This window comes from Lampetra fluviatilis, chromosome 8 (genome assembly GCF_964198595.1).
Source record: "Lampetra fluviatilis chromosome 8, kcLamFluv1.1, whole genome shotgun sequence".
NCBI lineage: Eukaryota > Metazoa > Chordata > Hyperoartia > Petromyzontiformes > Petromyzontidae > Lampetra > Lampetra fluviatilis.
In genome coordinates this window covers 14,680,746-14,752,834 of record NC_136282.1, presented here as the reverse complement: position 1 = coordinate 14,752,834, position 72,089 = coordinate 14,680,746, and the positions used below count along the sequence as shown (strand labels likewise).

The following is a 72,089-nucleotide window of genomic DNA, read 5'->3' as shown; positions in this document are numbered from 1 at the left end:
GCAGCAGCGTATAAGTCGGTAACGCCGCAGCTACTCGATCGGCAGGTCGGGTGTGATGATGGTGGTGGTGGGGTAAAGTGTGGGTACTCCCATATCTTCTCCCTGGACATCCCTCTAGTGAAGGCATTTCTGCCAGCAGTGGAGTGAACAAGACATGTCAGGACTGCGACTTTATCGCATTTTGACTTTTTTTAAAGTAACCAGCTGTGATATGCACAGGACGTGTGTGATGATGATGATAATGATAGGGAGCGATTCCTAATATGTATGGTTAACAGTTGTCCGGCACGATATGGTGGTGCTGTTTACATGTGAATACGTAATTGGTACGCACGTGTACACAGGTTTCCCTCGCTTTGTGCGGCGGGTTCGCTTTGTGCGGATGGTTCGCTTTGTGCGGCGGGTTCGCTTTGTGCGGATGGTTCGCTTTGTGCGGCGGGTTCGCTTTGTGCGGATGGTTCGCCTTGTGCGGGTTCGCGCTGCACGAGGCTGTCCGATCGCTGCTCCAAAATTCGCGACTCGCGGTTTGAATTCACTCGTATCCGTGACTATGGAACCACATTGTCTGTGTGTTTGTCTTGTGTGTGCACTGTGTGTGTAGTATGTGTACTGTGTGTGTGTATACTGTGTGTACTGTGTATATTGCGTATACTGTGTACTGTATATGTACTGTGTGTACGGTGTGTGTGCTTACTGTGTGTGCACTCTGTGTGCTCTGTGTGTACTTGCTGTGTGTACTGTGTGTGCCGTGTGTGCTTACTGTGTGTGTACTGTGTGTACTGTGTGTACTTACTGTGTGTGCACTGTGTGTGTAATTGCTGTGTGTGTTCTCTGTGTGTACTGCGCGCTACTCACTTTTTTGGAATGCATCGACTACGACTCCTACCACTACCACGTGGGACGAGGGAAACTTGTACTGTGACTCTGTGTGTGTAGGATATGTTCATTGCTGTGGATGGTAATGATTCTGCTGATGATGACAATTCTACTGATGACGATTCTGCTGATAACGATTCTCCTGCTGATGATGATTTTGCTACATTTGATTCTGCTGCTGATGATGATGATTCTGCTGATGACAATTCTGCTGATGACAATTCTGCTGCTGCTGATTCTGCTGCTGATGTTTCTGCTGATGATGATTCTGCTGATGGTTATTCTGATGATGATTCTGCTGCTGATGACGATTCTGCTGCTGCTGATATTGCCAAGGGAGCGGCGGTACGCGCCCGAGACGTACGTCCGAGCAAGGAGACGGAGCGAACAACAACATCAGCTCGCGTGCCCGAGCTGGGATGGTTATTCTGTGGTGTCGGTGGGATCGCAGGAGGTGGCGGCGGATTGCAGAGATCCTACATCCAGCAGTGGAGTGATCATGGCTGCTGCTGCTGATGATGATGATGATTATTGTAAACAGTTTGTGTGATGGTAATGATGTTGACAACTATTGCTGCTGCTGATTTTGATGGTGGTAACTATTAAGATAAATATTGATGATCGTGATGATGGCTTGTTGCTACAATTCTTTTTATTTTCGAAATCAAAATAATAGCGTAAAAAACACCCCCACACACATTACCTTCACCCAGACAGAGGCAGACACAGACAATTCCTCTGCCATGCACACCTCAACTCCTCCACGTGTACACAATCCCACCTCCACCACACACACCGCACCACCACCACGTGTACACAATCCTACCACTACCACGCACACCACACCACCACCACGTGTACACAATCCCACCTCCACCACACACACCACACCACCACCACGTGTACACAATCCCACCTCCACCACACACACCACACCACCACCACGTGTACACAATCCCACCTCCACCACACACACCGCACCACCACCACGCACACCGCACCACCACAACGCACACCGCACCATCCCCCCACCGCCGCTCCCCTTCCGCGTTCCCTCCCCACCATTTGCCCCACCACGACAGAGGTCGTGTCCCTATTGAGGCGCAGCGAGGCGTAACGCCGCAGAGAACACCTCCCCCCACCTCCTGCCGCGAGACATCGATCCCCGAAGCTGCATTAGCGCCCCCAGCCTCTCCCACCTGAAGCGCGCCTCTCACCTCCTCCTCCTCCCCCCTCCACTCTCTCCCCACCCCTCCCCCTCCCCACCACCTCTGGGTCCACAAACGCGTCAATTCGGACCTATCACCCCGTGATGCTTCCCACGTAGCCCACACATCCTCATCCACCCTTCAGATCTCCCACACGGTGCTCGCGATTCTCTCTCGACACCGTTGTGAACTCTGTGACGTCTCGCCTCCTCGCCTCTCCCCCCCACCTCCTCCTCCACCTCGTCCTCCCCTCTCATCGCTTCTTCCCTCCCCCCCCCTCCTCCACCTCTCCCTCCCCTCTCATCGCCCCCCCCCCCACCTCCTCCACCTCGTCCTCCCCTCTCATCGCCTCTTCTCTCTCCCAGTCGCTGGTGACTTGAGAGACCAAACAGCTCCCTGATCTTGAGATCCGGGCGGCTGGAACCCGGACTCGGACCCAGGTTCTCGGTGTCGCCACGGCAGGGAGCACGTGTCAATAGAAGTTCGTATCAGTGATGATGGTCATATTAAATTTTTTTAACAATTTTGTAACTTTTTTTTTACCAGGTAAGGCCCACTGAACTATATCGATATGGCTACCTTTTTCAGAAGCGACCTGGCCACAAGTGATAGCTAAACGAAGTGGCTGATCGTCGTGTGGCACTGCCCTTGTGCCAGGCTAGGTGCACACTTTGAGGCCACGTGAAGTGCCGAAGACTCGCTGGCAGGAGGTCGACGAACAAACCCAGCAGGTGCCATGGGTCGCACTGACTGATACGACTCGGCTGCATTTTAGCCGCCCGGCGCTCCGCTCGATGTTGTGAGCGTCGCTCACGTAAACACGCACACAAATACAGACACACGTGGACTGAAATACACGCACACCTAGACACGCGCGCACACACACCCACTCAAGTACGCACTTAAACAGTCATACACCGCGGCCAAACATACATTCGCACGCACATTAACACAAATACAGTAGTATGTGCATACGCACAAACGCAAAATCATAGCCGCACGCATACACAGACTCCCTCGTGTAGCCGTAACGGACTGTTGGGGCAAGTGCTGTTAGCGGAGCACCTATGAAGGCCGGAACGGCACACGAGGGGGTGGGTGGGTGGCCAGCACCACGCCCGACAACTTCGACGCCGATGTTTAAACACCACACCAGGTACTCATTTGAGGCTGAGCCGATGTCCGTCACTGTCGCTGGTCGCGTGCGAGAATCGATCTCGGGTCAATTGGGTTCGTAGCGCAGTGCGCTAACCACTGCGTCACCGCTCCGGCATCCACCAATAGATAGCACACATACGCACACACACGGACACACACATACACGGACACACACACACGGACACACACACACGGACACACACACACGGACACACACACACTCATCTCATCCAACAGCCCCCCCCCCCCCCCATTGGCTCACTCGCCCCCAAAATTAGCGCGCTCCAAATTACAGCAATTAGCGCACAGCTGGCGAGGGAGAGCTCCCGTCTCGGCCGGGACTAAAGCGTGCCCAGGTGAGCGCTCTGTGTGTGTGCCCAGAGACACGCGCGCGCGTGTGTGTGTGTGCGTAGAGACGTGTGTGTGTGTGCGTAGTGTGTGTGTGTGTGCGTAGTGTGTGTGTGTGCGCAGTGTATGTGTGTGCGCGTGTGTGTATGCCCAGAGACACGCGCGCGCGTGTGCGTACACGCGTGTGTGTGTGCGCGTGGAGACACATGTGTGTGTATGTGTGTGCGTGGAGACACATGCGTGTGTGTGTTGCCCTTCCCTCGCACCTCCGATTAGCACGGCGGGCTACGTGCGGTGCGAAAGAAGTTACACATGCATGCGTGTGCCCGTAGAGACACATGTATGTGTGTGCGCGCGCGTAGATACACATGCGTGTGTGCGTTTTGTGCACGTAGACACATGCGTGTGCGCGTGTATTTGTGTGCGTATGTGAGGTGTGAAAAAGGGGTATACGTGCGTGCGTGTGTGCAGATGAAAGGAGGGGGGGGGAGTGTGCGTGTGTGATCGTGCGAACGCGCGAGGCAGTGTACGCGTGTGGAGCGGTGGCGCAGTGGGTAGCGCACTGCGCTACGAAACCGGCGACGCGAGGCCGATTTCTCGCTCACGGCCACCAACACCGGTGACTCTCATCCGAACCGATCCTGGGCTTCCCCTAGATCGACTCGGCCTCAAATGAGTACCTGGTGCGGTGCATTGTAAACATCGCCACTGGGGAGACAAAGGCAGTCGGGCGTGGTGCTGGACACCCACCCCCTCGTGTGGCCGTGCCGGCACTTGCCCCAAACGTCTGCTAAGGCTATGCGGGGGGTCTTTATCTTTGTATAATGATGTAGGCGAGTGGGGGAGGCATGGTGTCATCGCTGCTTTGCTACGAACCCGGCGGCCTGATATCGCATATGGGCCACGGCTAACATCAGGTATCGCTCAACACGAATGATATCCGCGACATGTTGTGGAGATGCAGGTTATAGATCCACCTGTTGTCCATGGGAGCTGGGGTTCACTCACAGCCAGGGTTTCAGACACCCCTGGTCAGTGCGATGTCTTACAATGTGGCGAGATGTTAACGATCTCGCCTGGTATACAGGAGGTCGTGGCTTCAATCCTGGTCCTGACGCCTGCTGTATATTTGGAATTTGCGTGTCTCTCTCTCTCTCCCCATGGCCGCTTGGACTTTTTCTCCGGGTCCTTCGGCTTTCCCCTCCACATTTAGAAACATGCGTTTAAGAGTCTTTGGCTGCAATACATTTCCACATGATGGCCCACTTCGTTGAGCAATCATTTGTGGCCAGATCGCTTCTGAAAAAGAGCTACATAGTCGAGCTCTGTGGGCCTTACCTAGTTACATAAAATAGTTAATAGTTTTAAAGTACGCGTCTGTATGTGTGATACATCTCGTGTTTATGCGTACACACACACACACATATACACGTGTATGTGTGTGTGTATGGAGGGGAGCGGTGGCGCAGTGGTTAGCGCGCTGCGCTCCGAACTGGCGACCGCGTTAAATTTCCGCTCACGGCCAACACCTAAACCGGTCATGGGCCTCCTCGAGGTCGACTCAGCCTCAAATGAGTACCTGGTGCGGTGTGTAAATATCACCACTGGGGAAACAAGAAAAGCGGCCGGGCGTGGTGTTGGCCACCCACCCCCTCGTGTGCCGTGCCGGCCTTCGTAGGTGCTCGCTAACAGCACTTGCCCCACCGTGCTGTCACGGGCTATACGGGGGATCTCTTGTTTGTTTGAACAGCAGACTTTGTGTACGTGAACGCGCCCACCACGTGTCCCCCCAGCGACCCCCCCCCCCCACACGCATGCAGCAGCAACACCTGTGTCTGGGGCGAGGCGTCCGAGAGGGAACGAACCAAACCCCCAGCCACCCACGCCACCACTCACCCACCGCTCACCCACCCACCCAGCCACCAGCTCACCCACCCACACAGCCACCAGCTCACCCACCCACCCACCGCTCACCCACCCACCCACCCACCGCTCACCCACCCACCCAGCCACCAGCTCACCCACCCACACAGCCACCAGCTCACCCACCCACCCACCGCTCACCCACCCACCCAGCCACCAGCTCACCCACCCACACAGCCACCAGCTCACCCACCCACCCAGCCACCAGCTCACCCACCCACACAGCCACCAGCTCACCCACCCACCCAGCCACCGCTCACCCACCCACCCTACCCACGCGCCGTCTCTGGGGCCACAGGTAACGTCACAATTACCCGGCTAATGGAACGCGCTGACCCGGTTAATTGAAGCCGTGTTCACGTCACGAGTCCCAAACAGACTGCGCATTAATTTGCTGTAATTGAAGGCGGTTGTCATGGGGGGGGGGGGGCTGGGTGGTGGTGGTTGATGGCGGATGCCAGAGTCGTGGTGGGTAGGGGCGGTGTGGGTGGTGGGTGGTGGTGTGGGTGGTGGTGTGGGTGGTGGTGTGGGTGGTGGTGTGGGTGGTGGTGTGGGTGGTAGGCGGTGGTGTGGGTGGTGGGTGGCAGTGTGGGTGGTGGGTGTTGTTGTCGAGGGGCTGTGGGGGAGGAGGGGATGGATGGGGTTGGATGCATCCGAGTGTGACAGGTTTCCCCTCGGTTTTGTTACCGTATTAGTGATAACGCTACATTATGAGTGTCCAGCTACTTTGGGTTGTGTGGATAATGTATGAACTTCTTTCGCGCCGTACGTATCCAACTGTGCTCATCGGATGTGCGGGAGGGGGGGGCAAACTAATCACAAAATGAGTTTTCTATTTGGATGATTTATCATAGCTCGTGCCTTCCTAATATGGAAAGGAAGGCAGAGCATTCCAGACGGCCGCAGCAGCAGCAGCCAAATACTCTAAACGCATGATGTTGATTCTAAATGTGGAGGGAAAACCGGAGGACCCGGTTAAAAATCCATCCGGCCACGGCGAGAGAGACACTCAAAACTCCCAAATAAACAGCAGGCGTCAGGGTCGGGATCTAACCCACGACCTCCTGTATACCAGGCGAGGTAGTTCACATCTCGCCACCGCGAATACGAGAGTACCCAGGTAAGAGAAACCCCTCACGCGGACAAGGTTAAAGCGGAAACGTTTCCCCACAGACGGGTCTAACGATCCACGTCTGTTTAACACGTAGCAGGCTTTCGCGACCAATATTATTCATAATCAACGTTTTTGGGTTGAGATCGCGTTATTTATAAATGTGTCGTAACCCTCCATAACCATTCTGGCGAACTGCCCGATGATGCTGGATGCAATTACCAGCGAAACGTCGTACTCAAAAATTGTAAATGTTGTGGTTTCACGCTTCAACACACCGGTGGGCTAAAGCAGTGAACTATTTGTCTTTTATCAACGTGACACTTTGTTGCTGATTGGCCGTGTCGGTTGGTGGAGGGTTAAGACACCTTTATAAATAACGCGATCTAAAATCAAAAACGTTGATTATGATCGACGTCTGTACCTGCCAACATCTGGCCACCTCGTAGCCCGACGCCCCTGAAACGACAGCCGTGACATCCCAAGGGCAAATCCTATCCGAGCGCCACTCGCCAGGCTCAACGCCTGCCGAGCTTGCGAGCTCGAGGCGAGATCGGTGGCGCGCGCAGGACGATCGAGGGATGAGCGAGGGGGGGACGCTGTCTTCACCGGCCACGTTCAACAAGAGGCACAGCATCGATCCACATTTATTGTCACCTTTCTTTCCCACCTCCCTCCCTACCTTTTCCATAGAATCTCACAGGGCCGCACCACGTCGCAAACGCGTTCGACTCCCTGCCCAACTACTACTGTGCCTTTTATTATTCTGCACATGACCGATTGACCGCTATCTCTCTAAATATATACTGTATATAAAATAAATATGCTCACAATATCCTTAGTGTCTTGAGATGCCATGCTATTTAGATCGTATGTAAATCATAATCGCGTTCTTTCGTATTGATTAATAAGTTTTTTTTGGGTTAGATTGCTAAAATATTTACGCAATCTATCTTTAAGAAATCCTCTATTATGGATATTGGTCGCGAACGCCTACGTGTTAAAACTGATCAATAACAGATTACATGTTATTTTTATTTATCCACTCAATCCTAATTGTATTGTGATTGCATTGTATATGGGATTCGTCTAGTTTACTCGCGAATGAGGATCCTACGGAACCCTCAAGCCAAATACAGGGTGATTCAAAGCAATTGTTAACATTTTTTTAAGCACCCTGTAAACCAACAGACATCGTCTTCTCGCCACTCACCCAGTGCGTCTTCGGCCGTGAGGCAGGTTCGTAGTTTCACCGATTAAAAACCATCACGATCCATGGGCAGATAGCCCCAGGTGTCCCCACTGCACACTTCGTTTCCAATCTCCTCGTGTCAATATGCTCAAGTAGTGCCACATCTTTCTAGCACCGATCTCTTACATCGTCAAAAAATGTAATTTCTAAATCATGGCCAGGCACGCTATCATTGCACTGGAGCGACAACTGCTGCATCGACGGATTAAAATTTACGGACGTAACACGAAGAGCCGTTAAAAGTCTTTTGTCTCAATCTAGATTTGAAGTTTTCGTGACTGCAGGGATCCATACTCTTTGGTTCTTTCGTTAAAGTCTTATTGAAAGACGTTTAAAACGAGCATCGGACAGCGCAAGACACAGCATAGGTGTGTTGTGGAGTGAGTCTCGGGGTACAAACCACACAAGAACCCGTGCGAGTGTGTGGAGGGACCCAGGGAACAGACAGGAGCTCTCGCCCGCGATGTTTAGTTGCGTATCACGTGCTAATAACGAGCTGTTTCTGCGAGAGCGGCCTCCTCCTATAAGCGGGGTAGTCAAGAGTACCTTTCAACACACTTCCTGAACTATTTAGTTTACTAGGTTAGGTCCACGACTGAGCTGTAGAGCTCATTGTCATAAGCGACCTGGCTATCACAAATGATGATAGATCAACTTCGTGGCTTATCACGTGGAAATGTATGGCAGCAGCCCAATACTCTTAAACTCGTCACGTTGATTCTAAACGTGGAGGGGGAAAAAAGAACCGGGAGGGCCCGGAGAAAAACCCACCTGACCACGGGGAGAGAAACACGCAAACTCCAAATATACAGCGGGCGGCGTAAGGATCGAGATCGAAATGACGACCTTCTGTATACCGGGCGAGGTATTTTGCATCTCGCCACCGTGGCAATGTTGAATAGGCACCCCCAGTGGCAGCTGCCTTGTGGTGTACGAGGTGTCTCAGGGCCTGGCCTGCAAACGGGCATTTGTCTGACGGTAGGGGGAGTGGCGTTGCGATTGTCGCCGCTGTGTGTAATCCCAATAGAATAGGCTTGCAGGGACATTCTCGAAGCCGGCAAAAACTAAATTGAGGTACCATTGGAACCTCATTTGCCAGTAGAAAAATATGATAATTGTTTTTTTACCCTTTTATCTGGCAACAAAACTGACACCTTTTTACAAGGAGTCATGTTTGCATAGACCACAATACCTGCAGTCATAATGCAATCAACTTCAAGGACAGTGCATACATTATCAGAGTTATGTTTTTTTGTTTGCATTATGACTGCAGGTATTGTGGTCTATGCAAACATGACTCCTTGTAAAAACGTGTCAGTTTTGTTGCCAGATAAAAGGGTAAAATAACTATTATATTAAAGCCGTTCCGAACAACGCGCTGTACCGCACGATCAGAAAACCACGCGGGAGAGCGGTGCGGCAACAACTGTGAACAGACGAGTCTCACCCACGCACCGCGCACCGTCGCATAGTTAATTTATTGCAAAATATGAATCTCACATCGCGCGCGCGACAAGCCGGCTAATCGTCATCTTCGTGACGAAATTAATCGCCGGATCGAGACATTTTGATTCTTTCATTTAAAAAAAATCGGAAATAATGTCCGCTTGATATTTGAGACTGCAAGCTTCCCCCATACGATATGGCCCACGCGCCAACTCTGCAGTATATTATTCAGTATTTAACTGTGAACACTGTTATTTCATCAATGCTTTATCGTTTGACAACGTAGAGGTTTTTTTTGCATTTTGAACATTTTGTAACCACATTATACGTGACTCTTTCTTGTGTGAACCGCGACAGTAACGCAACGCGGGGAAAAAAAATTCACCTTTAAATATATACGAAGAACTGTTTACATATATAATATAAAATGATTAAATGCAGGCAGCTTCAATTTGGGAGCGACAAAGCGCCGATTGTGACCAGAGAAGGCAATGGGGGACTCCGTTTGCGGCCTTCCTACCGATAAAAAAAAATATGTACACACTCATCAGCTGTGCTTGCGTGCTTCCCTCGGGTAAAAAAAAAATGCTGGCAACTAATTTCAGTAGTGAGGCATTTTCACTGCGTCCAAGGGTCGTTCTAAATACTGCCAATGGGAGCGGCACGATTCACCGTTCACGATTTCGCTCGGCCCGCCGACACCGGGCAGCATGGGTACACACACACACGTCCGATCCATCTAATCAGTGGGCGCAGACCCAACTAGTTTGCCAAACGCATTTACGGTATCAATCGGGTTTATATATATGGCCAATTTGCATGGCACATCACTGCTCAAAGCCCCCCTAGGCATTTCATGAGCGGGGTTGCGATTTGATTCAAAGAAACAACTTTGTTTGCGTCGTATTGTCACCGTCCCCGCTGTATTGTAGTCGTCGTGTTCACTCCATTAGTCGAAATGTAACACGTCACGTGCAATTTGTACGAATTGGAATCAATCAATTATATTCAATGCGTGCATCCTTAACGTTATCATTTATTGGTGATCCACGAATGGAGATTTTGGCACACGCCTAACGGCCAAACATTATAAATTCCAAATGGGGGGTCATCACATTATTTGACTGGCAACGGACGTTTGTATATTGGTACCACGAAGTGTCTTGCCACCTCAGCTGAAAGCGAGGCCTGCTCTTGGCCCACGGACTTGACAGTCAACACCCACACTGCCGCCGCCGCCGATGATGAAAACGGAGACGACAAAAGATGTACCCCCAGCCAGGCGACCAGCCACACTCCAACAACGTGCCACTCAGCAGATGGGGAAACATCCCAGCAACTGGAGAGGAATTTCCTTTGAGGACGGAACAAGATGCATAACTACACACAACCGCGTACAGCAACAAGCACGGAAGATCTGTAGCCAACACCCCCACAACGATGCAGCCCGTGGATCCGACAACAGCTGAAGGTAGTGGAACTCTTGAATGCTCGTGACGGTCGGTGGCGGTCGACAGGGCAGCCGTACACGAGTTTTACCGATAGGAATCGTCGTTACGGCGTGCCCACGATGAATTGACGGCCGTCTCTTGCTTGGCGTGGGGGGGGGAGGCTCATTCAAACGGACCGACAACGAAAGGAAAGGAGAGGGTAGGGGGTGGCAGGGGAGGTGGTAGTGGAAAGCGGACCAGTCAAACACCACGAGCGAGAACAACGCGTTCCGCAACTCGGGGAATTCGCCACACTGGGCAGACGGGATGCATCGAGCGTCAACGCCAGGAAACAAGCGTAAGAACAACGCCGCCACCGGCATCGCCGCCGACGCCGCCACCGCAGAGTTGAAAGGGAATGCGGTTGCGGCGAATGTGCTCACTGGAGCGTGTGCAGGCTAAAAGAAAGCGGCACGGCGTGATTCGCAGTGGGATAGGCACAGCAGCCTGCACAGCGCTGTGCATTTATCGGGCACGTCGGAGGAAAGAGGTGAGGGGGGGGGAAGAAAAAAATATAAAACTCTACATGAGCTGCAGTAATTGGGCAGTAATGATCTAACAGTGTCTTGCATTCACTTCAAAACACTTCCCAACCCCCCCCTAACCCTCCCCCCAACCCCGCCCCCTCCAACACAAAATGCCGTGCTTTGTGGTACGCTATGCGAGCCTCTTGGTCGGACAAATTTCCTCCCTCTGCCGCGCATTTTTTGTTTGTTCTCAGCAGTCGGCCGCCATCATCCTGCGCACGGAAGGGCGAGTAAAACCGTGGTGGGTACAACCGTGGGCGAGTAAAACCGAGGCGAGGTCGGTTAAACGCGTGGAAGCAATGACGTAGTTAAAATACGAGCTACTCTAACAATTGCGTACATTATCATTTGTCACAAGTGGCTTACTTTGAACTTAATTTGAAGTTTAAACTCGGGAAATTATAGCATCACGATTTTTTTTTTTGTCGGCAGCAAACACTTATAGAGGCAAATTTGTCGAGATCCAGTGGTCATCCCTAATTGGCAACCACCAACCACGCCCCCCTCGCCCCCCACCCCCACAAAGGTACAACCAGCTCATGTGAAAATAGAGAAGGGGCAAGGGGGGGTCAGTGGGTGCCTCCGTGTTAGCTACGCGCATCGCGTTTTAACAAACGCGGATTACGTGCGCGACCGAACGACGCACACAGATAAGGGGCGATCGTTCCCCCCCCCACCCACCCACCCCTCCTCCCCTCGCACTTCTCCCCAGGGGAGACGCGTTGCCCGCAATGCAGAGGGAGGACGGAGAAGCGTTCTCTGTCGCGCGCTCGACTTTGTTCCTGTCGCGTGTCGGCCCTCGGCGGTGTTTCCCGGCCCCTTCCCCCCCTGGAAGGCCTCGGGTGTCGCGGCCGTCAGGGCAGAGAAGAAAGCCCCGATGGTGGTGGCGGTGGGGGGCTGACAGGGAGAGGGAGAGAGAGGGGGGGGACTAGAACTCATCGTGCCGCGTCAGGGCCTCGCCAAAGTTGGTCGCTTGGCTTCCCACGAAGAGGTCGTGCTTGTCCAGGATCTCCTCCTTGCTCAGCTTGCCGTCCTGAGCATAGCGCAGCAACAAAGACAAAGATTCCACCCCGATTAGCACGGTTGGCTGTGTAAAGCGCAAAAGAAGTTAAACATAATACATACAATACAGGACAAGTGCTGTTAACGAGCACCTACAAAGGCCGGCACGGCACACAAACGGCGGGTGACCAGCACCGTGCCTGGCAGCCTTCGTCTCCTGATTGCCGATGTTTACACATTGCACCAGGTACTCGTTTAAGGCTGAGACGGCCTAGGGGAGGCCCATGACTGCTTCAGATATTCCTAACCAATGGTGGGCTGCGAGCAGGAATGGAACCTCAGGGTCGCCGGGTTTATAACCACTGTGCCGCCGCCCATAACAACACCACAGACACACTCGCCCCCAACATGGAATACACACTCGGTTCATACACTACACTTGTAGCACCTAACATGCCACAACATAGTAAAACACATCTCCCACGGCACACGCACAAATCCCACCACCGCTCCCACACACCACACCGCAGATTGGTACGAGGGGACAAGAGAACGCTTCAACGACCGCTCGTTTGCACCGATCGGGTTTTCGCGAACCCGGCGGGTTGTCATGGTGACGTGGAGGTGTCACCTTGTCGCTGTCCGACTCGTAGACGAGGTGGCGGGCCTCTGCCTCCGCGTGGTCGTAGTCCGAGGGCAGGATCCAGGCCATCGTCTCCTCCTTGTCCATCTTGCCATCCTTGTTGGTGTCGCGGAAGTCCGTGAACTGCTGTCGCTCCGTCTTCACCCACTCGGGTTCCTCGCTCTCCCCGGCCTGGTTGTACATGTCCCCTGTGGGAGGGGGCAGAGGTGCGCAGAGGTGGTAAGGTGGAGGTGGTCAACGCTAACATGGTGGATGCAACATTGGGTCAAGTGCTTCCAACAAGACGCTTGCGGTGATGCGGGATTTTGTGTGAGGGTTAGGGTAAAGCTTACAAAAAGTACTTGACAATCTTGTATACGTATATATACATAACAAGACAAAGATCCCCTCTACAACCGTGAACAGACTGTTGTGGCGAGTGCTGTTAAGAGAGCACCTATGGAGGGCAGCACGGCCCACGAGGGGATGGGTGGCCAGCACCACAGACACAGGATTTATATAACATCTGAATTCAATCGAACCTCAAGACGCTGTAGAGAATCAGTGGACATTCAAAGAGAGGGGTAGTCAGTCATGTCTTAAGTCTGCACCTGGACAGGGCCGAGGAGTCGACAGTAAATGTGTTTAAGTGTCATGGGAAGAGATTGAAAGACAAATAAAAGTTGAAAACAGATCCCAATCAGTGCTGCTTTAGGTTAATGTGGCTATTGCTGGCAGCATCTTCATTGCCATTTTTGTGTTTAGTTTGTTGTCCTTCCCCCGCACATCCGATTAGCACGGCTGGCCTACATACAGTTCGAAATAAGTTCAACATACATACAAATATACATGCGTCACATCATCTTCAATGCACTTGATTTCATCAGAGTTTAGAAGAGAGTTGAGCATGGTTAACCTCAGAATGACACTCCCTCAGAACACCTTTGGCTGTGAGGTGGCTAAGAGAGATGGCTTACAGCTTCGTATTGAATCCATAGCTGTGTGAAGCATTCAGTGCAATTTCCCAAAGTGTGCGTGGGGTTATTTTTGTTCCCCCCACGCAACACTTGATGCGCAGCGATGTATTTCTATAACAAAGTTTTAGTTTTTTTTGGGTTAGATGGCTTAAACATGCGTTGCTAAACCCGTCACCACCCGACACGGCCAATTACTAAGGAGTGTCAAGTAAACAAAACGTGACGATTAGTTACTAGTTCGGACGCACGGGTGTGTTGGAGACTGAACCCACAGCATTTACAATTCGATAAGTGTGCTGCTCCGCTGGCGATTACGCGATATAATCCAAAACAAAAACAAAACTTTATTGTGGTAGCCTATGTGTTAAACCGATCAATGTCTTTATGAGCCACCTGCACACAAAGTCATGTTTACAACAGGATTCTGAGGCCTTCCCGGTATTGCCAACAGCCCTCCCCCCAAGGTGCCTTTCAAAGGCCGGTGCTTTTCCGAGCAAGTCCCAGGGGGCTTACCGATGTACTCGTTCAGATCAATGAAGCCATCTCCGTTCTTGTCAATGTCTTCCATGGTTTCCTGAAAGAGATGGAAAGGTGCCTGCTTGAGAACAAAAGACGATCAACAACAAAATACACACGAAGCAGAGCCCGCAGCCCGTCAGGAATTTCCACCGCAGGCATTTCCTGCAAAGGGTTGCCACGAGGCACTTTGCCAAACATAGCATGGCTTAATTTCACTCCTCCTCCCCACCTGATAGTTGCTGCTGCTAGTCAGCAGGGCTTAATAAACCGAGTTTAACACATAGGCTTTCGTCACCAATATCATCCATAATACAGGTTTTGGCTCTCCAACACATCGGCATGCTGTACTAGTAACGAACTGGCATGTTCTGTTAACGTGACAAACCTTACTAATTGGCTGTGTCGGGTGGTGGCGGGTTTAACGACATATATTTACGCGATCTAACTCAAAAAACAACCTGTATTATGTTTAATAAACTGCTCCGCATCGTAGTTGGCAACGTTCTAAATCAGATGAAGAATGGATGCCTTTAACGTTTTTGGCAGGCAAACACATGTACACCGTTATCAACACGACTGTCATTTGCCCATAAAAGGCAGTGTTTTTGTCAGTACGTTATTCGTGCCAGGACGGATTCACTTTGAGACCACGTGAAGTGTGGAGGCACGGGACCGACCCAGGTGTCATGGGTTAAATGACTGAGACGATTAGCAGACACCACCTGTGAGGCCGCTCACTGTGCTACATTGCAGAGCGGGAATCGAACTCGGGCCGCCGGATTCGTAGGCGCAGCGCGCTAACCGCACACACGTACACGCACGCACACACGTGTGGGCACGAGCCCAGACGTACGGTGACGATGATGTCCTTCATGTGCTCAAACTCCTCGGGATGCAGGAAGGCGGTGAACTCCTCCTTGGAGGCTTGCCCGTCGCCGTCCACGTCGGCCGCCTTGAACCTGCGCTCGTCGCGCCCCAGCATCTGCTTGTAGTTGAAGCCGTCCTCCTCGCCGCCCTGCGCCTCCTCTGGTGTCACGCACGCGACGGCGGAGAGAATCACCGGTGCCGACTAAAAGCACTCAATTCAGGATTACGTGCAGCAATGTGCGTACGACCCGGCCTCAGACGAGTACCTGGCGGCGAGGTGTGTAAACATCGCCACTAGGGGAGACAAAGGTGGACGGGCATGGCGCTGGGCACTCACCCCCTCCCCCCCCCCCCGTGCCGGCCTGTATAGGTCCTGCTCGCTAACAGCACTTGCCCCAACAGGCTGTTAAGGCTAAACGGGGGTTCTTTGTATGTATGTTGAACTTCTTTCACGTTATACGTAGCCAAACCGCGCTCATGGGAAGTGCAGGGGGGGGGGGGGGAAGGACAAAAAACTAAACACAAAATGCAATTCTAAAGAAACTAGTTTTCAATCTGGATTTAAAAGTGCATAGCTCCAGTGGCTTCCCAATAAAATCAGCGGCTTCCACATAAAAGCGATCACCGGCCCCTAACTTGCAGGCCAGTTTCGAGTCACCTTGTTCTGCACAGGGACAGCTTCCCCTGGGGGTGGCCCTTCGAACGTTTGAGATGAGATGTGACGGCGAGGTGCTTTGAGTTGCCAAGGCATTTAAGCGCCACAAGCGGAAAATATTTGGATCATAATATAAAGGGGGGGGGGTGAAGAATGGAAACTGCCGTGGTACGCGTGGGCACGTCAAAAGAATGCCATCTAACCAGACTTGAGTAAAAGCAATGACAATCACAGTTGCTGGCAACAAAGTCAGAAGGAAGTCCACGGAAAAGGTGAACCTGAAGGCATTGTTCTTAAGACACTGGGAAGAAAAGGTTCTGACGTGGACGCAAAACTTCTTCTGTCGTATGGCTGCTGATGTAGACGCAAGCAACAGCTACAATTTCACATTCAAGTGTTCAAGCCGGAAAACTGCGTCAGCAGGTGCACTGTCGCATAGGGGATTCAAACCGATATTTTAAATTTTCAGAGCTGGAATTTTGCCATAATTAAATCGCAGAATCAATAATAACGCGATTTTTTTTTTTCGTTACCAATCTTTGGTTACGTTACAGAGCCGAGAGAGTTCCGGACCAACATTTTCTTTCTCTAAAACGCACGACAGTGGAATATAATTGCAGCTCAAAAAATAAATAAAACCCCACAGCTCTCCACATTCCTCAGCGCAACGCTAACGCTGTGCGCCAGAAGCTAAAACATCCCGCGCGATGGGTGGAAACGCCAAGCCTTCTCCATCCAACCACCACCCCTACCTCTCCAGCGACTACATTTACATTTATAAAGGCACGGGACCAACACACATGACTCACGGTAGGATATCTTCCAGCACAGACCCCCCCCCCCGACCATCTCTCTGACAAAAGCACGATGGCAATTGCTCAGTCTCCCTCAACATCCTGAAATAAATCATCTTTAGAAAACTACGGAACAGACTCATTGCAGACAACTCGACTAAACCAGATGTAGGCTTCCGGACAAATAACACGGAATGGTTTTGTTTTGTTGACACGAAATCTTCTCAATGAAAAAAAAATCGCTTGTGCAACGCAGCGACTGCCCCGCTCCCATACGCGATGTCCCTTTAATTAACAACAGCTTCTGCAGGGCCTTCTGTGGGCGTGTGAAGTAAACATCCTTCTTAATTCATCCAGATGGGCAAGTGATGAGTCGATAGGGGAGGGAGGGGGGGCGCTGAAATGTTGAATAAAGAATGAGATGCTCAAGCCAAACCAATAACAAAAAAAATCTCTGTAGAACACGCCTCTATCGGGAGTCCGGTTAAAACAGAGGAAATGAACAAACGCGATAAGCGAGATTACGCCGACGTGTCAGGAGGGACTAACTTAAAGGCTTAGAGAGGGGCGAGGCAACGATTCGGGGGTCGAAACCTAGTTCTAAACGCCTTTCGTAAAAATAAACATTTCCTCAACTTTCAGCGAGTGTAGATTATCTCGGCCCCAATCGCCAATAACTGCACGAAAAAAATTCCACGGTTGGGAATTAACGACAATCTATTCCACAAGCGAGCAGGTAGTGCAGCGGTGACAAGGCAGGTAACAATGGATGGATTCAAATAAATTCTTCCTCCGCTGACGACGATGCATGCATCTCAATATGCGTGTAAGGCGGAATTAATTTTCAATTAATATTACGTGGCGGTTTATTTCACGTCAAAAACCCAGCAGCCGCCGAAGATTCTACACGCACCACAGACGGCAACAACAGAATCCATTCTTTAATCCAATCACTGCCCACAATCTTGACAATTCACGATATTGTGGTAGTGGTGGTGGATAAATCAATGACATGCCTAGTGACGGCTAAGGTTTTGGTTTACCATTGCACAATAGCGCGCGCATGCATGCCGCCCCTGCCCCAATGCCACAAGGACAGACCGTCCGAATGTAACGACCCAACGTGTGTCAAAGCACTTAACTGTTTCGCCAAATGCAGCGAGGAATTTTGGCCACGTACTAATCACAGTGCAGCCGCTGGAGGACAATTATCTTTTACACAAAAGCGGGAGATACTTAAATTAGATAGCTTGGAATAACCGACGCCACAAAACGATTTTTAATTAATGCTGTTCAGAGATTCGCAATTTCAGCCTAACACGCATACTAACGAGCAAGTTCATGAATCGCTTTGTGCGTAGCAAGGACAGCGGAGCACACACGTGACCACCTAGGTACAAACCAAACAAACAAACTGCGTTTGGCAGTGGGTGCACAAAGCACACGCAACAAAAATAACTATTTTTCCTTTTAAGGCCGTGGTCTTGACAAATGTGTTGATTTATTTGTTAGCTGAGCAAGTACAAACCATAGGACTAACGGCAATTAAAACAAAACATCTCAAGAAAACAAGAGAACTGCTTTGGAATTTGTTTCAGGAGAGGCTGAAGAGTGCAGCAATCGTGGTGGTGATGGCAGTGGCTGTAGCGGCAGGAACACGTGTCGTCTGCTTTCTGCCATTAATGCATTCCTTCTGAGACCGGACCGACAGCTTGACGTGCAAGCGCGATTGGCGCTATAACCGGCACTGACCGGGGCCCCGTAAGCGGGCGGCACTGCGAGCGGCAAGCAAGCCAGCAAGCTGGGACTTGTGTGTTCAACACGTACGCTTTCACGACCGAAACCGGGCAGACTTCTTCACAATTCTGGAAAATCGCCTGAAGCTGGTTGCAATCACCAGAGAAACGTCCTACTCAAGTCGTAAATGTTGTGGGTTTACTCTCCAACACACCCGTGTGCTGGAATCGTAACTAATTGGCGCATTTTGTTTTCCGTGACAAACCTGTGTTGGGTGGTGGCGGGTTTAACAACATATATATTTGCACGACCTCACCCAAAAAACCTTCATCGTGGAGATAACAGTCAGCGGCAAGGGTGCTCAGCAATTCAACAAAATGCAAAATAGGTCATCGGTGGAGGCCCGAGAGGTATTTTTAAACACGAGCCAAACATAGCGCACGACACGCAAGAACGAGGCAAGCGATGTTTCCGACCCCTCTCCCCACCACCTACTGGATGAATTGTCGCCACTCAAGAGTAACGGTTTCCCATCAATTCTTCTGTTGTTGGACATTCCAGCGCACGTGGATTCTAAATTAGTTGGCGTGCTACGGTTTCTTGGAAAGAAACAATCATTGTATCGATTTACCGATCAAAATTGAGTCTTACGTTCGCGATTTATCGGAGGCTGAGGGGGTGAGCTGAAAGAATGTGGTGAAACGAAATACGAGGTCGGTGGATGTGGCTTGGGAATAGGCACAGAACAGAAATACACGAACAAAGCAGATCCGAGCAGCTGACCCCCATGCAACGAGACATTTTGGCTTGGAAGCAAACGATGCCAAGCACTGGTTGCAAGTTAGTGAGCGATGGAGCATGTCAGTGTTAACTCCCTCGCCTGGTATACATGAGGTCGTGGGTTAAATCCAGACCCTGACACATGTAAATTTGGAGTTTTCACGTTCTCCCCTTGGTCGTGTGGATTTTTCTCTGGGTCCTCCGATTTTTCCCTCCACGTTTAGAATCAGCGTGCGTTTAGAGTATTTGGCTGTAATAAATTTCCACATAAGCCACTTCGTTGAGCTATCATTTGTGGCAAGGTCGCTTCTGAAAAACAGCTATATAGTGGGTCTTACCTGGTCAAATAAAATGAGTTTTAGGTTTAGTTTAGATTGAGCCAGTGCATGCGTGAGCAACTGAGTGAACGACCGAGCCAGCAAATGCTGAATGCTTGCGTAAGCAACCGTGCGATTGGAGATGTGCATAAGTGAGCGACCGAGCCAGCAATTGCTGAATGCGTGCATGCGTGAGCAACCGAGTGACTGAATGTGTGCGTGAGTGAGCGATCGAGTGAGCGAGCGAGCGACTGCTGAATGCGTGCGTGAGCGACCCAGCGACTGAATTAGTGCATGAGTGAGCGAGTGAATGAATGCGACCACGAGTGAGCGCTCGAGTGAGCGGTGCGAGCGCCGCACCGGCGAGGAAACCGTAGGTGGCGTTGCGGTACTCCTCCCACGACACGGAGCCGTCGCCGTCGATGTCGTGGCCCGTCCACTGGCGGTCGACATCCTCATACACCCAGCGCCGCTGTGTGTGCTTGATCCACATCGTCATCTCGTCCTGCGTCACCAGCCCATCGCCGTCGCTGTCGATCTTCTCCACTATTTTCCTACGGGAGGGCGGGGCAAAAGGAACAACCCGGGTGTTAAAAATGTACAAAAATCGTGCATACGCATGGGATTTTATAGAATGCTTTCAAACGTGTTTGCTCTCCGGGGTTGTTTCACCCAGCGAAAACAGCGATTGGTTCTCAAAGCAGCACAACGAGATGATGTCACACGCAGCGTGCGGTCGCATCGTCATCGTGCGGTCGCGCGATGACGTCTCATGTAAATGTCTGCCTTGTTAATCGTAGTCAAGTTTTGGGCAACCCTTTGGTCAATTGGCCAATTTTCTCTGGGGTAAATCCCAAATTGCAACAACTTTGCAACGCAATTTCCTTCATAATGGATCAACTTTGAGTTATCGTGCCCTCACTACAGAAACACGGGCGGAACCTAAGAAGGTGTTCACCCCTGCCACGTATACGTACAGAATGAGGGCCTTCCCCACGCCAATGTGGGTCGTGGAGGTTATTTGACCATACTTCACCACACTGGTCAGAGCAGATTGTCGAATGCAGGGAACATGGACCCAGGAACATAGAACAGTACAGGTTTGCTGCAGTGCCCTTCTGCTGCTCCACTGCCTTATGAAAACCTGAATATGCATGTTGGTCACCCGTTTAAACACTATCCAGACTCTATCCTGCTTAGCTTGAGACCGGAAGCTATTGGGGCACATTTCTGGTGATTTGGTCATAGGCGCATTATTCATAACAAGAGGAAAATATGGTCGCGTCAGCTGCCACACAACGGGCAAAAAGAACTCTGCTCATGTGAGCCATGACAAGCGAAATGCCCGGCGCTGAACATTGAAGGAGGTCCTGAGATGACAGCTCCAAAGAGTGAAGCTGACTGCACTCGGGGGCTTTTTTGCACACACGTCAGTTTATACAATACGCAAATTTATATAATGTTTAAACACGGCTACATCTCAAGTCGTAGGTGGAGGAACGGAGGTCTTGAGCCCAGGTTCTTGAACATGGGAAGTGAACAGCACGAACGATCGAGAATAAGCAATCTCCCCCCTGATCAACAGCTGACCGCGAGCTTTGGTTGAAAGGCTTGGTTGCTGGAGCACAGCGAGATGAGAGGCGGCGAGTATTGGGAGTGCGTAGAGGAGAAGTAGGGCGAGCCGAGAGTGAAGGAGCAGAGGGCAGGGGCAAAGTCCGCACAGTACGACTCGTTTGACCATCACACACTGGCAAAAATAAACTATCTACTACTTGTTCAAGTGCGCTGCAAGTTGAAATGTTTTAAGAAATACTTTGCTTCAACCGAGTGTTACAATAACGGCTTAGCTACGTTGAGGGTTTCTTTTCAGCTTAGTCAAAAAAGTGGCTTGTTGCAGGTAGGACGAGTTTAAACGAACAAACTTCTCGACGACAGCTGTTCTCTGTCAAGTTCACATGTTTAGAGTGAACCAAAAAAAGTAGCGCCGCGATACCTAGCATTTTCCCCACAGGGCAAATCTTCGGTCCTCATGGAATATCGTTTCTCTTTTCCAAAAAACTAATTCTCCCAATTATATTCCCACCCGTGCCATCGGCGTCGCGTTCGTACGAGATGAACCCGCCAGAAACGGGTCCCGGAAAATGCCTTGATAGAATACTTCAGGTTTGTGTTTTTTTAACGTTAGGTAACAGGCACGTAACCGAGCATCGATTAATCAATTAAAATCGATTCTAACATTCACGATAAGTGCCTCCAATTGTGCACGTAAGAATAAAATATTGGATCTGTATTTAGGGGATGAAAGTAGTTTATGTAGCTACCAGAATCGCTATATTTACCAATGTCAATCAATTGAGGATTGAAGACCTCCTGTGCCATGTTGGTCGTAGGGGTTGTTTCACCACATTGTGTAAAAAAACTACGATGACATTACACATAATGGTATCATCACGTTTAATGCGAAGGCTAACCTTTTTAGTGCTGTTTTTTTATCACCATGTTGCGGGAAGTTTTCTAGGCTCAGTGCCGAATATCAACATAACCTTATCCCAGAATTTCATAAATTTATGGGCCATCTTTACGAGAGCTATGGCCAACATACATACAGAGCTAATGTATGCTAAGCATAGTCTGAAACATGAATAATATCCCCGAATCTAATTGCAACCCTCTCTAATTGTGACCATCAATAAAATATCATGCAGGGATGGCTAATAAATCGTTCCAGGTCACGCATTACCTCCCGGTGTCACCTCAAGAGAGGCACGCGGTTTCTTAATGCCGAAGTTAGCAGCTGCTACTTCTAGCTCAAGTAGCGTCTCTTCTCTCTCTGGCTCCCTCGCGAGCCTCGACTGACTCACCCGAGGCGCTCCTTGCTCTCCTCGGGCGAGAGCTGATCGAAGGTTTTGGCCGTCTCGGCGCCCAGGAAGGCCTCGTGGTCGTAGTCGAAGCTCTGCTCGTCGTCGTGCTTCTTCTCGCTGAGCGGCTCGTCAGGGTGCACGCGGTTCTTCTTCTCCGCCGTGGGCTTGGCCAGCGCCAGACACGCGCACAGCGCCACAAATGCCACCTTCTGCCAACCGCACGCCATGGCTCGTCGATTTGCCTACCCTGCTATTGGAAATTTCTGGAACAAAAAAAAACACAACAAAAAATGATCATTGTGCATCTATTTTAGAGATAAGGAGATGACACAGAAATTACTTCAAAAGCATAGTTTGCGAAGTCACCATCTAGGGTTGTTGTCGGATACAAAGTAGTGCGATTGTTGTTGCAACAGTTCCGAATGGATGTCTTTGTCTCTTATGCCAATAACATCATTGGAAATAATTTCGGTTGAAAAAAATGCAGACCTCTTTTAAAATAAACTTTAAAAAACAAAACACAGATATGTTTTTCCACCCAATCGTTATTCCAGTTGTCCTTTCAGGATCTTGTCATGAGACCATTAACTCACTAAACTTGTGAACCTAGGTTAATCAGGCAGCTGCCCAGGTTTGCGGCCAAGATATCAAAAGTGCCAGCTCAGCACTCTGACTTTTGACCCACTTGGCCACATCTCATAGCTGTAACTTTTATTACTTGGCGTTTTAAAGACTTCTGCTTGCCCCGTTGTAATTATGTTTTACTTTCTTCAGTTGTACTTGTCATTTTTTAAAACTTAGTTTTTATGAGTGTAACTAATGCTTTGGGGATGAAATGTACCAAGTTTTATTTCATTATTCAATGATCAAGTTTTTTTTATTGGCCGAGGTCACCGAGTAAAAGCTTTCAGGCTACATTTGATCTTAGCTCTTAAAACTTGATGCTGAACTCGTATATGTCAGTCCCATCAGCAGTGGGAGCCACCCACACTTGATTCATTTCAGTAATTGCTGTGGGATACAGGTAACTTTAAAGTTTGAATAAATCACAATACGGTTATAAACTCTCTACAACCACCGTGTACAGGTTTGGTATTACATGAACTATAAAGGTTGCCAGGAGATGACTGTAAAACAATACAATATTAAATCCATCTGTGTGAAGATTTCAACATTGCTCACATTCGTGGCCTGCACCCCCTTAAACCTGGCACAAGTTGCCAACGGTGGCTCAAGTCACGAGCGGTCAGGCGTAGCTAATCGGCCATTAGTGGCAGGAAATTTCTCAACGGTGGAAAGATTGCCGTGCTGACGGGAACTCAAATCTTACGAAAAACGGCCCAAGTTCCCTTCTAATCCGGGGGGCACATCAAAGTTCAAACACACTATCGGTTGGAATACGAAACTTATACAGTACCCACTTAACCCAAAATCCGTTAACCCGGGATATCAAACGTGCAACAGCTAATGAGAGTTTTAGCGAGATGCTGGGGAGATGTTAAGTGTCAAATACCTCGCCTGGTGAACGCGAGGTCGTAGGTTCGATCCCGACCCTGACGCCCGCTCTATATTTGGAGTTGTCGTGTTCTCGCTGTGATCACGCCCTCCGTCCCCCTCCACATTTTGAATCGACATACGTTTTAGAATATTTGGCTGCGATACATTTCCCATGATAAGCCACTTCGTTGAGCTATCAATTGTGGCCAGGTCGCTTCTGAAAAAGAGCTACATAGCTCAGTGGGCCTTACCTGGTAAAATAAAAAAAAGTTTTAGTTATAGAGAGTTTGGAGATAGGTGGCGATAATGTGATGGGTCTTGGAATCAATGGCATTGGCCATTATGTTTTGACTGTTTGACTTAGATTTAAACTCTGTTAACCCGAAACGCAGTCAATCCCAAAAACATGCGATTTACAACTTTGAGTACCAAACGATCAAACCACAAACCAACGAAGCCTTTGCAATGGAATGTACTCCTACCTCTCAAATCAATTACCCCCCATCCCTGACCTATTAAACCACAACCCATGCCCTTATAACGCCTAAAATAACCCGTATCGCTGATCAAACCCTTTATAACCCAACCCCCCATGACCTGACATTTGTTTCAAAACACTCGACAAATAACCCCAATTATCTCTAACCTCTGACCCAATAGAGCCACAACTGCTGACCCCCAGACCCCGTCGTTAACATCCAACAACAACAAAATCCTGAAACGCCGCTCCTTCTTATCGCCTATACCAGGCCAGGGCCCGGCAAGCGCCCGCGGCATCTCCCGATGTGTGCGTGTCGCGACTCCCGCAAAAAAACACACAATCAAGTCGGCCAGCCAGACTAACAACAAAGAGACTAACACGGCGTTGGCCAGATTTGTTTGTAAAAAATAAAAAACATCGACCAAACCAGACAAGACTCGTTTACATTTAAGACAAGATACCGGTGTCGGAGGTCAGAGGTCACCCGAACACAGACAGACACACACACAAGATGCAGTCATTACATCCAAACTACTCATCAGCCAGGTCCGCAGCAGCAGCAACAACAACGACGACGCTGGAAAGTTGAAGCGCGAATTGAATCTTACGCGAATATAGTGAAGACGAAGCTGCCGCTGCTGATGGAGGTGCTACTGATGGTGCTGCTGGTGGTGATGGGAGCCGCTACAGCGTCCGCCCGTTACCTCAACCCCACCCCGCCCCGCCCCTCACCCTCCCCTCACCCGCCAATCACACGACGCGAAGCTCGCGGTGCCGTCGCCCCGAGTGACAGAGCCGCGCCTCCTGATTGGACGCTGCGGGCTCCGCGAAGGAGGTTCGGGGGCGGGGCGCGCGCCGCTTCCGATTGGAGAGAGCCCCCCCCCGCCACGTGGCGGTTTCCGACCCAGACGGCGCGACTTGATTGGTCGGCATCGGTCACGCGGGCGCCCCCCGCGGGAGAAGAGGGGGGGGGGTCCAGCTGACCAATGAGCGGGCGGCAGCGCGTGCCTTGCGCCGGTTGGTGGAGACGCGTTTTCCCGCCAACGTGGCAGATGAGGGAGGGAGGGGGGGGCGGTAACGGGGGGGGGGGTCAATAATTGAGTTCAATTGCAATTCCCTTGAGATGTTTGTCAAATATTAAACATTGGCTCTAACACGATTATAAACGGTGGACTTTTACCAAAAATTATCGAATATGATGACATTCACTGGAGATTAATTGTTTACCTCATGATGATGGTTATGATGATGTTTAATTGACATTTCTCTCATGATCACAGGCAAGAATGTTCTTTACTTGATACTTTTCAGAATGGATTTTAAGTTGAGATGCCCTCATCAGCAATGTTTTCAAGCTGACACTTGGCTCATAAATCTAAATAAACACCCCTAATCAATGTTTTCCCATTCACCTTGCTTACTTTACATTATATCGTCTTTAATCTTTAATGATGTGCCTTATTTTTATTCAAGTTTGCCTCGGGCAAGAGACGTGGTAACTGCCTTTATTTGTAATGTCCAAAAGAGTTCCCCCTTTAGCATAAATACTGCAGTGCACTTTAAGCATGTACTCTCCCCTTATTCTGAATTTAGCAATACATAAACTATTTTATACGTTACAGATTATAACATTAAATAACATTATCATACATCATGGGACCTCCTACATCATTTTTTTTGTTTGCATTTGACTGCAAGTATTGTGGTTAATGTAAGCATGATTCCTTGCAAAGGTGTCAGTTTTGTTGCCAGAAAAAAGGGGAAAACCCCTATTAGAACATTATCATAATAATGTGGTCTGGGTGGTGGGGGGGGGCTCTGGGTTCGCGTTTCCCGCCAACTTTCGCGGTGACGCGCGGGCATTTAAAGCGATGGAGGGCGTCAAGCGGACAAACGTAACTCAGTCGTTGATTTAATTACATTTTCTTTAAAATATGTCATCTTTTCCTGACATTTACAACCTACGTTAACTGCATCACTTCAGCACAGCTGTGTACAATATCTTAAGGGAAATTATATACATGTAACACATTGCGGTACTGTCAATGCAGTAGAACTAGCTGATGCTATTTTCCTGAACGTTGCAAAATAGTTTGAAATTAGATGAATTTGAGGTTTTTTGTTGTTGCGTTTTAAGTTATTATTAGCTCCGGTCTTTATGAGATAAAAAAAAGTTTCACCGTTCAGGGTGACGAATGAATAATGAAGCAGTGATTTAATTGCATTCTTAGCCACAGTAAACAGTAGAACTTTATCGCAATTTTAGTAAATTATCTCAAAGATTGTTTTTCCATCCCGTTATCCTAAATAACACAAAAAGCGGCTGCATTTTATGACAATAATTCTGAAGTATAAGTTATAGATTTTGTCAGTGCTCCCTTTCCCTCACCTTCCCTCATCTGAGGGCATTATTGTATTAATTATTGTACTCTATTAAATACCACTTGGCAGGAACAATTATACCGTATGTTGAACTTCTTTCGCACCGTACGTAACAGTTGCTGGATCTGGCATGAGGGAAGATTTTGTGCCTCAATTTCATTGACCGTGATGACCTTTTGACCTTTGTTTCCCGCTATTTCAATATGTTGCATAATTGAGGTAAATTTTGCAAACTAAGCCGTTCCTATTGTGAGCAAAGATTATTTGCAATTCAACAATTGTTTGTCTTGGTCGTTTGTATCGAGTGAGCATGACTGAACAGAAAGTTGAAACTAATACAGAGCATTTTAAAGGCGCTTAAAAGCGTGTAAAGAGATATGCAGAGATACTTTGAACTACAATGAGAGTCAGAAATGAGAACACATTGATCAGAGATATTTACTATTCAAGGAGAATCAGTGGAATTGGGCAGGTCACGTTGCCAAGAAGGGAAGTCAACCGATGGATGAGACTGGCAACAGAATGGCAGTCAAATGAGAAAATGTGACAAACCAATTTCACTCCTTTCGTACACATACAGGCCTTGCCATGAGGCATCTGAGCTGACTATGGGGGTGACCATCACGGAGATGGAGTTATGATTTCATTTCATGTACAGGAGCAACATAGGTTGTCTAAACGCGGGCTCGCGAGTGATGATAGTGGCACGCGGCAGCGGATTGACGAGAATTTGGTGCCGATGATGTCAATAACTTACAAGACATGATATGCAAACATGACTCCTTGTAAAAAAGGTGTCAGTTTTATTGCCAGATAAAAGGCTAAAAAAACAATTATCATATTTTTCTACTGGCAAATAAGGTTCCAATGGTGTAAATGCTTACCCCGAGCTCTCATACTCTGATGGTGCATTGTCTTTGAGTTGTGCGCCTTTTGGCGTCATCTGGTCCAACACCATGTGAGACTAGGCTCTAAGGAAAGCTGTCTCGGGTGTGGACCAATCAACTTCAAGGACAGTGCATACATTATCAGAGTTATGTTTTTTGTTTGCATTACGACTGCCGATATTGTGGTCTATGCAAACATGACTCCTTGTAAAAAAAAGGTGTCAGTTTTGTTGCCAGATAAAAGGGTAAAAAAACAATTATCATATTTTTCTACTGGCAAATGAGGTTCCAATGGTATAAAAACTTACAAGACGCTGATGTGTTTCTGTTTTCGTGTGCTACGCCTTTCAACAGGCGGTGAACAAGGTGAGCTGTGCGCTGAACGGAGACTGCAGAAAGAGCCGGAGCAGTAGCCGGTTGCAGGAAAAGAGAAATGCCCTGGCTGAAGCTAATTTTGGCCCACAATTCGGCCCCATTGGTACCCTGTGCATTCTACCCACAGAAATGCTGCACAAAGTCTTCAGCTACCTAGAAGGTAAACTGTGATATCCTCTTCATTTGTCACCGCACGATCATCTTTGGAGTGCATTATTTGGAGGCAAATTTCTTCCTATTATCTGCAGGTAAGGGTCACCTTGAACTGATCTTCCAGAAGCATAAAAAAATGTCCAAGCCTTGCCTATGATCAAACCACGTGGAATGCACCCGCAAGCTAAGCAGGTTTTTAAGCCTGGATAGTTCTTGGATGGGTGGCCTATCTTTAAAACCAGGCGTCGTAGACTGCTGCGAGGCTACGTGCGAAGCAGTGCAGTACAATACTTTGTTGTACTGTGATTCTATGTTCCCGTGTCTGTGACCTCTGTCGTCATTGACCCACACTGACCAGTGTCGTAAAGTAAGGTCAAATAACCCTCATGGCCAACACGGCATGGGGAGGCCCTCATCCAGCAATGGATTCACTAAGGGCTGTAAATGTGTCGTGTCGTGACAGCTTCATCTCATTGGTAAAGTTGCTTTGAATTGATGGCTACATTCATCTCCATAATACAGTTATTATATTGATGATATTGGTCGCGAATGCCTACTTGTTAAACTACATTCATATTATCCAAGCATGTATATGGATAACAGAGGTGACTCAGAAGAATTCATTATTTTATTTGTGTTTAACCAAATATTCCCATGTGGATATAAGGATATGCACTCTAGCAAATGGCAAAAGGTTCAGGAGCTAAACACGAATGAGAGAGTTCGTGTAGTTTTGCCATCCTTTTGCTGAAGGAGTGCAGACCAACAGTGGTTCACCTCATAGTCCACAGATAAAAGGAGTCATTTGTGTTTATAAACGTGGATTACCGGGTACCTCCTTTGCAGTCCCCACATGAAATCGAATAACAAGAGCTTTACTGTGCATGTAAAATGTTGCAAATGTAAGCCCCCGTAATTAATTTCCCTATATTTGCCTCTATGCAGCGACACAACTGAGCTTGCTGTGTTTGGTGTCTCGCGAGATGTGCGAAGAGATCCTGGAATACATGATCATACCGTCCACGTGCAACAGGCTACTCTTCGACATGTTCCACTTGGGGACCGAGCCAAGTAGCTCAGTAATAGTATTTGATCACGACAGGACGTTGGGTGAGCTTTGCCAAGGATGATGTATGTCTATTTTGTTATTACATTATTGCAAGTGTTTTTTTCTGGGTTATGCCACGTTGCTGAGCGTTTATTCTGCCCTCAAACTTATGCCACGCACAACTCTTGGGGATGCCCTCAGTTGAATGAATTCTCAACACACGGCTTAACCCAGAAGACCACACCTTGATTACGAATGGCTGGGAAAATATGCGTGTGATGTTTCATGATTATTTATTTCTCCTGTTGTCACTTTCAGCCATTTTCCGTTACCAGTTTATTTCACTTGCTATCAGTTTATCTTAATTTAATGTAGGTGATTAAAACATATAAACTAAGTGTTACTCACTTGAATTATTAACTACCTAGGAACCCATTCACACTCCATCCTGTGAGTGGCAGCACTCAGTCACTGATCATTGGGCTGCAACCGAAAGTGGGTTTATGGAAGGTGTCGTTGTATATGACATGTGCTATTCTGAAAATTACCACAGAGAGTAGATCTTCTAATTTCAGAACAAATCTTTGGTAAGCCCTGAACGTCTTATCTCCCACAATGCTTAGATAAAATACACATTTTTATTTATAAACCAACTGATGCAAATGTGTATAACAAAAATATAATTATGTACATACATGCATAAAAGTAAAAATGAGTCTCAAGACTCTTTTTCAGGAGGGTCCTGCATTGGTATGTTTGGGCAATTCCATTCATGAGTGTTTTGGCTTCTTGTGGGAGGAAACGGGAGTAACAGGAGAAAAACCATCAAGCATATGAGACGATAACACAGAATGCTTCGCACAATATAGATTCAGCAGTATATTCATGTACCAACCATCTTCTGGCCACTTTGCAACCCAAGCCTGCATCACATTGGCATTCCCAGGTGGACTCCCATCCAACTACTTTGCTAACGAGATCTGAGGAGACTGGTACCATTCAGGGTAATTAGGTCAAAACGAGAAACGATACAAACGAGAAGCTAAAAACAAGATAAAATATATATTCTTTCATCCTTGTGTGGCCCTGTATCATGACGTTTTATGAAATCACTTTGGAGGGGGCGAATCGCCAAGTGTCTCGTGTGATTCTACCATCTGTGGTGCAGGAATGCTGCTGAAGCGTGCAACGCTCTTAAAGCCGACAAAGGAGAGGCTGAAGATCCTGCACAATTTCACTTGCATGGTACAAAATTCACCCAAGCAGGTATAAATAATCGTGGAAGACTGTAAGGGAGAATTGTGGCGACATGAATTTTAATCGCGACCTATGTTAAGGAAATGTTAACACTAAACATAGGACTCTGTCATGTATTAATGTAAGTGTACCCCATAGTGTTACAGATCTGGCCAGGTGGCTGAGCAGTAGAGCGATCGGCTCAAAATCAGAAGATTGTGAGTAAAAATCCTGGTTGGAGCTTGACTTAGCCAATCATCTCTCCAGAGCTGATAAAATAAGTGTCACTTTGTCAACAGTGGTTGACCTATGGATAGCCTCACCCCTACCATAGAAATGTGGAATTTCTACCACTGCCTTAGAGCTGTCAACGGGAGACAAGCAGTGCATTGGTACTCAATTTTGCAGGAAATCCTATCAACTTGTTTTATGGTGTTAGAAGATACAGAGTAACTGTTACAATATTTACACAGTTATCATTCTTTTTCATTATTGCTATAAAGAAGGACCATTTCTCTAAACGTTGCTGATTATATATATCTCTTCCCTCATTCGGACAGTGTTATTGACGGACGCGTTGAGTTTTTGTTATGTTCACCACTGCCAACGAAGTACCACGAAACCATTAGTATTTTATTTAATCATTGACCATTTGTCGATTGAACTATCACCAGTGACCAAAGTCAGCTGAACGTGGACCACTTTTTGGTATGCACTATTCGTTTATATCAATGTGATGTAACGGTGTTTGCTTGTGTCTTCAGATTCGTTGCTTTAAATTTGGTGAATGTGCAAATTCCTTGACATGCTCGGGATTTGTTCGTTTCGGGAAACTCCTGCAGGTAATGCAACACATGTCAAACACAAATTTATTTTTTACATTACGCTTATTTTCAATCGCGTCCTTTGACATTGCCATTTTTACACGGACAAAAATATTTTAGACATGTACAACCCTTTCTCAGCCCGCTATTACAAGTGGCCAGGATATGGCAGTACAGCAAGAGGAATTGTTAATCTGCACGCGTAGTACACTTTTGAGTGCCATTCTTGTGAATGTGTGGTGCGTTTGTTACCCTCCAAAATGAAGAAAAATACACGGGGGATCTTTGCCTTGTATCTGTTTGTGTATTGCCAGTGCTTAATTCCGACCAGAAATAGTCCAGAATTGTTCTGGCATGTCACATGCATCTATTTATGGCACATCACATGCATCTCTGGATGAGGGCTTCCCCACGCCGTTCGGGTCGTGGGGGTTAATTTACCAAATTTCACCCTGCCGGTCACAGCGGATTGGTGGTGGGGAGAGCATAGACTTACAGCACAACAGATTTTGCTTTACTGTCCTGCATTACCCACCATGCAGTCCCACGGCCTATTACACCTGTTATGTATGGTGGTCACCCATCTACTAACACACTATGCAGGCACAAAACCTGCTTAGCTTCCGAGAGAGGATGGGATTTGGCACATCCCAGATGATTTGGTCAGAGGTTTAACAGCGCGTGACTGAACTGTAGATATTTGTAACAATGAATATTTCTCTCCGAGTGCCTCACAAGAATGAACAGTTATTTTTAATTCCCTACCTGACTACAAATAGTCGACCTGAAGCCGATAATAACGAGGCAGGTGGGATTCAGTGCCTGTGAACGCGTGCGTGTAATTTTGCAGACCTTGATAGCTGGCTGGGAGGAGTTGGAGTGTCACAGAGTATTCAAATACGTCAGCGACAGGATGCATCTAGACTACAAGATGAAAGCAATATTAAGCTTTCAACCAGGTAAGCGGAGATCATTTTCGATATAGAAAGCATTTTGTTTTTATATCGTGAGATATCTCAGAAAGTTGTATTGGTGAAAAGATGTTCAGCTAAGGTATTCTATACATATAAAATAAGATACCGGATAATAGGCCACACTGCCGGGGTGTAACAGTTAGCACACTGGATTTGTAATCCAGAGGTCACCGGTTCGATTGGTTTTACCCACCCAGCGGAGAGTATAAATGGGTGCACCACAGTTAGTTGATCGACATATCGCGTGTGGTGGGGTAAAGTGTGGGTCCTCTCGCCTCTTCCAAGACGTCTGGCGAACGTTAAAGAGTTGGCCAAATACCTTCCAGAGGGGCTCGAGACCTCCTTGTAGTGATCCTTCTGCCAGAAGTCGCATGAACAAGCAACTGCAAGGCTGCCCCTTTACTGATTACATTATAATATTTATGACACCTCAAGACGTTTTACTGATGAACAAATTTTCATTTTAAATGTAAGTATATATAATTGTAAATGAAGAACTTGACCGTATATGCTCTATGTTATGCATCTATTTATTTTAGTGACTTGCTTGCCTTTTATTATTTATCTTTTTTGTACTGGACATCTGTGAAAAGACATTCATAGCTTATCGGATTCCTCCAGTCTAAATAAAGATTCTGATTCTCATACTGATTCATGGTTCCGAGTGCATTTGCTCTGCCTGTACAATGTATAACTATGCCACTGGTCGAATGTTAAAACATGCAAAAGCTCACGTAGAGTTCCTAAATCACTCCACTATATCATAAATCAATAAAAGAAACTTGCAATGCATCGATAAGTGCTGAATCCGAGAAAGCATTTTGGACGTCTATAATTCATTAGCATGCGGTGTTTATCTAAAAGGAGACAAAATCGTGATTACAAATACTATATATGTATGCCCGACCCGTGCGCAGAGGCGCACAAAGAAAGGTTAATATGCCTGAAGATATTGAGCTTATTTCACAGCCTGTCGGCTCACAAATGTAACACATAATGCAAAGAGGAATTTTAATTAGTGCCAAAGCAATTACTATCTGTCTCGACACGCAGAGTGATTGCCTAATTTAATGACATTGCAGTTTTGACAACATCTGGTAGGAGTAGAGGTGTGAAGATGTAAAAGGCTTGTCTGTTAATCTGCAGGAAGTGTTGAAGTATATTAAGCATTTTAGAACCACATCAGATGTCAAGATGTTTACAGCTTTGCCATTAATACACATGTAAAAATAATACATTTTAAGCAGGGGGAAAAATTCCACGTATAATTTTATATTTATATGCTCTAGACATCATAAACAATTTAGCTTGCCATATGGAAATTTGCATATTACATTAAATACATACCCGCACAAGTACGTGTAAGCGTATGAAGTGAATTTTAAACAGCAGGTCTCGTGTGATAATCAATGCTGTGTCAGTCCAATGACCTCTTCATGGAGACGTGGGAAATGGGACAAAAGTTGTTGGCACTTTGACCAACGTGACATTGCTGTGACCGAAAGACACGAAGTCTCTTGCATTAAGCTGCCACTCCCTGTGCATCTTCTTTGTTTACTGGCGACATTTCCTTTATTCCCAATTATTATAATCAACACCCGGTGCTCCCAATGGGCTCGGTTAACTAAAGCTTGGCTGCTGACTAAAGAGAAAAACAATCAGCGTTGAGGGCCGGCCTATCTCTCAGCAGCAGCATTCTTGTGGCAGAGTGACTTGTCTGCCAAAATTTATAGTCCCCCGGGAAAACCGGGGCCAATTTTGAGACGCGGAAGAGCGAGCGTGTGAAGTGATCTGTGATGGGTTTTCCACGTTGGGACTGCCAGGTGGAGATGGCAGTTTACATCTGGCCTACATCTACATCATTTGGCCAAACCTGGCCTAGGAAATTGACGAGTGCTGTCCCGATGACGGTATACAAAAACCTAATTTTTTGTCGGCTGCTGTGGTGCACGATGTAGAACGCACAGACTGTCGGGTAAATCAAACCTTCTCGAACTTGAAGCTAGAAGGAACAACGGCCAAATGGTTAAGCATAATGATGGAGCGGCAGCCAATTAATAGAATGTGTTCGAGAGGACATCTACAAAGGAGATGTAGCAATTACATCAGCTCCTATGCATATTCTAGATAGACTATTGTATTGTGCGATATTATGAGGGATGGGGACGGCTTGGGAAGACCTTATCCAGCGCACTGAGATCCTTGGAGGAATTGCGCCTTATAAAGGTAAATTATTAGCTGACTATGATGGGGTGCACGCCTGTAAGCTCACGCTTCTGAGGCGAGGGTTTGGTGGATTACGTAGAGATGAGCAAAATTGACAAATCTATTGGGTTGTGAGCTGGCTGTACAGGAAATGCCAGTGCAGTAAATAGGTTCTTAAAACCTCTACGATCTTTGAGTTGTGTCTCGTCATTTCGTGGGTTTATTCTGGGTACTCCAGTTTCTTCTTGCTGGCAAATACACCTCTAGAAGGAATTGGCCAAACATCCCAATGCAAGAAGCTCCTGAAAAAATTACATGAATAAATTACAACATTATTAATATCATTGTCATCCCATAGAGATGGAATTATTTGGGCCATCACTGTACTGAGTACGAAAATTATCCATTAATGCCTTTTCTCACAAAGTGCAGCGTTTGCACCAGAAAGAGTGGGTGAGATGGGAGGGGAGAGATTGGCGTATTTGAAAGGGAGGCGTATAATGAGAGGAGGGTGGTAGGAGAATTCTGGAGGGGAGTAGAGCGAGATGAGAGGGGAAAGGTAGTCGAGGCCAAGTTGGTGAAGACGGTAAGCATAATCTTTAATGGATTACATTGGCAAGCGTAGAAATCTGTACCATTGTGGGCTATGGGGACTGCAGTTTTGGGAAACCCGGCTCCGATAAATGTGTTTTATTTATTGTAAGTTGCTGACCAGCCCCTCCTGGACATCTGTGAAAAACAGCTTCATAGCTCATCGGATTTTTCCTGTGAATAAAGATTATAATTCAGAACAAAAGATTCTGAAAACGCATCTCCCCCGACTTTGGTTTGTTTTGTACGCAGGGAAAGCAAAGCAGCTTGAGATGGAGGTGAAGTGCGTATGCCGGCGGGTGCTGCTGGACCCGTGCCTGTTTCACTCCGAGCGTCTCTTCTGGTTGGGCCAGATCCTGAAGCCTTGGCCACTAGTCAGCCAGGCGCGTCTGCTCTTCGTGATATACGGGCCCTACTGCGAACACGAAGGTATGTACTCGGATCACAATTCAGTCCACGCCCAGCGGTTCAATCAATTGTCACGATCCGGGGTCATGATTACCATATCGTTTGCATTGGTCCCGAACACAGGGTGATGCACTGCTGGCTGCAGAGCTCAAAATAGACATTTATTTTCTCATGATATAATACCAATAGCACACTTGCGAATTGCAGCCTCTTTGTCAATCCACGACTGGTAGAAAGCCTGCCCACATCGTGTCAGTCGCGACAGTGCAGTGCACTAACCACTGCACCGGTGCACCCTGATCACATAATTGGAATATAATTGTGGGAAAAAAATAAAGAAAATGTTTCATCTTTTGTGATACCGCAGCACCCACTGCACTCGTTGTTGCTGCGCACACACGCACTCGTACGCATACAATACACGCGTGTTCACATGCGCACACACACACGCCCACACAAACACACGCGCACACTTTAATGCGATGCAGGTCGTGTGCTGTGGGAGCGTACGCTGGTGAAGAATCCCGCGCGCGACACTTCTCTGCGCGACCTCAGCTCCGTCGTTCGAAACCTGGGGGCCTCCAAAGCTACCAACTGGAACGATTCTGACGTCATGAGCATCATCGGAGAGATTTCCGGTACCGGCGGCACTTGACACACCCTGCCGAACGTCTCGTAGGGGTGGGGGGCTAATCGCTCTCCGATGTGTCTTCGTTTTGCACCGCGTGTTGTACGGCCGGACGTCCGATGTTTTGTTTCACGTGCTCGAAGCTTCTTCAGGAGCTTGAGAAACTGGAAAAGCTCCCCACACGTGTGGTGAAATGTCGGAAATCGTGCGAAATGACACGCGGTACAATCCAAAAACATCCCAGAGACGTACAGCACAAATGGGAAAACTACTTCAGGAAACAAAATATATCGTGTCTAAATTAAGGTTTTCATCGTGTAATATTTAACGTATCTAAATGTAAATATACATCACCAGACATTAATTATGTATTTCTCATTATAGACAAATGCATGTTTCGTATATGGTCAAGTATATACAAAGGCTATCTAAAAATGTTGGAAGGGAGCAACTTCCCCATTTGCCCCCCGCTGGGTGGTGCAGGTCGACGACAAGGGTTTGCGGTGGGGTCGTGGGTCACGCGCTGGCTGGCTCACTGGCGTGGGGATTAGTAGGAGTCAGGGCTAGTGGTTTACTTTGGGGTTAAGGGTTAAGGGTTAGGGGTAGGGATTAGGAGCGCGGCTCCGCTAAGTGTTCCGTGCGATGGGTCTGTGGCGGTGGCGACGGTGTTTTTTGTGCTCGTGCTTTATTTGTACACCAAAGCCACACTGAGCGTCAAGTCTCTTCTTCAGGAGGGTCCTTGTTTTGGGATGTTTGGTCAATTCCATTATTGTCCTGTGTGTTTTTTTACTTGGGAGGAAACTTGAGTACCCAGAGAAAAGCACATACATATTGGATAACACTCAGAAATCTGTGCAGCTGGGGCAACAGCCTATGTGCTGTACCACAATCAGATTTTGTATGGTGTTGAATTGATCAACAACGCGTATATGTTCATGTCAAGGTCGGTGAGTGAGTCAGTGGATGGCTTTTTCAGTAGCTTGGTGAATATTTGAAATGCTAATGGCAAATAATCGAAGCAGCCGGTAGTGTTTCTCTGTGGTCCTCGGTGTGAGATTGATGACCGCAGTTTCAAAATTTTCCAATCGTATAAAAGATAGCTGAATCCACCGTGCAATGTGTACCACAATCCATTTAGGATGGATATAAAAATAGACATGACCTATTTAATTTTAAATAACATTTAAGGCCTTCATTGATTCTACTTGCTGCTGGATCAAAATCATATATATTTTTTGGTCATGAACAAACCTTTGACTGTTTCCTTGTTATTTTGATTACCCACAACCTGCCATTGATTATTGTACTTGAGGTACTACAAATTCGGCTGTACAGCCATACTGCCCATGTATCTTCGGCTGGGTCAGGGGCAAATGACCGAGTAAAAAAACTAGGTGATAGTAGGCCTTGGACTTAAGCCGACGCCAACCGCTTTTATGACGAAGAGCAGTCCTGACGTTGCCTGAGTGGCTGGTCGAGGTCGGGAGTTCGTTTGAACGTAGAGGTCACGCAAGGCGACGGTCATTGACGTCATCGAAAACGACTTCAGCTGACGTCGCCAGCAGTCTCTAGCCACCGGTATTCCCCCACCCACCCTCTTTCCCACGCCCATGCAGTGTTACCAAACAAATGGAACGCGGAGAATTTTGCCCGATTCCTCATTCTGTGCGGGGAGAGGGTCTGCACCATGATGCTGAGCAGCAGAGCCGTGAACCGACACTTCCCACAGCTCGCCAACCTCGTCGTCTTCATGTCAGTCGTGAGTCGCGCGGAGGCCACCGGGCGTGGGCGGGCAGGTGGGCACACGGGTAGGTAGGTAAGGTAGAGAGCATCTTTATTTGTTTGTAACCGGGCTTTAGCTCGTTCATTCAAAATAAATGGAGAAAAAGCTGAAGAGTGTGCAAACGGGCATGGAGGGATGCATCCTTGGAATTACACAGAGACAGACAGTGGCCCCTGTATGTATGATTAGAGAACATACGCAAGTTATATTGAAATATTGACTGTTAAAAAAAGTGAGCTTGGGCAAGACATGTAGTTAGAAGGGATGATGGCCGCTGGTCGAGACTAACTGCAGAGTCGCAGGTAAATGAAGGAGCATGCATGAGAGATTTTGCAGTGCAGGGATGAGGTGGTGAAATCAGTTCATGTACATGCCCTCGAGGGATTTTAATTGGCAAGTTTGTTGTAAACGGCGACGGCTTGGAAAGACCTTCATTTAGCAGTGAATTGATCAATGAATGATGATGCAACTTCCAATATATGTGAGGGCGAGCCAGTCCCTGCTGGTGTGTGTGGCGCAGGTATGTGAGAAGGACGGCTACAAGATGGCCTGGCTGGCGAACACCGTGAAGAAAATCTGCTGCACCATTGACAACCAGTCAGACGTGCAGCAGCTGCTGCACAGCATCGTTCGCATCTACAAGGAGGTCATCGTGCAGCTCATCCACTCGCTCACGGGTCAGACTCATCACCTCATACGCACATTGTCACTTGCATGCAGATTCATCATCATTGTTGTTGTTATTATATTGTTATTGTCATCGTTATCGTCATCATTCATCATCTCCTGCATTGACCTGGAGTGTTATTCTTTCGTGTGCATGGTGAGTTTTCTCTGGGTGCTCTGGTTTCCTCCCATATGAAGCAAAGCAGTCGTTATTTTCAAGGGAATTGAGGCTAACATCATGATGCAGGACCCTCCTGAAAAAGAGTCGTCAGACTCAATGAAGCTTTGCAGGTGGCATTGTGAAGCGGTTGCACAATGGTTAGCTCACTGCGCCATGAAACTAGCGAACCTGAGTTTGATTCCTGGCCACGGCGAACATCAGAGGCGAGTGATACCTTCACCGGTTCTGGGCCCACCCACTTCACCTACCCACAATGACGAGCGCGGTGAAATATGGTCAGATAACGTCAATGAACACCTAAAAGCAGACTGACACATGTCTGAACGTTATTATTACCATTACTTATTATTAATATTTATGTTCACCCCTGTTTTCCCCTGACCCCCTTATCTTGTGAAATTATAATCCGCTCAACAAGGTGAATGGGGGCGGGAGCCGTGTGGGAGCCAGGGGCAGGATTTGGTGATGATTATTATTACAAAGCCATCATTATTGGCCCAGCTATTAATAGGCGACGTCTGCAAGTAAGCCTGGGGGTCAGGGTGCTGAGTGTGCTTAAGCTCTTGTGTTAGACAACATCCCTCTCCTCTGGGGGGGCAGGGGAGGGGAGGGGTTGGGGTAGTTGGTGCGGGGGAGGGGAGATGGGATGAAGGGTTGAGTGGTGGTGGAGGGGGTGAGTTGGGGGGAGGGGGGCAACACTTCACTCAAAACTCCAAGCCGCACGCTGCAATAACCCTTAACCCTTTCATGTTCCTCATTGTGCAATAAAAAAAACAATTTCTGCGAGATAATTCCGTATTATTTCTGTTCACATATACACGATTTTAAACATGTACCGTATTAGCGTCATTATACATAATCCGATTCTGATTTAGCCGAGTGAATGTTAATCGCGCGTAATTTGATTCATGCATTAATTTGCTTTATTTACTCAGTGCCTGGGACAGGAAAAGACAGCACGTCTAATTCTCGCAGTGCTGTTGCGTTCATGCGTACGTGCGCGTGTATGTGTGTATGTGCGCGCGTGTTGAATTTTTTTTGCCACCCATTCCCACCGCCTTTCCGTGCGGCAACGCGTCGGTAGAGTCCCGGGAGGGTTGCTTGGAAGAAATGTGCATTTCACCTCGCAATGAGGACATTTTAATTTAGGAACCCCCCCACCCCACCATCCAACCATCCCCAAAATACTCCCCTCCTGCCACCACCAGCACCCCCCCTCTATAAAGCGCCCAATGCCTATTACATCATACACTCCTGCGTGCCAAGCCGTACCGCTCCCGACGCATTGTGTGAACGACAGAAGCACTAATCCGTCCAGATGTACACCCTCTAGAGCAGCGGGGAGACGTGTGGGGGCGCAGTGCGGGTCAGGACAAAAGACTTGCTTTGTGGGGGGATATAGAGTGAGGGGGGGGGCAGAGGATTGGTGGAGGGTTTAGTGTGGGCAGTGGGGTGGTGAGGTGGCACTGTGAAGGATGATGATGATCGAGCAATAATGATGGAGTAATTGGTGACGATGTAAGGAATGACAATAAAGATGACGTTATATGGTGATAAGAATGTTAATTCAGGTTGGATGATGATGAGTGGACGACATTGATAAACTTTGATGATGATGACGAATTTATTCCATAATGAGCAGGATAGAGAGCGTGATGTTAGTAATGATCATAAAGTAGAGATGGATTGAGGATGATTCATGACAACTAATGATGATCGTTCGATGATGTTGATTCAATGACGATTAAGAACGTGACGAAGACAATTATGATAATGATCATGATCGCGATGACAAAGACTAAGACGATGATAAAGACATGGACAGACGAAGGGAGTGTGTGAACGGAGTGGGTGTAGGGAGCTGTAATCTTTAATGCCTGCCTTGTCGATCGAAGCCCTAATCTGTTATTGTGTCGATGGAGGACTTAAAGGCTGTGAACGATTTAAGTGCCGGTTCACATAAAGTAGCAGCCACCTCTCCCCACACAGCCCCTGTCGTATCGGGCTATGCGTCCCAGCTTTATTGTAAGGCTATATTTTGCCGCCTTTGAAGTCTGCCTTATGGAGGCCAGGTCAGCAAACGCGAAGTGCAAAGGATTGATGATGAAAGTGCCCTTATCTATGTTCACAGGTGGATGGGATAGAGTAGGTGGCCAATATAACAAGGATCCACAGACAACGTGAGAATGATAAAATAAACAGATGGACAGGTGGAGGGATGAAGATAAAGATCCCCTTATAGACATACAGACTATGGGGCAAGTGCTGTTTGCGACCACCTATGAAGGCTAACACGACACACTTGCACAGATACACAGACATATATACAGATATACGCAGGCAAACAAAGTGCGCTGACCTCTACGCTACAGCTCTACCCTATTAAGACAGTATGGCACATGAGGGGGTTGGTTTAGCCATCACTACTGCATATATACATTTTCACACATACACACTCATACACATACTTGCATAGATACATAAAAACTCACATACACAGCTACACACACACAAACATGCAGACCAGTGCATACACACAGCCTCACGCACAAACCCACAAAACAAATATCCCCCGCTATAGACTTAACAGACTGTTGGGGCAAGTGTTGTATGCGAGTAGTACCTATGAAGGCCGGCACGGTAGACGAGGTGATGGGTGGCCGGCACCACGCCCGGCCGCCTTTGTTTCCCCAGTGGCGATGTTTACACTGCACCAGGGTACTCATTTGAGGCTGATTCGACCTAAGGGAGGCCCAGGAGGGGTTCAGATAATCATCACTGGTGTTGGCCGTGACCTCGGGTGTCCCGGTTCGGAGCACAGCGCACTCACCGTTGTGCCACCATTCCATACACACTGACATACGTGACTTTAATAGGTATGGTACAAAGTATCACACTTTACATCATCTACGAATGTTTTTCCACTTTCAAAACCACACGTCAAATTACATAGCGTCGGGCTTCAGCGAGTTAGTTTCTGGACGAATGAGTGAGTAGTTTAATAAATGAGTGGTCCACTGAATGACCGAATGGCTCAGTAGATGCGTGGATGAGTTAGCGAGTGCACGGCTCAACTAAACGACTGAGCGATTCGTCCAGTGTGTGAGTGTGTGGCTCAGCATATGACTGAGTGATTGCGCGAGTGAGTGGCTCCCTAAATGACTGACTGAGTGCTTCAGCGAGCGAACGAGCGCACAGCCGAGCAGTGCTTGCCGCCGTCATTATCGGACCGGCTGTGCCCGTCGGAGCGGAAGGCAGCAAAAAAAAGCCCCGGCGCTCTCGCATGGGAACCTGAGCTCCCGCCATAAATTACCTTGTCACCGTTGCTCCGCGCGATCCACGTATAAGCAATATATAAATTACGGGGCTTGGCGGGACCTAATGGATGATTTCCTGGCTGACTGTCATGGTGTGGTAGGAGGCGCGCACTCCCACTGCCCGCCTGTGTCTTCATCACCGCCCGCCTCCCCTCCTTTGTCTGGGCAGGGGTTGGTGGGGAGTTGGCGGTGGGGGGGGCAGAGAACGGCTAATGGGCAGTTAATGATGAGCTGTAATGTGGGAACGGGACAGGAAAGGCAGTTACCAATGCCGCTTAATTAATATCATGTCAAATTAAGCCTGAGGCACTTGATTAATAATTGAACTGTCAGCCCGCACAGCGATTTTCCTTTTAATGAATGCGTCTCATATCTCTGATGAGTCGCATCTGAAGATTTTTTTTGCGTCTTTTCTTTTCCCCTACACTTCATTGTCTCTTTTGCTCCCGTTTTACTTTTTTTCACACGTTTTTCTCGCTGCGCTCAGAGCGTTTCACTTAATGATGCCGGTCTAAGGCTGTGGAATTTTGTTTACGTTGGTTAGCGAGGGTTCACAACAATGCTAAGTGATCGCACGTACCCTTAAATGAGGACACAAACTCAGAAATAAACAGCTCTTATCTTGTAGCTGCACACGTAAGGTGCTCAAAAAATATTTATCTGAACTTAAACTGCAATGTTTCAGATGAATTACCCTCATATCATAGCCCACAACAGCAAGGATGAATTATCACGATTCCATAAAAAAAAACATCTATTCTTTTAAAAAGAAAATAGTGGCTGCCAGGGAATCACTTTAACGCTATGCATACAGAAGCGCCATGAATCCAAATTGGAACATACACTCATCTAAAAACATACTCTTGCACACGTGATTTGATACATGCATTGTGAGGTTAAGCATCAATATTAATCATTGCATCGCTGGACGTTGACACTCAAATTAATTGAAACTGCCTGAAAATTCCATGCGGATTGCTGGAGTTTTAAACACGTAAAAATTCAACAAGTCTGCATGAATAGTTTAGTTGTCCCTGAACCCACTTAAAATGTTATTAGAGAGTGCGGTGTGTCCCAGGCCGAGTTCGAAGCTTCGTTCATCATCATACTCAGCTATGATGAAACCACTGTTGGATGAAGCCCTCTCCAAGCTGCCACCATCTCTCACAGTCCTGTAATCTAACAATCCATCCAATACCCGCACACGAGCCGATTTCATTGGGGGCACGTTCCCGTTCCCTCCTACGGGTTGCTACTCCGTCGTTAGTCTTACGTAGCGACCATCATCTATTTCTCACGTCGTGTCCTGCCCAACCCCATTTACTTTTCTTCACAGTAAAAGCTTCGTTCAATGAGCCAAAGGGACTTTAAAATCAGTCTGGAGAGATTGTAGGGGGGTGATGGGCAGTGGACTTTCCGTTCCACCTATGTTTATGACCTGTTTAACATTTGTATGGGCGCTCCAAAGAGTTAACACCATAAACAGTCGGCTATTTTTGCTGCTGCCACTGCTGCTGTATATCTTTCAACATCAGATTCCATGTTATTTGCTAGGCTAGACGTTTGCTAGGCTAGGCGTTTGCTAAGCAGGTATACGGAGGGACAGGTGTTATGGGCCAGATTTAGTTTTTTAATAGTGCGTGACTTTTGCTCTTAATATATTCCCAGAGCTCTATTTCTCACTGAATATTTTCCAAGTCACTGATAGACTGGAGTAGACCTAGGCACAGAACCATAGGGAGGTGGGGACCTGGCCTAAATAAGGAAGAAAATGTGTGATGGTTCGCCATAATCATGCAAATTTGGAGCACCTGGATATGTAAATATTTTTTATCCAATTACTAAAAAAGAACTCTTCCTATTTTTCTGGTTTGACCAAAAACTTAGCAAATCGTGAAGGCCTTTTGTTTCGGCTGTTTTTGTCAAGACATGTCTGTCTCATTGTTATTTTTGCTAAAAAAAAATCAGACGATGAAGGAACCTACGACAACACGTGAAAAGGGCCTTCATTTGTTTCGACAAACAAAATTTGTGAAAATCTGCCACTGCAACGTTACTCGCGAATGCACGAGGCAGACACGGGGACATCACGCCATGGTAACGCGCCGAACTAGCCAAGATATCTTACAACACAGCTGAAAAAAATGTATATAAACAACATCGTTGAGAAACAAAAAGGCACTTGAAACATATTGTAAAACAGAAGGTCAAAACAGTAACAAATTTTCTGTGCTTTCCTTTTGAAAACCCGGGGATGGAAAGTCGACTTACGGGGCCGTTCGCTGCCAAAGTTAGCTGGTTCCGTCCGGCCCTTCGCCCCAGCCTCACAGTGGTGGCCTCTGTTTGCGGTTAGCAGGGTCTGGTGAGGAATGGCCACTCAGCCCAGCTCCTGCCAAGGACCACTCTCATGCAGCCCTTGGTAGTGGTGGCAGCTGCCCTTAATCTTAAATAAAAGAGGGGTGGGGGGTGGTGGCTCACAACAAATCCTAGGGCGGCCGGCTGGGACTGTGAAGGAGTGTAACAACAAAAAAAAACAACAACAAAACACAAATGGTAAATTAGGGCCTTTATTTATGGGTTTAAAAGGCTCTATACACAGGCAGGCCCCATGCAATTTAGACTGTGAACAGCGAGGCCACAATGAGGCTTTGTACATTAGGAGTGCCTTTGCCTTTCCGCTCCGCGTTGATATATGTGCGAGAATGTAAAGTGGAGCACTGCGGAGAACGTATGAACAGGCCGCCGCGGTACAACGGAGGCTAAAGATGTCATCGTCTGGTTAAAACAACCACAGCTTTTCCTTATGCAATGAATAATTAATTTGTTTAAAATATACATGCGCCTTGCTTATAGGCATACAGAAAGCGTAAAACGGGGTTTGTCGTGAGGCCGTTTCGCTTCACGTGCCTTTACGGTTCATTAATAATGGAAGATTCCGCTGTTATTATCGCTGGAGTAACCTCACGTTCAACCCATCGCGAGTTGTAAATGTCTAAATGAACTCCGAACCCGTGTAAAGTCGCCGATTTATATAACATTTTCGGGTCGCAGTTGGAACGGGTCATTGAGCGCGTTGCCGGCTTTTAAGGGTAATTTATTCCACATCCGAAAGCACGATTATTTTTCCCCCGCTCACAGTAATTTATGGTTGCTGTGCCTCTTGTGCGAACGTCATATGAAGAGATTTTAATTAAAATGAGAATAGTGTAGCGTACACAAAAAGGCCGTTTTAAACTTAATAGATTAACAGACCACTCGGCCACGTATACATTAATGGTCTGTTTCATCAAGTAGAAATTAAATTGAAGAAAATATATTTTCGTCAATCAGTATATGGGCTTTCCAGCAGTATTTGTTTAAGCAGGCAAATAGTGTGCTAGCTTTGACTTCCTGAGTCTCATCAGCAAAGTGTCGCTTGCTAAACATAACATGATGAAATAGCCTCTCGTAAAAAATGCATTCGTACTACCAAAAATTTACCGTGACAAGTGGATAATAAATGTCGTAAGCTTACTTGTCGTTTATTTTAGTCGTTGATGATTCGCTGAACAAAAAGTGAAAGAACAAAACTTGAAAGATTGTGCAGAAAAACACATGCAGAGGTGTAAGTATGAAATGACAGTGAGAGACAGGAAGAGGGAGACATAGATTAGACAACATATACGGAAAGCATTAAAAAAACTAAATGATGAACGAAGCAAAGTGCCGACTACACCGAGCATCTTCTTGTTTCCTCTGATCGTTAAAAAAAAGACAACATATACGCAGGATTGAGACATCGTATACATTAATTCTAGAGTTGAAGTTTTCGTGACTGAAAGGGTCCATACTCTTTGTTTTTTTCGGTAAAAGTCACGTAGGTAAAAAATAAAAATAAATTAAATCACGACGTTTCGGAGGCAACACAAGCTTCTGTCTTCAGGTGGCATCGTCTCGTGTCTCTTGGAGCTCTCTTCACTTGATACAGTAATTTTGCTGTGATTTCTGTTGATACAGTAATTTTGCTGTGATACAGTAATTTTGCTGTGACGGTTCTACCTGAAGACGGAAGCTTGTGTTGCCTCCGAAACGTCGTGATTTAATTTATTTTTATTAAATTTTTTACCTACGTGACTTTACCGACAAAACCCCCAAAAATACACTTCAGAAAAGCAAGTAGGCTTTGGCAGGACGCATTGCTAAGAATGATCGTCGGTGGTCGAGAATCGTGGTGGAGTGGCAACCAATGAAGGGAACATGCCTGAGAGGACATCGACCGGGAAAAGAAACAGTAAAAGTTATTTTGAGGATGGGATATTGCCCGACAAGTCGCCTGTGAATTTTTATTTTATTTTATTTAAAGGCAGTGTTATTGACAAATGTGTTGAGTTGTTTTGTTCATTGTGCTTGTGCACCACTGCCAACGCAGCAGCACCACCAACTAGGCTCTAAAGAAAGCCGTCTCGGGTGTGGACCAATCAACTTCAAGGATAGTGCATATTATTATAATTATCAGAGTTGCATCTTTTTGTTTGGTTTTTTGACTACTTGTGTTGTGGTTATTGCAAACATGATGCCTTTAATAAAGATGTCAGTTTTGTACCAGTTTAAAAGGGTAAAAACCTACTATTACACCACCAACTAATTTGTTAAAAGAAACGGTGAGTTCAGCTCTAGTGCAGGAGCTCGATTAAATGTTGCATTGCAGGACCACGAGACACAGTGGCGGCTTGGCAGGCCTTCATCCAGCAGTGGACAGAACGTAGCTGCTGCTGATGATGACGATGATGAGTGAACTGAGACGATACGTTTCTCTAGCGATGAACACCTTGGATAAAACTTGGAGCAATTGGTGAGTGATTTTTCGCTGGCAACAGGCTTAGAGTTGTTGTTGTTAACTTAGTGGCTAAAAATTAGACTGGAAAAGCCGCCTGTTTTACACGGTGGCAAATGGTGGTCGAGGCGAACGTCGGAGTGTCACTGCTGAGGCGAGCCACTGTGGAGACGGAGCGACGTAATAAGCTTGTGTGCAGGAGCTATATGGATTGTTGCATCGCGAGACCATTAAATATAGAGCGAAACGTTTAACAATACATTTCTATTATGATATTGTGAAAGCATCGGGGCAGATAATCACATGATGCAATCATCCATGTAGCTCCTTTTGCCCGTCTCTGTCGCACCGTACGTAACCAAACGTGCTAATGGGATGTGCGGGAAAATTTATCAGCCTATACGTTATGCAGCGATAAGCTATTTTAAGTAAACTTGGTAATTTTTCCTACTTTACCTCGTCTGTCGCCTCACCCTCCACGAACGAATGGGTGTTACTGCAGGGTTTGGATTCCTCTGCAGGGGGCGCCATCACCACTCTTGAGTCGTCTTCCACGACCGCAAGGCCGTGACCCCCCCCCCAGCCCCTGTAGTGGATTTCATATCCCAGCTGGGCTAAGTGCACGGGCGTGAGGAAGTGAGATCGTATTCCGACCGCATAAAATTTGGACCTCGGGGTAAGAATACTTCCTATGGGGGGCTGGGGTCAAAATACTTTAAAAGTACCCTCTCACACAAGGGCGATCAAAGAGAGAATGAGAGGGTGGGATGACTGGGAGATAAGGCTGGTGTAGTTGAGGAACATCTTCATTAATGAGGGCCGAATGAGACTTCCAAGTACCTTTGGTGAGATACGCATTAACACACAGCTCAGTCACTTCGGTCAGTGACTGAAGTGAATTAGCTCAGACTTTGTAGGTCTGGGTGTCTGCGACCTTCCCACCGGCTAACGAGATCTAGCAGAAGGAAGCGATGCCCAGTTGTGGTGGCATCAACGACATCCATCTCTTGGCATACTCATGTGAAGAGGTCGTCATCATCAGCAGCAGCCATGATCAATTCACTGTTGGATTAAGGCCTTCTCAAGCTGTCCCCATCTCTTACGATGTAATAATCCACCGAGTGTCTGCACACGACCCGATTCCGTCGCTCCATCTCCGCTGTTGCTGAAAATAGGCCACCACTTTGTAAATCACTCGAATTGGCCAAGTCAAGAACGTGGTACCTGTCAAGGTTTGCCATCTCTATTGGTACAAGTACAGCCATTGATGTCAATCCACTGCCGGATGAGGTCGTCCCGACAACACACGTGGTTTGCGGGGGTTATTTGACCACACTTCACCGCGCTGGTCACTTCAGGTTGGTGACGGTAGGGAGCATGTAAATACAGTATAGCAATTGATTATGTGTATGCACTACCCTCTGCTGGCTCTCAGCCCCACAGTATCTGCCAATTGTGGTCACCCATCCAAACACCATTGAGGCTTAAACCTGCTTAGCTTCCGTGTAATTTGATCACAGACAAACGGGACATTCTGCGTACGTATGATTCACACAGGCGATTCATATATCCCGACTTGAGTTCATACACGTGACCGATCAATTGTTGCATTGCTGACCCTCCAAATACTGTACCCACCCCCTGCATAGTCGAACACAGGTTTCTGGGGCAAGTGCCGTTATCGAGCGCCTATGAAAGGAAGGCCATCACGCACGAATACACAACACGGGCACGCAACTCATTTAAAGTGGTGTCGCTGCACGGGATCATCAGGATACCCCTGCCACTGTCCTCTGAGAACCTCCCTCTCCCTCCTGTTTTTAAACATTTGCTCGCTGCCCAACCCACCCCCGGTGAAAGATGCATGGCCTGCGGATGTGAGGGGAAGGGTTGAATTGCGACGTGCGGGCACAGCAACGTAGATTACGGGTCCTTATACACACGGCAGCAGGTACTGGTTTAAGGCCGAGTCGACCTAGGGGAGGCCCGTAGACCCGTTGGGATATGGCAGTGAGCGAGAATCGAGCTCCGAGTTTGCAGCGCGGCGCACTATTCCACCACATTGCTTGCCACCACTTACACAGATACAACCTCGTACACAAACACTCGCATACACACACGCACGCACTCCAACTCTCACCACGTAAAATCGCGCGTGCACACACATTAACGCAGTCTCACAAAGACAATCACACACACAATCTCTCACACACACACACTATCGCACGCACGCACACCATCTTTCTCATGCACGCACACAGTTTCCGGCAGACGCACAACCTCACAGACACAATCTCTCACGCAGACACCACCAGCGGTGCTACAACCAATATTTCTAGCTCGCAATCTGTCTCTCTCACACGCACAAGCTCCCTCTCACACACACAGACACACAATCTCACTTGCACACACAGACACGAGTTTTCCCCCACACACGCACGAATACCATAAAGACAAAGACCCTCCGATAGCCTTAACACACTGTTGGGGAAAGTGCTGTTAGTGAGCACCTATGAAAGCCGGAACGGCACACGAGAGGGTGGGTGGCCAGCACCACGCCCGGCACAAACACCATCAAAGACAAATATCCCCCGTATAGCCTTAACAGACTGTTGGGGCAAGTGTTGTTAGTGAGCACCGATGTAGACTGGCATGGCACACTATGGGGTGGGTGTCCAGCATCACGCCCGACCGCCTTTGCCTCTCCAGTGGCGATGTTTACGCGCCGCACCACGAACGCATTTGAGGCTGAGTCGACCTAGGGGAGGCCCAGGACCGGGTCAGATAATCGTCACCGGTGTTGGCCGTGAGCGGGAATCGAACTGGGGTATACAGGTTCGTAGCGCAAACCGCTCGCAACAGAGCGCCGACCGCTCGCCCGTGGTGAGACCACCGTTCACTGAATCCCGTGCACGCATTTCTCTTTCAACTCTCGATCTCCCCCCCCGCCAACGCCTCCGTGGCACCCCGACCCCCCCTTCTTCCTTCTCTTCAAGCGCCCGCCGCGGATGTTCGAGACGAGTGAAGTAAAAAACGTAATTAAGAGCAGGGACCGCGCCTCGCGCGGTGAGCGCGCTGAATTAGCCAGCAGTTAAGATTTAGCGGGTTTCGGAATGTTAATCATTTTAAACGCATTCCTTGGAGCCAGAAGATTAGCTCCTTCGCTGGACTGTAATTCCATTTTAAGTGTGTGTTGCGCCGACTCCACTAAAGAGCTGATATAATGGCGAGTCGTACAGGGGCGTCGCTGCGCTCGCTTGCGCTGGCTACAGTTTATTTAATTGCATTACTTTTGCGCGCGCGTGTGTGTGTAGGTGTGTATTTCTGTGGGGCGATAGTGTAAGTGGTTAGCGCACCGAATCCTGTGGAGACGCACGTTCGATTCCCGCCCAAGGCTAACGTGGCGGGTTCCGCGTTTCTCTTCTGTCAACTCAGCCTTATGCAGGACACGGCTACCTGATGTGGGGCTGTAAACTTCAAAATGTGGGAGAGAGAGAGAGAGGCGGTCAGGCGTGGTGATAACCACACCACACCACTACATCGTGCGCCCTGCCGATCTTCATAGGTGCTCGCTGCTAGCATCACTTTTCCTGGCCGCTCGACAAGGCTATACGGGGGATCTTTGCCTTGGCGTGTGTATATATGTGTGAGTGAGTGTTCAACCATGCATTGTCTTCATCCTCCTCCTCCCTCCACATGCACCCACCCTCCCGCCCCACGCGTTGGGAGAGTTTTATTATTATATGTATGTGTGCGCGCGCATGCGATGGGGAAGTCACTCGGCAATTAATGAGGCACTTGACCTTCTGCGGGCGATCAAAGGCGGTCGAAATTGTTAAAATAATGTGAGCGGGACGGGATGACGGCGGGCGACCACGCTTCCTGCCCCCCCCCCCTTCGTCTCTCCCCCCACCTCGTCTCCCCCCTCGCCTCGCCTCGCCTGCCCGCTTGCTCCCAATTTAGACAAAGATAACCGCGTGGCGAGTCGTTAGGGTAATCGTTGTTGGTTGAATTAACACGTCTGCAAGCCGCTCGCTTAATGCTGTTTGTTATATTTTTGTAGTGTAGCTATTTATATTGTAGATGCTGCTACATGTGCATAGGCACGTGTGGAGTTATTTAGCGAGCGGATTTGCTATCCAATGGTGTCACCGTTGTGTTCGTTATTCGCAATCGACATCATCGTACAAACTACCACGTTTAATTATCATCACTATCAACATTAATTCCAATTTCATCCTTATTACCGTCGCTTAAACCATTTTCAATCAACACCACAATATAAACTAACACTACCCCCAGGCATCATCGTCGTTATCGTGGACACTATTTATTACACATCTTTCGTTTTTATAAATGATTGGCTGTAGTCAATAGTAACTTTCAGCTATTGCCAATAGCGATGCGCTAACCACTGCGCCACCACGCCTCCCTCGGGGCATAGTGACTGCTTTGTACATCGGCTGAGAATCAGGTCGGAAACGTCTTATATTTTACGAGTGGGAATTTAAACAAAACAGAATCATTTCACGTGTGTTATGTGTGTGTGAGGAGGGGGAGCGATGGCGCAGTGATTAGCGCAATGCACGACGACCCCAGCGAGCCGAGTTCGACTCCCGAGCACAGCCAACATCGCTTTTACGAATATATGAACCGGCACTGGGCCACCCCTATGTCGACTCAGCCTTAATTGAGTACTCCATGCGGTGTGGAAAATAAAAAAAAATCAGGGTTGGGGAGACAAAGGCGGACAGGCGTGATACTGGCCATCCCACCCCTTGGTGTGTCGTTCCGGTCTTCCATCGGTGCTCGATATAACAGCCCTTGCCCCAACAGTCTGTAATATTTATACGGGGGATCTTTGGCTTTTTTATACTGCATACACATGTGTAATATATACAATATTATAATGTATGCATGCGGCTAATGATGTGTTCTTCGAGACCATGTTTAAAGATTGCCTATTACATATGTGTAGAGTCTATAATTTAAAACCATATATATGAAGGTTGATGTCTCGTACAAAAACACGGATACTGCCATTCCTGTACGGGCCCATCTATCACGCGAATGATCATGCACACACATACACACATATATGTAACAATATATAAGTATTCTTTATAGTAGGTATCTGCATAATATACGAATTACACATGCAGTATTTAATACACATCTGTGTATACTATTGTAGTTGTTGATAATTAACGTTTTAATATTACATTCCATGGCCCACGGCCGTTTAAATTCACATGGTGTCCGCTGTTCGACATTTGTAGCCGTTACATCCTCTGCTTAAACATCATAAGCCATGGTCCACTATCTCGGGATAGATGCCACGATATAGTACTCATACTTAAGATGTATTTATTTTCAGTGACTTGCTTCCCCTTTCCCTACTTTGCACTCCTATCGGTTTTTTTTGCATGATTTGTTGTCAGTCGCTGACACCCACCCTGCTTGAAATCTGTGCAAAAAAAAGAGCTTTATAGCTCATCGGATTCATCCATTTACATGCAGAATATGTTAGGTATATATTTCGGAATATATTTACCAGATCTAGAGATATGTTTATACTGTTTGTATATACTGTACGTACTTTGTGTATAGTAATGTTTAAATATGAACGTGCACATGTTTAAACGCATGCGTAATGAGTATTTCTGGTATATAAAGTGCGCTACATATTTAGACACGCATCGGAATATACTTAGACTAGATGTTGCATGCGTTTTTTTTTATTATCGGGAAGCGTACCGTTTCGCAAAATCAATTATGCGCTCTCTTGGGTGATTACAATCGGATTATAAATCAGGTAATTAGCAAATATACAGGCAAATAAAGACGTACAACTTGACAGATGTGCTTTCATTTCCATATAAGAATGAAAATTTTGCTCTTATCAGCCGATGGGCCTTTCGAACCGATGTCGTCAAGCAAAGTTTGTTGACGCTGCAGGTTTCCCTGATCGGTTTCGACTGCTCTGGCTTTCATCAGCAAGTCGCGGGCCGTTTAGTCTCTGCAGGTGCAATAGTCGATGTGCGTTTAAGCACACGCGCATATTCAAACAATATAACATCCAGTAATTTAAATAATCATTATCTTTGTCAACATTTGTCCACCCACCCATGGAAGTATGGCCACCGCTACAATAATCACACGATACAATAATCACACTATACAATGATCACACTATAGTATTGAATTACAGAGATACGCATAGTCAAGCGTGTATACGTATACACCTATGTAGCATATTGTATATGTACCATATAGCATGCACTGTACCCGTGTACTGTGTTATGTTCGTCGAGAAAGGCATTTTGTGTAGGTAATTGTGTACGCGTACACAATTGTGCATGGTATGTGTGTAACCACTTAATCTGCCTATATGTATAGGCGTTATGTGCCGCTATACTATACTACGGGACCATACGTATCCTTCGTACGTACATACACTGTGAACATTCCATGTACACAAGGATATTTAACTTAATGTTCACGTATTCTTGCGTGTATGCACATTAGCAATTACTAGCATTGTGTATCGTATATGCAGTGCTGTACCTTATTATTGCAGAGCACCACGTGACTCCGTAGCCGACACGCGGGCATGGTACACACCACGTGACTCCAGATAATTTATAAAACAAACTTTTTGTATTACCGGTAACCGCATAAAAAAAACCGGTTACCCCCCCTCTCACCTTGCTTTATATATCGGTTTGCTGCACACAGACATTTGTAGAAATAAACAAAGCGTGTTTACCTTTATAACTGAAAAACGATGGCAAGCTGCCAGTGGTGGGTTGATCATGAGGACACCGGACGTTCAATCCAGAGGTCGGTTCGATCTCCCGGGGCGGCAGCTGAAACATCGGGGCAAACATCTTAAATCCTCACGCGCCACCACCACCACCGCCTTTGTGCACCCAGCAGCAGCAGCTACGTATACATTGGTAACTTCCACAGTTACTCGATCGGCGGGTCGAGAAACTGTGGTGGGGTAAAGTGTGGGTACGCCCACTTATACCGAGGCGTGTGCTCAGTATGGAAGAGGAGACAAAATACCCTCTGAGTCATCCGTCTAGTTGGAGGCCTTTCCACCGGCGGTGGCGTGAGCGAACAATTGCAGGGGGCCTGCGCCTTTTAACTGAGGAACGAGGCCACGTTTACCACTACCACCACCACGCGGTAACTCGAGCCGCCGTGCGGTTTGTACGTTCACGGGTACCAACCCAATGCCTTCGTTTCCTAAGATTACCGCTTCGCGACTTCCTCCAAACGTTTAGCGATGTTTATGTTTATCGTTTTAACAACATCGGATATATCTAGGCGCCGATCGACTGCTCACTTATAACGATTGTTGCATTTCTGTGCTCTGCAAACATCGACGTGACGTCTGGATTCCCAGCTCACGGTTCAATTGACAACGGTGACTTATCAAGGCAGAAGCCACTGCGACGCGATTAAGGTTCTCTCGCACACCTCCGACGGCCGTGGAGGTTTGTTTGACCATACTTCACCACGCTGGTTAGTGCGCGTTTGGTGAAGATGAACGAAACGGGGCGCCCGTTGGCCACTAATGTCAGCCGTGGCCGGGAATCGAATACAGGGCGCCTGGTTTAGAGCGCAGTGTGCTGCTGCTAATCACGACGCCAAATGCTCCAGCCAATGTCCCGTGGGTTATGCCCGGGAGGGGTCGGCAGCCTGCTGCTCCGTAGCCGCACGCGGCCCTTTAAGGACCGCTTCGTGACGCTGCTTACGAAGGGCCGTCTCGCGTTCAACGTGCGCATTGCGGCTCTTGAAATATTGAGTGTTTTACCGGATTTCGAAAAAAATGTCAATTCTTGTTATTTTGGTTGCTGACCCCTGTGCTGTACGCTACAGCATAGATCAAAAATACAAAGACGTCCTCCCCCCCGTATAGTCTAAGGAGACTATTGGGGTAAGTGTTGTGAGCGAGCACCTATGGTACTCGATTAAGGCCGAGTCGACCTAGGAGAAGACCCAAGATGGGTTCTTCTGGTGTTGGCCGTGGCTGGAAATTGAAACTCCGGTCGCCCGGTTTGTCGCGCAATGCGCCGATCACGACGCTACCGGGTCCCCACATCGCATCGGCACCAATAACAACAACATCATCAGGCGAGATTCGCCACCACATCTATGGCAGCATCGCCGCAGCGCTTGTGCCAGGCTTGTTGCAATTTGAGGCCGTCACATGAGGCGTCGAATGCTCGCTGGTAGGAGGTCACGGGACAGACCCCCAGGTGTCGTGGGTGGATTGACTGCGATGATCATAATAATTTACATGCCTTGACTTAAAGCTTTCGTGACTGCAGGAATTCATATTCTTTGGGTCTTTCGGTAAAGTCACGTATATAGGTTTTGTTATTTTCTTTCTACGTGACTTTACCGAAAGACCCAAATAATATTTGCATACCTTTCAACCCATACGGTTTACCCATATTCTTGTACAGGGAAATTGAGTAAAAACGTGTTTTTGTCTTATTTTTGTGTCTCCCTTCTGATGGGACTTTGTAGGATGAACGTTGGGATTTTTAAGGGCACTGGGTGACCAACAAGGTCTGAATGGGTCTGTAATAAGGTAGGCACTGATAAGGGGTTGACAGGTATGCATTTTTAAAGCGCATTTCATTCATAGATTCCAATGCGCCATGTATGGAAAGCAGGAAATAATCAGAACCAGGGTAAACGGCCAGAATTCGTAGGTCGAGGCCAGTTTAATTGGTGAGATTTAAATACCGACTTAAATATATCTAACGATGACCGGCAGATGCTCCACCTGTGCTCCCCACTGTGCCAACTCGCTGCGTTTTAGCTGCCTCGCGCTCGTTGTTGTGAGCGTCGTTCCTATGCCCTCCCGATGATGTTAGAGGACGATCGCCTGACCTTTATCTCGCCAGGAGCGTAGGTTGTATATGTGTTTCATATGTACGGTACATATATACACCAAAGACAAAGATCCCCCGTATAGCCTTTGACAGACTGTTAGGGCAAATGCTGTGAGCGAGCACCTATGAAGGCCGGCACAGCATACGAGAGGGTTAGTGCCCAGCGCCATGTCTGTGCGCCTTTGTCTCCCCCAGTGGCGATGTTTACACACCTCGGACAGGTAAACATTTGAGGCTGAGCCGACCTAGGGGAGGCCCAGAAAAGGTTCAGATAATCGTCACTGGTGTTGGCCGTGAGCGGGAATCGACTACGGGTAGCCGGGTTCGTTGTAGCGCAACACGCTAATCGCTGCGCCGCCGCTCCCCACACTTATTCAACAAATACAAAGATCCCCCGTATAGCCTTAACAGACTGTTGAGTCAAGTGCTGTTAGCGAGCACCTATGAAGGCCGACACGGCACACGAGGGGGTGGGTGGCCAGCACCTTGCCCGGCCGCCTTTGTCTCCCTCGTAGCAACGTTTTTACACACCGCACCAGGTATTCGATTGAGGCTGAGTCGATCTAGAGGAGGAGGCCCAGGACAGGTTCAGATACTCGTCACACTGGTGTTGGCCGTGAGCGGGTAACGAACTCGGGTCTCCGTGTTCGTAGTGGCGCAGCGCGCTAACCGTTGCGCCGCCGCTCCCCACACTATGTACATACACCGTACACATCGCGACAGACACTCTACCTTGGGCTCGCTCCGCGTCTCCGTTCACGAGTGAGAGGCTTAATTCAGTGAGACAGCCTCCCGCACCCCCACCCCCCCTCCAAGTCCGCCCGCCTCCCACGACACGGCCGCAAATGCCTCCCAATCAATAACTGTCAGAGAAATGAAAGGCAGCGGTTGAATATTCAATAGCGTCCCCGAGTTAAAACAAAAAAAACATTAAAGAAAAAACACACGCACATGCACGCACACGCGCGCGCACTCTCCTATTTTGCAACCACGCAGTCGCTCAACACCCCCCCCCTCCCCTTTCAAACCATCCCCACCCCCCGGCAGATAGGATAATGAGCTGTAGTTTGTGTATAAAATCCTTACGCGTTATTTGCGCTATGAGGAAGAGTAATGTCTTCATCATTTAGTGAAATGTAACACACGTGCGTATGAGCGGAGAAGCGAGCGGTGGCGCAGCGGTTAGCGCACTGCGCTTTGTGAGTTTCATTGGCGGCCGCAACTCCCTTGTGCTAAACCGTTTGCTGTGGCTTTCAAGTGCAGGTTATATTAATAGTTAATGTATACACGATTTGCACGTGTGATTCATTGCATTGTAATCGATTGATAGGTTAGTGCATTGGTTGTCTACTTGGTTTTTAAGTAATTGATTAATTTAGTGATTGGTTTGTTTTATTAATTGGCCAAATGTATGTACCATGTTCAACTTCTTTTCCATCCTACATAGCCAGCCGCGCTAAAAACTAAACGCAAAAAGCACAAAAAATTTGCTATATGGTGATTTCAAAGTGCATAGCTTCCAGTGTCTTCCTAATATCGGAAGGAAAAGCGTTCCAGACGGCCGCAGAAGCACATTTGAAAACGCGCATGAGTGATGATTTAGTCATCGTAATTGATTGACTGTGCTGTTATTGTTATTGCATTGGATAATTGGTGTGATTATTGAATCGTTGTATGTTGATTGATTAAATCCTTGATCGATTGATGGATGAATTCAAAGATATATCTGGTACTAACATGGATTTTTTTTATTGAAAAGTTGCTTTATTGACGAGTTTGTTTATTGATTATTTATCTTGATTTATTTATTTATTGATTATTTAATCGGATTAAGGTTGAGTTGATTGATTTTTTTTATTTTAGTTGTGAAGTTTGGTTAAGGACCTGTTTTAATATTGATGGACTGATTACTGTTTCGGTTGATTTGTAAATAATCGATGCATTGCTTGGTTCAATCCTTTGCTGATATGTTGGTGTATTTATTGGTATTATGGTTAATCGATTGAGGTATTTGTTGATATTCATTATAAACCAACGAGCGAGCTGATTGTTGGTGTGTTCATTGTATTTCTCTCTCTCTCTCTCCTCATTGATGTATTGCCTGCCACAGATATCCCGCACCAAGAATTGGAGTTGAACTCTGTCATTAACGCTCAAGGTTGCTTCCTCAGGGAGATCATGTGCCTCGCCTTCTCCCCTGTCCTGGTGACCCTCACGCTCCAAGCACCACAGGAGATCTAGCAGACGAGAGCGTTAGGCTACTGTAGATTTGGTGAGTGGGAGAGTTAGCAAATGGGAGAGTTAGCAGATGGGAGAGTTAGCAGATGGGAGAGTTTGGGAACGGGACAGTGAGTGAGTGAGTTAGGGTATGGGAGAGTTTGTCGCGATCTGTCTGTGTTTGTCTATCGGTGTCTCCATCTATCTGATGCAGAATTCCTCACTCCATTAAAAGCGCTCTGCAATAGACTCGTTGCTCTTTGTCGACTGCACATTGTCGACGACGAGTTAAATCTCTTGAAATGCGCCATTGTTGATGAATGTGAATTAATTAACTTATACGAAATATATATATGTACGCACAGTTGGTGTTTAGTGGCCAGTGAGCAAATCGCCTACAATGCTTCCGATCTCGTAAGATCTCGGCAGCTAAGCAGATTTTAAGCCTGGACAGCGCTTGGATTGGCGACCGTATATGCGTAACAGGTTGTTATAGGCTGTGGGGGGATGGGGGAGAGACGACATGGGGGAAGCAGAAGGCAGTTGCAGCAATATCCATTGCTGTACTGTGCGTCTATGCTCCCCACCTTCATCCCGCCGAATGACCAGCGTGGTGAAGTATAGTCAATTGACCTTCACTACAGGTACGGCATGGGGGAAGCCCTCATCATCCAGCAGTAGATGGATATATGCAGAGTAGGCTTGGTGATTATATAAATGTATAACAAGTTAAGCATGCTATAATATTCCTCTTTACGGGCGTTGAGTTGTTCCTGTGGATGGCTGTTAAGAACTACGGACGCTGTTACTTGCACAGGGTATGTATGTGTACAGGTGCGTGTCTACATCGTCTATAAGTGTAAAGAACACGTGCTGGTGTGCACGTGAGCAACCACTGAATAATTATAAATGTTTTATGTTAAAATAAATGTAGCCGCGTGGTGAATTAAATGACGTGTTCGCGTGTGTTTGTGTGTATGGATGTATGCGTTGTGTGTGTGTGTGTGTGGTTAGGTGGCCACCCACCCCCACGTGTGCCGTGCCGGCCTTCATAGGTGCTCGCTAACAGCACTTGCTCCTGCAGTGTGTTAAGGCTGGGAGGGTTTTGTGAGTCTGTGTGAATGCGTGTGTGTGTGTTGGGTTACGTGTTCCGTTAAAGACATGCTGTAGGAACAGTTCGCGTTTACATTTTGCTCGTGAATGTGAATTAAACAATAATACCAACAAAAATCCCGTCTGATCACCGTCTGTGCTGTGGTTACTTACCCCATCATCCCTCCGAGGTCGATACAACGAGTAACAATTTGTTTTAAGTCAACAGCGAGCGTGCGGTGGGGGTGGGATTGCTGCCCGCCAGACGTATCCATTGCTGGATGAAGGCATCTCGAAATGGAACTATCCACTTCGCATCTGAACAAGAACTGATTGAATCACTCCGTCTAGCCACGACTCGCCGTCTCGCCACCAACATATCCTGGCCTAAGTCCCACTTTTATTAACCGCCCAATAATATGTATCACACCTGCGTATGTTTTCTATTCCATGTGTTCCTCTTTGAGTAAATAAAGGATAATTATACCACAAGTGTTTATGTCTACACATTGCAGCATAAAGACGATGAAGAATCCTTAATTTACAATTTTTCTATGCTTAATTGCTGGTTTCAGAGTGCACTGCGCTAACCACTGCGCCACCGCTCGTCGCCCCATAGGCTTGACAAAACTGTATACAATATTCCAAAACTTGTTATAAAATAAAGGCAAAGACCTTGTTTAGGATGCTTTCTTTTGTATCTCGGTTGCTGAGCACAGACCAAGCGACCAGCAACAAACATCGAATTATGAAAGACGTGACAGATAAGAGGCAGGATAAGAGTGTTCCTTGAATGGCGAGAGTAAGTAAGACGTTGCTTGGGAGAGATTCTAAAAGTTTGAGCGGTGCGTGGCAAGAAGTTGAGAGGAAGCGGCGGCGACTTGGAGCGTGGTGTGTTTACAAAACAACGACCACACCACCCGCCGTCATTCGCCCCACACCGCCTTATGTCAGAAACATAAAGTTCTAAATATAGGCGGGCGGGCGGGCGGACTACACGGGCAAACATTTGCCCAAGGCTCGTTAGGATTTTACGCTGTCCTTTATGCGGTCCCGTGGCGACCGAGCCACGCGAAACGCGTCCACGTGTCGTCACGTCTCCGAAGCCGAGCGGGCGTTAAAGCCCGGTTCTACTTGCAGGCGCGTGATGGCACCAAGATGGTTCAGGAGCTCAACGCCGTTGTCGAGGTCCTGTTGAAGCGGTGTGGGCGAGGCCTTCATCCAGCAGCGGCATGGCAAAGTGTGTATTTTTATTTATTTTATCCTTATTTTTTGCCCGCTGTTTCTCGAATTCATTTTGGCAGAAAGACAACAACAGCAATATCGTGGCTTGGTCAGGGCGTGTTGCTAAAAGCGATGATGATATTATGATGATGTGATAATGATGATGATGATTGGCGGTCTAAACTAGCAGCTGATTATCAGCCAAAGTGAGGGATTACTGCCCAGACAACGTCCACCAAGGAGATTGAGCACCATGGTGGCGAAATGTTAACTACCTCGCCTGCTATACCAGAGGTCGAGAGTTCAATCCCGACCCTTGACGCCTGTGTGTGTATGTTTTCTCTCTCTCCGTGGTCGTGTGGATTGTTTCTCCGGGTCCTCCGGTTTTTCCCCTCTACATTTACAGAAGTGCGTTGAGAGTATGTGGCAGCTATAAAGTTCCACGTGATGATAAGCCGCTCCGTTGAGCTATCATTTGTGGCCAGATCCCTTCGTGAAAAATATCTATATAGCTCAGTGGGCCTTCTCCCGGCAAAAACAAAATTAGTTTAGTTTAAGTGCAATGACATCCAGCTCAAGTGCTGGTGGAAAATTATCCAATGTGCCGATTGTGAAGGCTGCAATTTTAGTAATCGGCCAGTAGGGGTCTCCATGGAGCAGGCGGGGGCACCTGCCCTAACACCGATCTGGAAAGGGCAGGCAAACACGTGCGTATGCTGAACTTCTTTTGCGCCGTACGTAGCCAACCACGCTAATCGGAGGTGCGATGGAAGGGCAACAAGCTAAACACACAAAGCAGCTGTGAAGAAATGAGCTCTCATTGTAGATGGCTTCAAATTGCTCAGCTCGAGTGGCTTCCGAGGATCAGAGGAGCGTTCTAGGGGCGCCGTCCATAAATGACGTCACGCGATTTTGGACGATTTTTGACCCCCCCCCCCTTCGTTACACGGCGTCACAAAAAGTCAGATCCCCCCTCAAATATGACGTCACAAAGCTCTGCCCCCCCCCCCCAAAATAAAACAAGCTTCAAATGGCTTTAAACTATTGTCATTGTAGTGCGTATTCAATGTGGCGCTGCACTCTGATCTTGTAGGAGAAAACATTTATTAAAAAGTATATTTAATTAAGTAGAACGTGTTGTCTATATTTATTTAAAGTTGCGTATTTTGATGTGACGTCACATTTCTCAACCCCCCCCCTCGTCACACATCGTCACAAATGTCTGACCCCCCCCCCGCCCTAGGTGCGTGACGTCATTTATGGACGGCCCCTAGACGGCTGCAGAAGTGCATCTGAACGCGCGCGATGCAGCGTGGCGATCACTCGAGGCGGCCTTCATCCAGCAGTGGATTGGTCATGACTGAAGACGATGGATCGTTAATTGCAGCCCGATACGACAAATGGCGCCATTAAAATGCCACTCGGAATCGTGGACGCGCCTGAGGTCGCAGTTACGATGCTTGTGAACACAAACTTGGAATGTCAATCCACTGCTGGATGAATGCCACCCGATCTGTCGCAAAACTCTTCCGATCCGTCGATGTTAGCAATCCACCGAGGATCGCTCCGTCTCCTCGGGGGGAATCCTTCACTCGGACGCGTTCCGTTCCTCGGCTCCGTCATCTCACGATCATCTCACGATCATCTCACGATCATCTCACGGATTCACTATTCTCATTGGCCACCATCTCGCCTTGGGGCGACGCGTCATGCCCAAGCCTCGCTCCCTTTTCTGAACCGCGTTGAACGATCTGGTGTCACGTGCCGTGTGTTCCCCAGGCCACGTGTTACTCGGCCCGTCTATCTATCGTCTCTCAGTGTAATTGAATGCATTCACCTCTCCACGCTTCTCAGACCGTTGAGCACCCTCCCCTGTGCGTGTGCTCATCGAAGCAAGAATAAACAACAGACAGAGAGATTCCCCGTGGCCTGCACAGACTTTTGGGGGATGATGTTCGCGCGGAGCAGCACCGATGAAGGCCGGCACGGCACACGAGGAGATGGATGCGCAGCACCACGCCCGGCCGCCGTTGTGTCCCAAAGTGGCGATGTTTTTACTGCGCACCAGGTAGTCGCTTTAGGCTGAGTCGACCTAGAGGAGGAGGCTCGGGACCGGTTCGGTTAATCGTCACTGGTGTCGGGAGCCGTGAGCGGGTCTCGAATTCGAGCGGACGGGTTCGTAGCGCAGTGCGCTACCCGCTGCGGTACCGCTCCCCACCACACACAACCAAAGACAAAGATCCCCCGTACAGTCTAGTAACAGACTGTTGGGGCAAGTGCAAGCGTTTTTAGCGAGTAGCACCTATAAAAGGCCGGCACAACACACCACACGCACACACACACGATTCCCCCACACACACACAGACTCCCACACATACACACAGACTCCCACACACACACAGACTCCCACACACACAGACTCCCACACACACACACACAGACTCCCACACACACACACAAAGACGACTCACACACACACACAGAGGCGACTCACACACACAGACGACTCCTACACGTACACACAGACTCCCACACACACACAGACTCCCCCACACACACACACAGACTCCCCCACACACACACACAGACTCCCACACACACACACAGAGACGACACACACACACAGACTCCCACACACACACACCCACGCTCACTCCCTGTGTGTGTCGTGGTTCATGCGGCGCCACAGTCTGTCGACACACGTGGAGTGTCAGGCAGAACAAGTAAGTTAATGGATGACCACGCACAGAGTCGGAGCCGACAAATCGCTAATGAGGCGAACATCATTAATTATTTTCTCACCGCTCCCGCCTCCTGCCCCCCCCCCCTCCTTCTACGGCCACTTCGCCCCCCCTCCACCCCCACCCCGAGCACACCCCCCCAACCCCCCCCCCCCCTCCAGTTCCCAGTCGCCTCTCTAAAGGGCCGTTAATTCATCGCTGAAGGCGCGACACATTCGCCACCAGCAAAAACTGCATGGTCTTAAATGGGGAAACGTATTTAGATTATAGGTAGGTGACGTTTCGGGCAATGAGCCGTATTCAGAGCGCAAATGAAGGTGAATGATTCACGTGCTGTGAAGAAGGGTCCGCTTCCCGAAACGTCGCCTATTGTCCATCGTTTTTAACGATTCGGGCCCACGTGTTGTTGTTGTTTGTGATTGTGCACCACTTGACAACGTTAGTATCACTCACAACACCGTTCGTCTCTGTTCGTGGCAGCTGTCCCAGTAACTTCGCGGTTGATCTGTATGCCGCCACATTAAACATTTAAAGCTCCCTGTATTTTAAAACAAATATTTTTTGTCCAATTCTCTTGGGAGTCCTCCACTCATCCCCGTATCGTGAAATATTCCTCGGGACACGTCCCGGTTTTTGTTACATCAGAGGTGGCAACCGCGGCGGTTTCATGTGCTCCGACGTGATGAATGCGGGGTGTCATCGTTGGAGTTGTACTCCACTTTTAGATTGAAAACTCATCTCTTTAGAACAGTTTTTTTGTGTTTTAGTTCGTTGTCCTTCTGCCGCACCTGCGATTAGCACGGTTGGCTACGTACGGTGCGATAGAAGTTCAACACGTATTCGTACATGCTGAATCGATCTTTGCGGCGCTGTGAGTTTCGTCACCGCTGGGTGTTCTGCGGCATGAATCTACCAGCTCCGCTTCCCGCACGAGGTCAGAACGACGGAATTCGCGGCCAAATATCAAAGCGTGGCAGGACCCTCGTGAAAACGCGTCTCGAGGCTCGGCCGAAATCTCTCCCCTGCGTGAGGGTAAACCACGCGGCACACTTACACAAGCGCGCGCCGACTTGCCGCAAGACGTTAAAGACCGCGTGTCATCATTCATCGTCATAGTTGCGTGGATATTTTCTCCCTCCGGGTCCTCCGATTTTGTCCCCTCCACGTTTAGAAGCAACGCCACGCGTTTAGAGCATTTTGGCTGCTGCGAAAAAAGCGTCCACGTGATGATGATGATGAGCCACTTCGTGTGAGCTATCGCTTGTCATGGCCTGGTCGCTTCTGAAAAAAGCTACATAGCTCAGTGGGAACTCTGACTTTGGTAAAATTAAAATCGCTTTAATTCAAGTCAGGCACGTGGCACGGCCCAAAAATAATCGAATGTTTTCTAATAATTATTATGAGAATAGCACAATCAATTGTAACACGCTGATGTGTACTCTTTGGTTATTTCGGTAAAGTCACGTAGGTATAAAAATAAAAATAAATTAAATCACGACGTTTCGATCGCAACACAAGCAATTTGCGATCGAAACGTCGTGATTTAATTTATTTATATTTTTATATCGACGTGACTTTACCGAAAGAACCAAAGAGTATGGATCTCTGCAGTCACGAAAACTTCAAATCTACGCTGATGTGTCTTGTATTGTTCAATGGTTGTGAAATGACCATGGGTCTCAAGGGGGGGGGGGGCGAGGTGGGGGTGGGTGGGGTGCAGGTCACTTCAATGGGCTCTCAGATGCCCCCCCCCCCCACTAGGACTCCTCAGCAGTGAGTGTGGGTTCTGTACACCTAGCCGCCCCCCCCACTAGGACTCCTGATTGTGGGTTCTGTACACCCAGGCCCCCCCTCGCCACAACCCCACCGCCCTCCTCTCATATCTGACGCAACCAAAAAATCCCCCTCCACTAAAACAGTTGCGGGGGATAACTTTTAATCACCCCCCCCCCCCCCCACCTCTTCCTACACGCGCGGCTCCCCCACTCTGTCCATGCCGACCCGGGATCACAATCAGCAGCAGCAGCCCCCCACCGTCCCATCTCAGTTACCCCCCCCCCCACCTCGCTACAAAAGCAACCCACAATCGCCATGAGAAGTCGTGTCATCACACAGCAACCTTGCACCGCCTCCACGTGCAAAGTCGAGAGCCGAGACCCGGTTGCCCCCCAACCCCCCACCCACGTTCCCCGACAGTCGAGGTTGTCCCGCGGGAGACCCTCGACTCACTGGAGGAGGGGAAGTTTGGGGGGGGGGTCTCGTCCATCGTTGCTTGTGGACCTGATGCCTGATGCGGTGAACGGCAGAGACCGGGACACGAACCGCGTCAGGCGCCTCTGGAGCGCCGGGGAGTACCAGAGATTGGGATTCTAGTCACCTCCGTCGGCGGTGGGGAGATAACGGAGCGAATCAATCCTAGCAGGCGACGGCTCCACGGAGTAAGAGAGAGAGACACACAGGGAGAGAGACAGGAAGAGAGACACAGAGAGAGAGAGAGACACACAGAGAGAGAGGGGGACGTGGAGAGTTCGTCGAACAACGCGGGACGACGTCTCGAGTCACGACACCGTGCCCGGGCGCGCTCCCTCGCACTCTCCCCTCTCGCTCTCGCTCCCACCCCCGCGTCTCGCTCTCGCTCTCAGCAACATCACGTGGTTAATGTATAATTGCTAACATATGGTGTGTGTGTGTGTGCGTGTATATATATTATTTTAACCCCTAAAAGGGGACAGGTTTGTGTGCGTGCGCGCGCGAGAGTGAGTGTACACAAACCCCCGGCTCCCTCCCGCGTGGCCGCCCCACTCCTCGTTCATCGCTAGGGGCGGAGCGGCCGCCACCGTCGGTCCCGACCGACAGAGGAGTGGGGGGGGGGGGGCGCAGAGTGGGGGGGGGGGAGAGCAGGGACCGGGGGGAGGAGGGGGGGGATGCAGGGCGGGGGGAAAGAGGCGGTAGAGGAGGAAGAGGAGAGGGCAGGAGGATAGAGAGAGAGAGAGAGCGAGGGGGGGAGGTTAAGTTCTGTCAATGTTTGCTCTTCAAATATTTCCTGAGACGTTTACGGCGCATTTATCCGCTGACAGAGCCCGGGGAACATCTGCGAGGTGTTATGGCCCCGGGGCAATCGCGCGCGCGCGCGCGGAGAGAGCGCGTCCGCGCCGCGTCGATCGTCGTCTAAACGTCGAGGCGAGGTGCGCGTTACGCATATATTTGCCTCTCCCTCCGTGCGTTCGCCTCGCGCGCGACCACGATGCCATAAACCGACGCGAACCCCTCGACTCCTCGAAGCCGGCTCCGTATGTCCAGATGGCACCAGTTGGTCCTGGAATGCCCCTCCCCCTCCACCACCCACTCACACCACCAACCACCACCACCAACCTCCACCACCACCACCTCATCATCGTCTCCACGCGACGTCCTTCCCCGATGAGCCCACGGAGACACGCGCGCGTGGATGCGTGGAACGGAACGGGGTCCCGCGACCCCAGTGCTTCCCGCGGTACCCCCATGCTTTTGTTGCAGGGGGCAGGGGGGTCATTGCCGAAGCCGCGAGTCGATCGACACCGCGAACGGTCAACGCAGCCGACGGACATTGGGAGTCGAGCAGGAGACGGATACGGAGGGGGGGCTCTCAATCTTCAACAAAAACCCGAGGAGAGGTCCCGTGGAGCGCGCGGCGGAGATGGACGGCACCTCGACAGAGAGAGACAGAGAGAGAGACACAGAGACAGACAGAGAGACAAACAGAGAGCGAAAGATGGGGGAGGAGAGTTTTGAGCTACGCACGTGGTGGCCTTTAGCGAAGAGGGGGGGGGGGAGCAAATGCACTTTGCGAGCCGCACGCGCCGCGTCCCCGTTGTGTTTGCGTGGTTGGCGTCTGTCCGTGCGATCTGCTGCGTAATTGTGCGGAAGGGTTCCGCGCGAGCTAAAAATGTTTGCCGAGGCCGGCGATTTACTCCGACGTCGTGATTGCACCTTCAATAAAAATGCGTTTTTTTTGTTGTTGTTTCGCTAATGGAAGGAATCGGCGGCGTCACTCCAGCGCCAAACATCCACAACCACCCTCCTCCTCCCTCTCTGCACGCTCTCTCCTCCCTCCCGCCTCTCCCGTCCCGTCGTGACCCACCAACCCCGTCATTGGCCTCCATGCACCCTCCCAATCCCCTGCGCTCATTCCCGCCAGGTTTGGGGACTTGAACCGCGCTAATTCCGCGGTGGCTCGTATCTCCTCCTCCTCCTCGCTCTCTCTGTCTCTCGAGCGTAATGCGACGAGGGAGAGAGGAGGGTCACGCGGATGGAACGCGAACCATCACTCAAGTCCCAGCAGCAGCAGCAGCGAGCCGAGTCTAGGACCCGTACTCACCAGGAGCGATGCCTGCAATGGTGATGATGGTGATGATGGTGATTAGTGTGGTGGTGTTATACTTTTCAAATCCTCCCATGACTCGCGACGTGAACGCGTTCGTCTCGATGCGCGTGTTCGCCGCTGAGTCCGAGACGCGGGCGCCGCGTTCACGAATGCAAAGTTTCGCAGCTGTGACGCGCCTCGAGTCCCGGAGTCGAACTCATGCGCCCGCTGCTGGGCGAGCGGTGTTCGGAGCTTTTGGGAGAGCAGCAGCAACAGGAACACGTCCCTCTCGCTCGCCCACTTTGCCGTGCCCAACCACACAGCTACGACCATCACCGACGCGACCACCGCCACCAGCAACTACCACAACTCGTACCGACACCACCATAACCACCACCATCACCACAATGTTCAACATCACCACCACCATCACCACAACTACCCCGACCGACGCCACCACCACCACCACCCCCATCTCCCACTCACCCTCCTTCCAGACCCCCGCCGCCCAGGCCCCCCGCCCCCCCGAACCTCCTCCACCAACTCTACGCGGGCGTCATCACCGCCGCCTCTCCACCAATGGGCGACCTCTCTCCGCCTCTTCTCTGGAGATCGTGGTGGTGGTGGTGGGGGGGGGGGGGGGTTCAGTGCGGGCGGGAGGGGGGGCTGAGGTGGTGGGTGGGAGCGGGGGGGGGGCGCGGTCGGAGGAGGCGGCGCGCGCCTGGGCCGACCAATGGGGGGGGACCGCGCGCGGGCTCCGCGTTCGGGAGAAAGTTTTGTTGGGAGGCGCGCGCGCAGAGAGGGGGGGGGGGGTCTATGAATGGCCGAGCGCGAAGAGCTCCGAGGTTCAGTGCTCGAGGCGAGAGCTCGGCTCACTCCCTCACTCACTCGCACTCGGCTCCCCACCCGCCCATTTCCCCCTCCCCGCCCCCAACCTTTCATCATCATAATCATCATCTCTCTCTATCCTCAACGTCACCTGCAGCATCAGCAGCAGCAGCAACAGCAGCAGCCGCTTCGCGACACGAGAAGCGACAAGAGACGCGAGAGAGAGAGAGACAGAGAGAGAGCGGAGAGGACACCCAACCGAAGCAGCCCCCCCCCTCTTTCCCCTTCACGACGTGAATTTTTTTTTTAAAAACCTCTCTCTCTCTCTGTACGCGCGCGAGAAGAGAACGCGATCAGAGATCCGTGCGACGCGTGACGGATTTGCCAGCGACGCGTCACGTGGCGTCGTCACTCGAGGTAACAGTCGACGATTATTTTGGTAACAGGGGTGGTGACGGTGGTGGCGGTGACGGTGGTGACGGTGGTGGCGGTGACGGTGGTGACTGTGGTGGTGGTGGTGGCGGTGACGGTGGCGCGCGTCGAGTCTCGATGCGCGTGCGGGGCGCGTAACGCAGCAGTCAGCAGCAGCAGTAGCAGCAGCAGCGTGGTCGTTGATTTGATTGTTTGGAACGCGATTTCTGGCCTGGAGATGTTTAGATTTTTGGGGGGATTTTTTTGTCGGTCCCCGACCTCACACCCCCACCACCCCCCACCCCACCCACCAACCCGAGTGTTGTTTTAATGTCGCGATCTCTCCGATGCTGTCGTTTTCATTTTTTTTCTTCGGGAAGGAAGAAAAAGAGAGAGTTGAGAGTTTGGAGCGATTCCCGATTCCCCGGGAGCGCAAGTTGAAGATGTAATAACTCTGTACGAGCCGTTGATGTTGTAGTGCTTAATACTGTCATCATCATCATTATTATTAGGATAATTAACCTTATCATTCCACTTGTGTACATTTGCTTAATTTGTGTACGTCTTTACGTGCATATTTGTGTCGGCGGTGCTGAGTTTGCGAATGCAAATATTTCGTCACACCGCTGTCTCGTTCGTTCGCTCTCGTTCCACCACCGCGTTCGATGAGCGTGCGCGCGCGCGCGCGGCTACCGATTAATCGTGCAACGCCGGTCGTTATCAATCCGATTAATCGATCATTTAATCAATCGATCACTCAATAGATGGTGGAACGCCAAAAATACCCCTTAAAAACAAACGCCGTGGCAATGGTGCTGATAGTAATTGAATTGGTAACGCCAATGGAGTTGTCGACAGAGACGCGCATTTTCTGCTGCTGATGTCGTTTGCTGGCTCGTTGCCGGTTCGTCCGTGGGATTGACAGCGGGACTGCGGGAGAGAGAGAGAGCGAGAGGGTGCAGGAGATGCCGCAGGGGGAGAGAGAGATGAACTGAGAGTTGACGAGAGAGTGCCGCGGGGGGAGATCGCAGAGAGTGAGAGAGCGGTGGGGGGGGGGTTGGGGAGCTGCGCGGGGAACTCTCTCGCAAACAAACCCGAAGCGCGTAGCGGCGGTCACAGCATCGGGCGGGTTGTCAACAACATCCAGCAGTAGATGGACACTGCCGGGTGAAGGCCTCGCTCCCTCGCGCAAGCCGGTCGCGAGGGTTGAGAGGGGACGAGCGTCCAGGACCCGGTTCAGGTGCCAACTCGTCTCCCCGTGAGTTCATAGGGCAGCGCGCTAATCACTGCGCCACCGCTCCGCTCACTCGCGTGCAAAGACAGAGATCTGCCACCACGCCGTCTGCGCTTGACACAGACTGTTGGGGCGAGTGCCGTGAGCGAGAGGCACCTATGAAGGCCGGCACGGTACACGAAGGGGTGAGTGGCCAGAATCACGCCCGGCCGCCTTTGTCTCCCCCAGCGGCGATGTTTACTACACACCGCACCAGATACTCATTTGAGGCTGAGTCGACCTAGGGGAGGCACAGTACCGGTTCGGATAATCGTCACCGGTGTTGGTGGCCGTGAGCGGGAATCGAACTCGGGTGATCGGGTTCGTAGCGCTGTGCGCTAACCGCTACACTACCGCTTCCCACACGTATAAAACAAAGACAAAGATCCCCCGTATAGTCTGAACAGACTGTTGGGGCAAGTGCTGTTAGCGATAACCTATGAAGGCCGACACAGCACACGAGGGGGTGGGTGGCCAACACCACGCCCGGCCGCCTTTGTCTCCCCCAGTGGCGATGTTTAACACACCGCACCAGGTACTCATTTGAAGCTGAGTCGACCTAGGGGAGGCACAGGACCGGTTCGGATAATCGCTATCACCGATGTTGGCCGTGAGCGGGAATCGAACCCGGGTCGTCGGGTTCGTAGTGCAGCCCTCTAACCGCTACACCACCGCTCCCCACACACACACACATATATACACACTCACACGCACAATCACGCACACTCTCTCGCCTTAACACATACACGCAGACACACGTAGACAAAGGCAAAGATAGCCCCCGTATAGCCTCGGCAGACTGTTGGGGAAAGTGCTGTCAGCGAGCGCCTTCACGCATCGGTGTGAATCGCGCTCAGTCACGCAACTAAACGCGCGCCGTTCATGCGAAGCTCAACGTTGACGCGGAGGAGAGATGAGGGGGATGACTGAACCGTGATCCCCACTCCAACCCGAGCCCCAAACCCTGAACCCCAAATCATCAACCCGAACCCTTCATCCTATCCCCTAACTCTCACCTATGGCCCGTAACCCCGTGAACTATAACTCGCGACTCGTAACCCGTAACCCCCGCAAACCTGAACGATCATTTTAACTCCAACCCATAGGTCGGAGCTTAAACCGAACCCGATGCCCCATAACAACTCAAACCTATAACCCATAACGCGTAACCCTAACCTGCCATTAACCCTGACACATTACCTGAACATATATCCCGGAACCTATAATTCCGACTCAGGCCCATGTTCTGTAAAACGAAACCTACAGCAAACCCATCACCGCTCACCGAACCCAAACCCAACACTCTAACCGCACCCCTTAAATCCACGGCCTCTGTGACTATTACACCGAACCCCTAAACCTATAACCCCGACCCTGAACCCGTGTCCAAGGGGGTTCCACGCGGTAGTTGTCGAACCCAGTTCGACTCCCGGTAAAGTTTAACGACTTCAGTCGATGTGAAAACACTCGCGCGCGCGCATTCATACAAAGGTCCCCCGTATAGCATTTAACGTACTGTTGGGGCAAGTGCGGATAGCGTGTAACACCTATGAAGGCCGACACGGCACACGAGGGGGTGTCGTGGCTTGTACCACGCTCGGCCGCCTTTGTCTCCCTAGTGCCGATGTAGTACACGTCACACCAGGTACTCATTTGAGATCGAGTAGACCGAGGGAAAGGCGTGAGCGGGAATCGAACTCGGGTGGCGGGGTTCGTAGCAGAGTGCGCTAACCGCAGCGCCACCGCTCCCCCGGCGCGCGCGCGCACACACGCGCATACACACAAATACATAAACATATATACACATATACACACATATACATACATACACAAATACCCCCGTATAACCTTTAACAGACTGTTGGGGAAAGTGCTGTTTGTTAAAACCAATTAAGGCGGGCACGGCACGCGACTGGGTGGTGTGGCTAGACCCGCACCCGACCGCCTTTGTCTCCCCAGCGGTGATTTTTTTTTTTTACACCGCAGCATGTACTCATTTAAGTACATGCATCTACATAATACACAGATGCAGACGTATAAATACGTACATATACATACGCATAAGCAAATAGACGCACGCGCATTCTAAAAACGCACGCTTATGTGCGGGTGTTCGTACGCACATTT

General features: G+C 48.9%; 2 protein-coding genes across 2 annotated transcripts; one reads left to right on the top strand and one right to left on the bottom strand.

The window, feature by feature from the left end:
• Positions 1 to 12,217: 12,217 nt before the first annotated feature.
• LOC144933929 (calumenin-B-like) lies at positions 12,218 to 25,167 on the bottom strand. The gene is made up of 7 exons (XM_078859241.1): positions 25,057 to 25,167; positions 22,471 to 22,733; positions 19,970 to 20,163; positions 15,313 to 15,485; positions 14,454 to 14,514; positions 12,973 to 13,172; positions 12,218 to 12,372 (listed from the first exon to the last, which is right to left on the bottom strand). The coding sequence occupies exons 2-7, from the start codon at positions 22,695 to 22,697 to the stop codon at positions 12,268 to 12,270; spliced, it is 960 nt and encodes a 319-aa protein (XP_078715367.1). The 5' UTR covers positions 22,698 to 22,733; positions 25,057 to 25,167; the 3' UTR covers positions 12,218 to 12,267.
• A 3,054-nt stretch (positions 25,168 to 28,221) lies between these two features.
• FBXO47 (F-box protein 47) lies at positions 28,222 to 58,075 on the top strand. The gene is made up of 10 exons (XM_078858822.1): positions 28,222 to 28,252; positions 29,191 to 29,355; positions 30,462 to 30,559; positions 31,294 to 31,371; positions 32,204 to 32,312; positions 35,376 to 35,552; positions 36,020 to 36,169; positions 37,776 to 37,918; positions 38,463 to 38,619; positions 57,945 to 58,075. Exons 1-10 carry the CDS (start codon positions 28,222 to 28,224, stop codon positions 58,073 to 58,075), a joined length of 1,239 nt encoding a protein of 412 aa, XP_078714948.1.
• Positions 58,076 to 72,089: the final 14,014 nt, after the last annotated feature.

Coding starts and splice junctions, on each gene's coding strand:
- LOC144933929 (XM_078859241.1), bottom strand. CDS start 22,697: ATGGCGTGCGGTTGGCAGAAGGTGGCATTTGTGGCGCTGTGCGCGTGT. Junction 20,164..22,470: donor GAGAGCAAGGAGCGCCTCGG/GTGAGTCAGTCG, acceptor GCCCTCCCGTAG/GAAAATAGTGGAGAAGATCG. Junction 12,373..12,972: donor ACGAGTCGGACAGCGACAAG/GTGACACCTCCA, acceptor CGCTATGCTCAG/GACGGCAAGCTGAGCAAGGA.
- FBXO47 (XM_078858822.1), top strand. CDS start 28,222: ATGCTGCACAAAGTCTTCAGCTACCTAGAAG. Junction 31,372..32,203: donor GTTTCGGGAAACTCCTGCAG/GTAATGCAACAC, acceptor GTAATTTTGCAG/ACCTTGATAGCTGGCTGGGA. Junction 37,919..38,462: donor TCGTCGTCTTCATGTCAGTC/GTGAGTCGCGCG, acceptor TGTGTGGCGCAG/GTATGTGAGAAGGACGGCTA.